The sequence below is a fragment of the Phocoena sinus genome, chromosome 19 (genome assembly GCF_008692025.1).
Source record: "Phocoena sinus isolate mPhoSin1 chromosome 19, mPhoSin1.pri, whole genome shotgun sequence".
In the NCBI taxonomy this organism is placed as follows: domain Eukaryota; kingdom Metazoa; phylum Chordata; class Mammalia; order Artiodactyla; family Phocoenidae; genus Phocoena; species Phocoena sinus.
The window spans coordinates 57,258,344-57,320,417 of record NC_045781.1 but is presented as its reverse complement, the minus strand read 5'-3'; the positions used below and the strand labels follow the sequence as shown (position 1 = coordinate 57,320,417).

General features: G+C 47.9%; 1 protein-coding gene across 1 annotated transcript; it reads left to right on the top strand.

The window, feature by feature from the left end:
- The first annotated feature begins 4,601 nt into the window (after positions 1-4,601).
- Positions 4,602-27,857, top strand: C19H16orf95 (chromosome 19 C16orf95 homolog). The gene is made up of 7 exons (XM_032614844.1): positions 4,602-4,647; positions 6,650-6,704; positions 7,466-7,606; positions 12,677-12,823; positions 13,694-13,730; positions 16,774-16,987; positions 27,752-27,857. Exons 3-7 carry the CDS (start codon positions 7,466-7,468, stop codon positions 27,753-27,755), a joined length of 543 nt encoding a protein of 180 aa, XP_032470735.1. The 5' UTR covers positions 4,602-4,647; positions 6,650-6,704; the 3' UTR covers positions 27,756-27,857.
- Positions 27,858-62,074: the final 34,217 nt, after the last annotated feature.

Here is a 62,074-nt window from a genome sequence, read left to right as displayed (position 1 = left end):
TATGTAGGAAGTAAAAGTACCTCATGTTCCCATCCAGCTGGGCCTGGAGCCCTGAGAAGGGTTGGGGCTAGGTCCCCTCCCCCATCCGGGGCGTCGCATCACCCCCATCCCTGCAGGCACCATGCTCGCCCTTCCCCGCGGCAGGAGGCTGCGTTGATGGCCCTGGGGAGTGTGCTCCCCTCCGGCCCGGCGTCCCTGTGACCAGGTCCCTTTGTAGCCCGCCCTCTTGTGGGCACGTAGAGTCGCTGCACGCTGTGTGACCCCAGCCAGCAAGGTGAAAACAAAGATACGCCACTTGGGTAAAGTCTTCAGACCTTTCCCCCGACTTTGACTTGAAAATCCATGAGTGATGGAAGGCCGCCTTTCAGGAAACTTGGGGAGGGGAGGGCTGGCAGCTCTGCCCCGCCCTGGGATGAACAGGTGCTTCTCCGGGAGCGGACTCTTAAGGAGGCAGCCGGTCACCCAGGACACCCACGAGGGGCCCTAGAGGCGGACCTGAGAAGCAGACCTGAGGTCCACCCGACGGTCCTGCTCTCGTGGCACACACACGCACCCTCAGCCTAGGCCGAGCCCCAGACACAAGATCTTTTAGGGGAAACCAGCCCCGCTGCTGCCTAGGCCCCTAGAGCTTCTCAGTCCCCAAGCCCGGCGGCTGGCTTGGGGCGGGGCTTCTCCACCAGTCATGAGGTCTCCACGTTTGGGGCCAGGTGATTCTGTGCCGGGCCACCCCGCTTGCTGTAGCGGCTGAGCTGCATCCCTGGCCTCCCCCATCATGACAACCAAAATCGTCTCCAGATGCGGCCATAGTCCCCTGGGGACTGTCACCTGGTGGAGAACCACTGGGTATGTACCTGCACCTCCATGCCCCAAACAGGGTGCCAAGTGTTGGGGACACAGCAGTGAACGGGTGGCAGGGTCTCAGTCCTGCACAGGTCACAGAACAGAACATCCCCCAAATGGGCTCAGGTAGCCTCCCCTTGACTCTTGGGTGCTGTATCAGGTGATGATCTGTCTCCAGTGCAATGAGGGGTCAAGGCTGAGATGGAAGCTGGTGCAGGTGGTCATGTGGTACCTGGCCTGCAGGGCCCAGATGGTGGGCGAGGTGCTGTGTCCTCACCTATCTCCCTCTCTACCCAGGAGGATGTCACTCCCAGAACCTCAGCAGGGGCCCAGGAACGGGGTGTCTGCAAAGCTCCAGCGCCGTGGGCTCCTCCCTGGTACCGGCCCCGTCCTCAGCACATTTCCCCGGCTCCTGGTGGGCAGGAGTGGGCAACGGCTGTTGTGTCAACAGCAACACTGCCTGCCACTCGAGCTGGTGGCTTGGCTTCCCGAAGGGTGGGTAGGTGTGAAGCTCAGCGCCACCAGGTCCTCAGCAGGAGGGAGATGCCTGCCCAGCCCTGGCATGCTGAACTGTGATCTCTGGGGAGAGGGGTTGAGCAGTCGAGTTTTGCAAACCCCCCAAAGGATTCTGATGTTGCACAAATATCTCCTTTTCCAAAATCTTTTGGGAAGAGGATTCCAGAGAAAATACCTCAAGGAACATGATTTTAAACACATAGCTGTTCTTGGCACTGTAGTGGGAATCACTGGACTGTCCTTTTTTATTTCGTGGTTAGGTTTTTTAAGATATAAATTATGTCAATTTTTAGCGTAAGTAAATTTCTTTAAGTTGACCAACACATAGAGCTGTGAACAGGCACCACAGGCGCGATCCAGAATGTTCCATCTTCCTCAGAATCCCTGGTGCCGCCCTTTCATAGCCAGTGCCCCACTCCGAAGCCACTCATCTCTTCTGCATCCCTAGACTTGCCTTTTTTAGAATGTCAAACTCAACTGCACGGTATGTAGCTTTTTCAGTCTGGTTTCTTTCATCAGCAGTTTCTCGGCCTTTTATTCATTATCATCTCCCTCCAAGGAGCCTTGTTAGACATTTTCCCCCTAATACTCCCCATGGCAATTTAATGCCACAGATACAGTTTATGCATTTGTGTGGGTATGCTGTATGCATTTGTGGGTATACCGTATGCATTTGTGTGGGTCTGTGTGCGTGTGTGAGCCCAGGTGGATGGCCCCACTGCCACAGAATGTCTCTCCTGTTCCCAGCGTTCCACAGTTCTATCGGGGCGCCATGGGTGCAGGAAGCATGGCGCCGAGGCCTCTCCTAGAGGACACTTCAGTGATCTCGGGGAAGGCACTAGGACGGGGCCCTTGGTACCTCGGAGGTGGGGGTGAGACCGTGACAGAGGCACTTGAAAACGAACAGACTCTCCTAGCCTGGTGGCCTGGCTCGGCTGTGCCATTTCAGAGCGCTCTGACAACAGTGAGGAGGAGGATGACAGTGGTCCTGTGTCCCCCAGCAGATTGCAGGAGCTTGCAGTGAAGAAGGGAAGGGAAGCCGAGACGCTGATGTCACAGCCACCGAAGAGAGAAGTGTAGGTGTCTCGGTCAGTGAGGGTGACGATGAAGCCTATGGTCCTACGAGGAAAGGGTAAGGTTTGGGGCATTAGAGTTGACATCATGCTGTCCACCGGTGGGAACCTGTCACATCATGCAGGGCCCCCATCCGGGTAAAAAGTGAGTCCTGTGTCCAGGGCCATGACGACAGTGGCACCTGGTGTGATCTTGACCAAAACCGCTGTGCGGCTTGGGCTGGGAAGACACTTGAGTGTTCAACGTCAGAGAGACCCAAAAAGTCATGAGACGTGAGAACTTAAGAATCACAGTTCCTATTTAGATTTTATTTGAAAATCATGATTTCAGTTAATCCGTAGGATTTAGGTTTGTGGAACTCCTATGCCTGTCACAGGTCAGTTAGGCAAGGCTATCTTGAAATAAGCCAATCTCAAAACAAAAGCACAACTTTTTGGTTCTTTTCTGGGTTACCAGTAATACGTACTTTTTTTTTTTGCGGTTTGCGGGCCTCTCACTGTCGTGGCCTCTCCCGTTGCAGAGCACAGGCTTCGGACACGCAGGCTCAGCGGTCATGGCTCACGGGCCCAGCCGCTCCGTGGCATGTGGGATCCTCCCGGGACCGGGGCACAAACCCGTGTCCCCTGCATCGGCAGGCGGACTCTCAACCACTGCGCCACCAGGGAAGCCCCAATACATGCGTTCTCGAAGACACAGATATAGACACGCGTGAGAGTGGGAAGTGGCTGTCCTCCAGCTGCTGGACGAGCCAGCACTGTGTGTGTGTGTTTTTGTCTGTGTCCTCTAGTGGACATAAGCTCTCACTCTCTTGGGTGTATACCCGGGGTGGGGGGCGCGGGGAACTGCTTGGCCATAGGGTATTCACACGTTTAGGCTTTGTAAATACTGCCCAACAGTTTGCCTATATGGTTGTATCCATATTGTGAGTAAGGTATGAGGGTTCCAGCTGCCACATCCTCTACAAACTTGGTACCGTAAGTCCTTTTAACTATTTTTGGTGGGGATGGGGACGGTGATGAGTCACTCTTGACATGAGATGGCAAGTCCCAGGGGTGAGGGCCAGAGTTTCTGGGGGGGCACAAACCTGTCTTCTACACTACCACAATGTTCCAGTGGGCTCAGGAGAATGCAAGGAAGCCAAGGGCCCTCCAAGGCTGGCAGAGACAAGACAGCCATAAATAAAATGCTAGGCTAATGGTGAGATTCCTGGATAATTTTGTCATTAGCTATTAAGAGACCAGTGGTGACATTACTTATAGACACACATGCGGTGGGGGGGGGGGTGGTGTCTGAAATAATTAGCAGCTAATATGGTGGGGTGCTGCTCTGTCAGCATCGGTGTTGGCCCGGAGAGCCTGCGTGGGGGTACTGGCTGGAAGCTCAGCCCTGTTTACACTTCATGAACTTACCAGTTTAATAAAGGAGCCAAGAATCCTGAGCAGTGCCTGGGAACTCCTGTTTGTCCATGGCTAGAACGCAGCACGTGGAGATGTGCCCCCCCAAAAAAAAAGAAAAAAAGCAAAACAAACACTGAGAAGTCTGTTTCCAAGAAATACTTTTTTTTTTTTTTGCCCCACGGTGTGGCTCGCTGGATCTCAGTTCCCCGATCAGGAATTGAAGCCGGGCCAAGGCATTGAAAGCTCGGAATCCTAACCACTAGGTCAGCAGGGAACTCCCATGCTTCCAAGAAATACAAATCTGATCTTGTGATAAAGATCACAGAGAGGCAGAAAACATTCAATTTTACTAAAATGTGAAGACAAGCATCGTGTCTTCATTTCGGAAACTGCCCAGAGCGCACACGTGCGAGGGGGAGGAAGGAGAGATCAACGGGTAGAGAAACGGGCCGAGCGTTCAGAACCGCACGGCATCTCTGGATGTCAGTTGTTTTGAATTCCACGGCCTTCGAACCCCCAGGTTGCTTAAGAAACACATATTCTCTAAAGTCACAATTTGAGCCCGATTCAGCCAGTGACTTGCGGGGCGCCCGGTTAAATCTTAATGTCAGAAAAACAACGACTTCAACTACAAGTACGTCCCGGGTCCTGCGTGGGACACACTCCTACCGAGATGCTCCCCGGTGTCCGGAATAGGCCCTGGGCCGGCACCGCGCCCCTGCGGCCTCGGGGGGCGGGTCCCACCTCTTTCTCTCCTTCCAGGGGACAGAGACCCCGGCTAGTGTGCCCCGCGGCCCCGCAGGCCCGTCCTTCGGAAATGGTGAGTGGGCATTCCCGGGAGTGAGGGGGTGGTTCTTCCGGGGCCGACGCCCATCCAGGCCAGGCCGGGGCCACAACCGACACGCGGTCAACCGCGCCGGCCAGACCTCCGCTCACTCCCCGAGCGGAGCCCCGCCCTGCCCCGCCGACCCCGCCCTGCTGACCCCGAGGCCCGTGGCGCCAGGGCCCAATCAGCTGCCAGGTAAGTGTCTAGAAGGTAGCGTCTGATTGGCTGAGCGAGGGCCAGTCAGCGGCGTGCGCAGAGGGCCGTCGCCGGAAGAGCCTGGCCTCTGAGGGGCGGGGGGGCGGAAGAGGAGGGGCCTTGGGGGTCGGAGGAGGCCCCGGGGAGGGACAGGGGGCAGAGAGGAGGACGGTTTGAGGGAGGAGTGACACGCCTGGGCCAGTCCCTGCTTTCGTCACCGCCGTCATCATGAGCTTCGTTACCCCCGTCACCACGACTTAGAGTCGCGGCGGGCACTTCCGGGAGCCCTCGGGTGTCCGTTCGGTCTGTCAGCGCGCACTCACCCCGAGCGCGTCATGACAGGCAAGTGCCCCCTCAGTCCTAAACTCTGGGTCACCACTCCACACCTGGGGGCCAGGCACCCGAGTCACCTGAGGGAACCCGGACCCCGAGTCACCTGGGGAAGCCGAACCCCGAGTCACGTGAGGGAACCCGGACCCCGAGTCACCTGGGGAAGCCGGACCCCCGAGTCACCTGAGGGAAACCGGACCCCGAGTCACCTGAGGGAAACCGGACCCCGAGTCACCCGGGGAAGCCGGACCCCGAGTCACCCGGGGAAGCCCCAGCACCCCCAAATCACCCTGTCCCATAGAAGCTTGTACCAGGTAGGCAGGACAGACGCCATACCTACATCATGTAAACCCAGAAGGGCAAGTCAGTGTTTCGCCTGAGGATGTCAGGAGTAAGTCGTCAGGAATGGATGTGTCCAGATGCTCGAGGACGGTGGTCAAGGACTGTTTGTCTCCATCTTCGGCTTTGCTTTCTTCCCCTCCTGGAGGCAAAATGACCACCAAGACGTCCGGAGGCTTACGGCCTCAACAGAAAAGGACATTCCCTCTCCCAGTAATTTTAACAAAGTCCCAGAATGGGTTTCATTGGGTTGACTTGGGTTATACTACAATTCTGAGCCAGCCTCTGACACTAGCTGGCTTCACCCTCTTGGCTGGGGTTGTGGCCCCCGCAAGGAAACAGCAATGCTGTCACGAGCGTTTGGGGGCTTGGGTGCTGTGCAGGGCAGCATCCCACATCCTGTGTGGTCAGGGGTCAGCTGGGGCAGTTGAGCTCAGTGACCTGAAGCTATTGCTGTAGTGAGATAGCAGTAGCGGTGATACGATGGTGATCTCCCTTTTACCATTTCCATGTTATACATCGCTCTCAGGGAAGCTGGTCTTTGCTTTGTGTTGGTTTTATGCCCACTGGACCCTCTCCATACAGTGGCCGACATTCTAGCCACTTGTTTTGGGGAGAATGGGAAGAGTAACAGAGTCTCTGCAGCCCCAAATGCTTTGTCATCCAGAGACAAAGCACCCAGGTTTTTATACTGCAAGGAATTTCCTTAGATGTAGAGCTTTGACGATATTTTCCTTCAGTATTCCAAGTATGCTCAGGGTGTCTGTTAAAGCATCACATGTGTTGTGGTTGGCAGCTCCACGTCCTGGAAAATTTTCACTAGGTTGGAATGTTCCTGTCTTTCCCAAAGGGCCTGGCACGGGTTTAGCTCTAGTGTGCCGGAAGCACATAGGTTTGGGGATGCAGGATTCCACAATAGCTTGACATCTGGGAACCCCCAGACCTTAGCATGAGTGTGTACATACCTGCTTCTGTTGTGACCCCCTGCACCCTCGTGGGCTCAGAATGATAACCCCTTCCACTCTTGGGGTTTAATGGTATGAGCCAAGCTGGCCCAGGCCCTCACCCTAGTACTCCTGCTCCCAATTTACACAAAGCCCAGAACTTTCTAAGCCTTCCTGTTCTTTTCTAGGGAAAGAAGCACATTTCAAACTTTGGGGGAAGAAGTGTGTCCCATAGATCATTCGGTAAGGAAAGCAAATCTCAACTACTTTGTCCCAACTCTGACACGCCCCTGTGCGGTGGGGAGAGCAGAGAATGTGGGTCCAGAAGCAGCATCTCACGAGAGGGTGTGTCAGACGGGGGAGTCCGTGGTTTCAGGGACCATGCAAGCCCCCAAATCTCTATGTAGGGTCACCCACTGCCTCCCCCACCGCTCAATTCTTCATGACAGGGATTCAGGAGGCCTGGGAGAACCAATGTTGCCCCTTAAAGTATCTGCTCTGGGCATCAGCTCCATCTGCCCCTGGAGAGGATGACTTTTCCTCTGCTCCTGCCTGTGGGTGTGGTGGGGTCACATGGGATGGTTGTGGAAGCCTTTGCAAACATAAAGCACTGTGTGCAGACTGACATGGATTACCACAAAAAGAGCAATCATCACCACCCCCCAACCCCTGCTAGGGTTGGTTGTACTTCCCCGTTTTTAGGGGGGAAATCCAAGACTTGCTCATGGTAATGTGGCTGTAAGTGGTCACACATCCCAGCATACCTGGTCTGCAGGCTCTGGTGGTCCCCCTCTAAGTGACTTTGGAGGGCCTCAGGGCAGGCCGAGATAGCCTGCCTCTTTGTGAGCTTCGGGAGCTGAGGCTCCTGTCCCTGTGCCTGCCCCTGGATGCCCTGTCTTAACCTTGCTCCCTCTGAGCGTGGATTTACTATTTCAGAGAGTACCTTGACTCACATCACTAATGCAGCATCACATTCAATTCTCTTTTTTCTGCCTCTTGTTCAGATGTGCCCTGTCCCCTGCTCTGTTCACCGAGAGCCCATCTGCTGTGAGCGCCAGGCCAAATTTGGGGGCCGCCTGCCGGTGCGCAGGGCTGAGGCAGTGCTGCCTTACTGGGTCCCTCTGTCCTTGAGACCCCGAAAGCAGGTAGGTGACTTGAGTCAGGGGTTCAGATTTATGGAGATACGATTGGCATATGATAAATGGCACATGCGTAAAATGTAGTGTTTGATAAATGGTGACATATGCACACATCTGTGAAACCACCACTACAATTGTGACGATGTACAGTCATCTCTAGGCATTCAAAGGGGATTGGTTCCAGGACCCCTGTGGATATCAAAATCCAGGGTGCTCAAGTCCCTTGTATAGAATGGAGTAGTGCGGTACATGTACGCAACCCTAGAAGGTTTCCTTGTGCCCTTTTGAAATTCCACTCAACCCTCTCTGCCCCGCGGTCCTCAGGCTACCGTGGGTCTGTTTTTGTCACTAGAGATTCATCTGCATTTCCTTGAATGTTACATAAATGGAAGGCAGCTATGCTCACCACTGTCCACCAACTCACACTATACAAACGGAATCATCGAGTATGTACTCTTTTTGTCTGGCATCTTTTACTCAGCATAATTATTTTTCAGATTCATCCACGTGGTTGTGTGCATTGATAGTTCATTACTTTTTACTGCTGAGTAGTATCGTTATACGGATAGACCACAGTTTATCCATTCATCCAGTGAAGGGTGTGTGGATCATTTCCAGCTTTTTCTATTTTGTCCAACAAATAAAACTGCTGTGAACATTTGTGTACAAGTCTTTGTGTGAACATGCCTTCATTTTTCTTGGGCAAGTACCTAGGAAAGGCATTGCTGCCTCATATGGTAGGTATCTGTTTAACTTTCTAAGAAACTGTCAACTGTTTTCCAAAGTGGTTGTACCATTTCACAGTCTCTCCAACAATGTATAAAGTTCCGGTTCCTTCACATCTTCACTAGCACTTGGTTTGGTCAGTGTTAAGTTTTGGCCATCTTAATAGGTGTGTATCTCATTGTGTGTGTGTGTGTTTTTTTTTTTTTTTTTTTGGCCGCACAGCTTGTGGGGTCTCAGTTCCCTGAGCAGGGATTGAACCCATACCCTTGGCAGTGAAAACGCGGAGTCCCAACACTGGACCACCAGGGAATTCCCTCTCATTGAGGTTTTAACTTGTATTTCCACAATGACTCATGATGTTGAGCATCTCGTCATATATTTTTGCCATCTGCATATCTTACTTGATATGTCTTTTTTGACCCTTTAAAAAACTTGGGTTGCTTTTTTTAGATTAGTGAGCTTTGAGAGTTTTTTATATATCTGAATACAAGTTCTTTACCAGATATTTAATTTGCAAGTGTTCCCCCCGCCCCCGCGTCTTTGGCTTGTCTTTTAATCCTCTTATCACTGTCTTTCAAAGGGCAGAAGTTTTAAATTTTGATGAAGTCCAATTTATCAATTTAATCTTTCCTGAGTCTTGTTTAGGCGTGCCTGTCCCCAGCACAACAATGGATCATGCTTTCTATGCATTTCTAAGAAAGCTTTGCCAACCCAAGGTCAGAAAGGTTTCTTCTATGCCGCCTTCTCGAATTTTTATAGCTTACTGTTTATATTTAGGTCTGTGGTCCATTTTAAGTCAGTTTTTGTATATGGCATGAGGTATGGACTGAAGTTCATTTTTTGTACATGGATGTCCAGTTGTTCTAATACCACATATCATAAAGCTCATCCTTTCTCCACTGACTTGCCTTTACACCTTTGTCAAAAACCAATTGTCCACATACACGCGGGTCTGTTTCTGTTGCGGTATTCTGTTTGCTGATCTGATTGTCTATCCTCATACCAGTACTACACTAACTTGATTACTGTGGCTTTATAATTATAAAGAGTCTGGAAATCAGGTAGTGTTAGCTCTCCAACATTGTTTTTCTTTTTCACAGTTGGTTATTGTAGGCTCTTGGCATTTCCACTTGAATTTTAGAATCAGTTTGTCAATTTTTTACAAAAATGTCCTACTGGGATTGTGATTGGGATTGTCTGTAGATCAATTTGAAGAAATTGTCTTCTTAGCCATATTGAGTCTTCTGATCCATGAACATGGTAATTTCTATATTTATTTAGGTTTCTTTAATATTTCTCAGCAGTATTCTGCAGTTCTTAGTGTACAGGTCTTGCCCATCTTTTGTCAGTTTTATTTATAAGTATTTCATATTTTTGATGCCACTGTTCTTAAAAGTCAGTTTATGTTTGCTCATTGCTAATATTTAGAAATACCATTTATTTTTGTATTTTGATCTTGTATCCCACAATATTGTTAAACTCATTCTGGTAGCTGTTTTTGTAGATTCCATCAGAATTTCTGCATGGATGATTATGTTATTTCCAGATTGAGATGGTTTTATTTCTTCCTTTCCAATCTGTATGCCTTTTATTTATTTTTCTTGTCTGATACACGATAGAACTTCTAGTAAACTACTGAAGTGGAGTGGGGAAGACAGACATCCTTTTTTTCCCCTGATCTTAGAGGATACGTTTGAGTTTTCACCATTAAGTATGATGTTAGCTGTAAGTTTGGATGCCCTTTATCAGGCTGAGGAAGTTCCCTTCTATTGCTAGTTTGCTGAGAGCTTTTACAGAAATGAGCGTTGGATTTTGCCTGTGTCTACTGAAGTCATTTTATAGTTTTCCTTTAAGGGTTTGTTAATGTGATGAATTATATTGATTGGTTTTCAAAAGTTAAACCAACCTTTCAAACCCATTTAATTATGATGTATTAATCCTGGCATCGTAGAATCAGTTGGGAAGTATTCTTTCATTTCCAGGAAGACTTTCTGTAGAATTGGTATTATTTCTTCATTGTGTGTTTGGTAGAATTTGCTGGTGAAGCCACGTGGGCCCATAGCTTCCTTTGTGGGGAGGTTTTCAACTACAAATGTAATTTCTGTCATAGATACAGAGCTGTTTAGTTTATCTGTTTCTTCGTGAGTGAGCTTTAGTAGTTTATACCCTTCGAGGACTTTGTCCGTCATATCAGTGTTGTTGAATTTATTGTGCAAAATATTTCCTTATTGCCCTTTTAACATCAGTAGACTCTGTAGTGATTGTAGAATGTGGAATCTCTCGTTTCTTGTTTTTTTAATCGACTCTCAAAGGGGTCAGTGTATCAAGATGACTAAGTCATATTGTTCTAGGCAGAGGTGATAGCCTCAGTCCCTCCTGTTGGTCATTGTATCATTTGAAAGTTGGGCAGAGTAAGTATTATCATCTCCCTTTAGCAGATGGGCAAACTGAGGTCCAGAGAGGGACGGGGGCTTGTCCAAGACCACCCACTCAGTCCATAGCAGATCAGGGATTAGAATCTAGGTCTCTGGCTCGGATTCCAGCACTCTCCCCACTGAGTTTTGTTGCTGGGTGTCAGGGGTAAGGGTGGAAGGAATATAGAAGTCACGGTGCCCAGCACATCTCACCAGGGTGACTGCCCAGCCTCCCAGCTGGTCTCCTTGCCTACATCCTTTCTAACTCTGTCCATTTTCTGATCTGTAGCTGGTGAGCTTTTAAAACTGTATATCTGGTCCTGTCTCTCCCCCGTGGAGACCCATTTCCCTCAGAATATGGACCAAACTCCCTGACACAACTCTTGGGGTCCTTCTTGACCTTGCCCCTGCCTGGATATCCAGTCCCCTTTCCGCTTGCTCCTCAGGCTCCTGTTCCATCAGCAGGGAAGTGTTAGGTGCAAGAAACAGAAAACTGACCCACAGTGGGTTCAACCAGGGTCTTTGGTAGAGAGAGGATTCTTCTAGGATTGGTTTTTTGGCTTTATGATGTCTTCAGGGATCCAGATTCTCTTCATCCTTCCACTCAGAGTGTTTCTGCTGTCATTTCTAGTGTTTTTAGATGGTGGCCACGGGTCTGTTTTACACTGTGTTATACATGGCAGAAAGTGAGTCTTTCGGAGTCTTCCAAAGGCTTACTCTCCCACTCTCTCTTTCTTCTCAGTTATAAAACATTCTCAGAAGCCCTGGTTGACTCCCCCCCCAACCCCACAACCAAGACTCTTTGCTGGCAAAGTGGGACTCGCTGATCCCTGGGGCCTGGCCGCTTTGCCCCATGAGCAAAATTGGTTTCTTTTTAATTTATTTATATTTTATTCATTTATTTTTGGCTGCATTGGGTCTTTGTTGCTGCACACGTGCTTTCTCTAGTTGTGGCGAGCAGGGGCTACTCTTTCTTGCGGTGCACGGGCTTCTCATTGCGGTGGCTTCTCTTGTTGTGGAGCACGGGCTCTAGGCGCGCCGGCTTCAGTAGTTGTGGCACATGGGCTTCAGTAGTTGTGGCACGTGGGCTTCAGTAGTTGTGGCTCACGGGCTCTAGAGCGGAGGCTCAGTAGTTGTGGCGCACGGGCTTAGTTGCTCTGCGGCATGTGGGATCTTCCCAGACCGGGGCTCAAACCCGTATCCCCTGCATTGGCAGGCAGATTCTCAACCACTGCGCCACCAGGGAAGCGCCCCCCCCCACCTTTTAAAAAAAATGTAAGTGGTAGCATACGGTGCTGCATTTCCCACTTAATATCGTGTCTCTATGCTCATTCTGTGTCAGGACAGACAGGTCTGCCTCATTCTTTCCAAAGACCACCCATTCCCTCTGTTCCCACGTCCATTATTTATTGTCCTTTATTATAGGCATTCAGGCTATTTGGTCACTACAGCCAGTGCTGTACTGAGTGTTCTTGAGCAAATGCTCATGTGTCCTCCTGGGATACAGTCCCAGGAGTGCAATTGCTGGACCAAAGACTATCCATTTTAGACTCTGACCAATGTTGTCAAGATTCTGGCAGAGCCCTCTCTCTAGCCGAGAATGCTGAGGCTCAGAGAGGCTAAACGTTGTGCCCAAGGGTTGTTCCTGGAGGCTGCCAGGCTCAGGACAGAGCCAGGCCTCCCAACTCCCACCCATGTGTCCCGCCACAGTACCACGCAGATGCCCCACTGCAGAGGTGCAGGTGGTGGGTCGTGAGGGTGCCAGCCACTCCTGGGAATATCATGGAATGGGGGCCTGCTCCCTCAGCTGGGCTGTCGGGGTGTGCTGTGGGCGGGGCATAGGAGAGGCGCTCTCCAGGGCCCTGTCCGCGAGGCTGAGGTTGTCCGGGGCGTGGCTCTACCCCGCTTTGGACCTTCTCTTCCCTTCCTCTGTTAGATCCAAAAGACGGTCTGGTTTTATGTCCCCCAAACCACCAAGGCATGCCCCTGCCCATGCCACCACTTTGGGGGCCGCCTCCCGATGCCTAGGGATGAGGCTGTGATGCCCTACTGGGTGCCCCAGGTCCTGAGGTCTCACAAGAAGGTAAGAGGGAGGCTCGCATGGCAGCGAGGCCTGAGAGTGAGAGGCGGGCTAAGGAGGGAGCCAGAGGTGAGGGAAAGGGTGCTGGGTTCTTTCCCCACAGTGGTCTCCGTTGATGTCTGGGGGCCCTCTGGAAGCCGTGGCCTAGGGCAGCAGAATGCAGGAGGCAAGTGGTACTCAGGGCAGGCCCAGGCCAGGTGTCCTGGTGGTGTTGGGAAGGGTGGGGTGCACTGCTTTCTGATGAGGGCGCCCACTGCCGCTGTCACCTTTCCGGCCATGTCTTCTGTCCCCTTCTCCTCTCCTGCCTTCTCCTCCCTCTTCCCTCTTCTTCTCCACCTCCCTCACCTCCCTCCCTCTTCCTTCCCACCCCTCCTCCCTCCCCTTGCCTCCTCTCCCCCTCAGCTCTCTCCACCTGTGTGAGCATTCTGCACTTGTAGCCCCAGCCTGGCAGGCCTGGAGGGAGGGTGCTGGGGAAGGACCACTGCTCGAGTGTCTGCCTTTGCTCTTTTGCTCTGTCTGGTACCTCCACAGCTCTGGGTTCCAGGCCAGCAACTGTGGTGGGAGATGGTCAGCCAGGTCCAGCCCAACTCAGCTCCAGGGCCACTTCTCTCCCTTGCTTTCTGAGCAAGCTTTTCTGGAGTTAGAGGCTTCCTTCTGCCTTCACCCACATTCCAGCTGCTGGTTTTCTGTCATCAAGTAGCATACTGCCCCCAGAATTAAGACCCAGAGGCTTTTTAAAAGGAGAACACAACTTGCATTCTGAGCTGGCCGTGGACTCCTTCCAGGGGGTTTCCAGGCCAAATCACTGGGACCCCTTCTTGGTGGATCACTGGGGCTGACAACGCTTGCCCACATCCTTATCTTTTATCTTAGGTGGTGAAAAGGCAGCAGAGTTTTAAAGGCATCCCAGGTAACTCATTGCTCACGTGTCTCATCCCTTCCCTGTCCCCAAGGAAGGCGGGGGTCTCATGGACCTCATGATGGGGTGGGGGAGACTTCTGTCATCCCCAGATGGGTGTAAGACAAAGAAGACCACAGACTGATGTGGGAAGCCGTTGTTCTGCCATGTCGCAGATAACGGTTGTTAGGGAGTAGCCCCAAGGCTATGTGCCACACATGCGCCACGACGAGCCAATATGCTAATGAAGGATCAGAATTGTAACCAATAAATTGTGAACAGCACATATCTTGTTGAGTTAACTAGCCAACCACAGGTTGCCACGGGTTATAGTGCATTATAAAAGCCAGTGTGAACAAGGCTCGGGGTCTTCCTTCCATCTGCCCGAAACCAAGCTGTACTCCAATAAAGTGTGATGCGAGAAGAATCTAGCGTGTGGTGATTCGTCATTCTGCTGGTCAGAAGCGGCTCGCTGCAGACTGGCGCACACACCACTTCTCCCACCCCTACCCTCACCAGGCATCACTAATCATCCCCCATGTTTTCCCAGTGAACCCAGAGAAGACTCAGACTCTACCAGTTATCAACATTGGCTCTCAGGAAGAAACCAATTTGCAACCTGGGGTTAGGTGGTATCTGAAGTGTTTTTTAAGCTCTACTCTTCTATAATTCATGATATGGTATGTGTATGTATGTGTTGTGTATAAATATGTATTTATGACGTAGTATATATGTTTGTATGCTGATGTATTCCTACTTTCATATATTCATGACACGTTATATGTTCAGTATATTCATACGTTCATATGTTCATGACAGGCATAGCACATACCCGCATGTTCGTATGTTCACAGTGCAGTGTGTAGTCATGCAAAGGTGTGTTCGCATATCCGTCTATCTGCGGCCTGAGGTGTGCATGTATTCACGTGCATGGTCACGGTGCACCAGGAGGAGGTGTCTCCACCCGCACCTTTGCTTTCTTTGTCTCTAAAATGAGCGGAGGTGCTTTCCCTTGCAGATAGCCGACACGTGTGCTTTCTCTGCATTGCATGTGAGCAAAGGAGTGGACAGTTTGTTGGCTCAGATCACACCCTCCCCTTTTCGTGCTGGGGCCAGAGGGCATAGTGAGTCCCCTTGATGGACTCTGTGAAGGAGGGACTGGACGGGTACCGAGAGGTTGGATGTCTGACATGGGGTTCCTGTGATGTGCAGGTGATTTGAGAGGCCCGCCCAGGGGCACTCAGCTAAGGGGGAGAGTGCTTGGGAAACGAGCAGCCACTATCCCACACGCCTACCTCTTCATGCAGAAGATACCTAGTTTTTTCTTGATTTTAAAAGTAGCACGAATTGTCACGGCCTTTGGCGGGAGGTTTGGAGGTATCTATCAAATTTTATAACGTGCACCATCTTTAATCCAACAAGCCCACATCTGGGTAATACACGTAGACACTCCACGCACGTCTGTCTGCGGCAGTGATTTCCTTGGCAAAAAACTGGAAGCAACCTAAGTGTCTCTCAGTTGGAGGATGGACATGAATGGGGGTGCATTTGAAATGTGGCACCAGCTGCCTAGAGTTCGCAACTGTTAGGGATGATGAAATGGACTCCCACACACATTGCAGTGTAGGAAAAGAAGTCATTGTAGCCCGGGCAATAGGACTCCATTAATGTCAGTTTTAAAAATGAAAGCTCTGTTTGTGCGTAGGTGAAGACTGGTATCATTTGTCTCAGCTGACAGTCACAGGTAACCCCTGTGGGTGGGGAAGGGGGCAGGTCAGGCCCAGCAAAGAGAGGCTCTTGGTGGGGTGCATGATGAGCAAAACAGGTAGCAATACGTTGCCTCAAGCTTCAGGTGGAAGAGCCAGAAATCACTTTATCAAAAACAGAAAACAGGCAGGAGAACGAGAACCACCTGAGAAAGTACTCTTCTCACCCTGTAAGCACCGATTTATGGGCTTATTTTTATTGGTTGTTTTTGGCTTTGAACACTCTGCATCTTTAAGAAAGTCTAAAAGTTCAGTCAGTTTATTGTTGAATAACGCATCCACTGATACGTTGTTAAAAACCAGTATTAATTTTTACTCCAGCCATTGTTTTATAGTTCAGGTGATTTATGTTAATGTTTCAAGCCTCAAACCCATTCAAGCCAGAAGGTGTTCATAGGACAGGAGTGAGAGTGCGAGTCTCACTGCTGCTAGGAAGATAGGGATCCTTCTCTCCTTGAGCTGAGCTTTGTACAGAGTGATTAAAAATATGGGACGGTTCCCTTGGCCTCAAATCCAGCTGATTTCCATTTTAAAGAGAAAATCTGTGTTTCTGATCTTGTATTTTCCTTGTAAATAGAGGGCTCATGTGCTTTTCTTCTTTATGCTTTTGTGGTAGAATTTTTTATAAGGAAAATATACTTTATATTGAGCGCATTTTATATTAGTATAATTAGAGGGTACCTTTTATAGTAGTAACATATTAATAGTGTAATAAAGTAAATAAGAGATATAACATCAAGAGGGTCACATGTGACAAAAGCAGGTCTTGAAAAAGCTAAAGAGCATCAGTCAAGGAGATGGAGATGTTTGAATTCTGTTTGTGGATGTGGTTGTTGTTAACTTCTTATTATGGGAAATTTCAAATACTCCACTAAAGCCCAAGTTCCCGTCTCTCATCTATAGCCATGATCAGCTCCTGGTAGATGTGGTTTCATATGTGCTTCACCCACTCCATCCCCACCTCCAAAAAAAAAAAAAAAAAATGAAAAAGATTAATGTGGAGCATATCCCAGCTAACTACCATATCATTTCATTCATAAATATTTCAGTAGGCAGCTCTAAAAGATAAAGACTCTGAAAACACAGCCACGAGGCCCCGCAATCACCCTAGAAACAAACAAACAGCAGTGCTCTCTTCATCTCAGTGGGCACACCCCTGGGCTGTGACCTGCCTTGTTGGGACACCTGGTTTCCTTGCCCTGGGTTCCAGAGGGCTCTCTCATGGGTGCAGACTTGAGAGCATCCTGTCCCCACACCCCGCTGAGGCCTGACTCTCTTTCTCTGCCTAGGAGTCCCCCTGGATGTGCGCTCTGGGTACAACCGCTGGAGAATCTGTGATGGTGAAGGGCGCCGTCTCCTCAAGTGGCAGCAGCTCCAGGCCCTTCACCAGGCTGCGCCGGTGTCCCCGGGGCAGCCAGCAAGCCTCCCGGCCTCCCTCCTGCCCCTCAGCCTCAGCCTCCTGATCGTCCTCCAGGCCCTACTGAGTGTCATCGTGGCCCTCCGGTGAGCAGGTGCGGGTGGGGCAGTGGTGGCCTTGGGCTCATCTCATTCCCAGGGTTTAGTTGAGTTGAGGTTGTGGGACAACTTGGTTGTTGCTCAGCAGAGGGTGAGAGATGAGCACGGCCATGATTCCTGTTGTGTTGTTACCATTGTCTGGACTCTTGCTCACACCTGACACAGGTATCTTCTTCCAGAAAATGCAAGGGAAGAGCAATCCAGATACGCCAGGGCCAGGGCTGATGGTGGGGAGGTGGGGCGTCTTGGGACCACCCACTTTTCTTTCCTCCCCTCTTCCCTGTTCCCAAGTTCCCAAATTCCCCTGCCCCCAAAAGACCATTGGTTCCAGTTTCTGCAGATTTCTGTTGTGTTGGGGTTGGAAGTGGATTTTAAGCCAGCTCGACTAGCCAGCCTTCTGAGGTCTGAGCGCATCGCACCCTCAGGGGACCTGCTGCCTCTCCCCTCTCCCCCAGCCCAGCCCCAACCATCAAGGCTCCATATTGAAAAGCCCTTTCTCTGGCCTCGGACCCACTGTCCTTGCCCAGGCCTGTGTTTCTCACCGGGAACCCCACTCAGTCCCCCACCACCACCCAGGAAGCCTCCAGGGCGACTTCAGTTTCAAGACAGGGTGTCCCCTTACGTGGTTGTTTGCTTTAGTTTTCTTGGAAAAAGCTCTCCTCCTCCATCTCTAAACTCCGCTGCCCCAGTTTACCCATCTCCCCAACCATTACCCCCATCCACCCCCTTCTTTCTGTTTCTTTTATCACACCTATATGTAAATACGTGCAAACACACACACACACAGGTATGTAAATATGCAAATACATATCAGCATGTAAATGTGCACAATTAGAATTTACATATATTGACTTGTTTGCTTTTTGTCTGTCTCCACACAGTTGTAAGGGGAATGTTCTAGAAAGTGTCCAGTATCTGAAAATAGTTTCAGATGTCTTCTGACTAGTTTTCTGGTTGTTCAGACGGGAAGGTAGCCCTGTCTTTGTCCCACCATCTTGTCTGGAAGTGGAAATTCCTCTGCCAGCATCCTGCTTGTCCACTCTCCTAGTATTGGGCACTCCCTGCGGTCACATACGATGTTGTGATGCACATCTGCATAGAAGTGCCTATATGGACCTGGGTTGCAACTTCTCTAGGGCGAGTGCCCCCAGGAAGGGGCCGGGCGGGGGTCCGCCAGCTTTGCGTGATCTGTGAACCTTAGTGGGGCAGCACTGTGAGATTTCCTTCTTTTTTTTTTTCTTAAGTTTCATCTTTCTGTCTGTGTTTGCCATCTCGATGTCAAATTTAGTTGGACTCCCTGGTTCCCGGTCTGGGAAGAGCAAAGAAAGAAACTTGTCTGTAGATGGTCTGTGTTAAGTAGTTGGTCCAGGTGGGCCAAAGGAAAATTGCTAATGCTTTTATAAGAGGATCCAGAGCTAATTGCTAATGCTTTTATAAGAGATCCAGAGCCAGGATCTTAGGGCAGAGGTCAGGCACCAATCACCTGTTTAGGAGAAATATCTTACCTGCCTGAGGTGTATGTGGGGTGCCCTGTGAGATCCCCTAAAGCACACGCCCAGCCTATCTCAGGAGAGGCTGCTGGCCCATCTGCTGGCCTGGCAGAGACTTGCTAGAACTTCAGAGACCTCAGGAGATCAGGTGAGCTCTGAACTGCCCGACAGGGAGCCCTGAAGAGTAGTGATGAGTCAAGCACTTGCCTTTGTGGCTGGACTTGCCGTAGCCTTCATTTTATTTGATTCCTTCCACAGTTCTGCAAAGCTGGGATTCTCCTCGGAGTTCCAGAAGGGAGAGTGGGCTCTGGGGGTTGAGCGCGTCGCCTCAGGTCCCACAGCTGGAAAGTGAGCCAGCCAAGGCTGCACCCTGTTTTCTGCCTGGGCTTCTCAGGGACCAAGCGTACATCCCGCTCTGTGGTGGGGTTTCCTTCACCCTCCACCCCTCGGAGGTTCCCCAAACAGGCCCTGCAAGGGCAATGTGGTTTCAGTTTGGGGGGCAGTTCCTAGTAATTGCCTTTCTCTTTGCTTTCTAGCCAGTTGTTTTAGGTTTGAAGTTGGAATCAACAGCTGCTGTCAAGAACATCAACACAAATGTTAGTCATACTCAAGGTCTTTAACGAAAGCCATCACATCAGGAAGAGTCTGTAATAGCCACTGTTTTCTCAGATCATATAATTCACATCCAAGAGTCAATCCAGATTATTTATCATCAGGTGATTCTTAGTTGTAGTGGAGTTGTGTGAATGCGGGTGGGATTCCATTAGGAATACAGTCAATAAATGTTATTTGTGAAACTCTTAAAATGGCTACTTTAAAAATGATAACCTTGGGCTTTCGTGGTGGCACAGTGGTTGAGAGTCCGCCTGCTGATGCAGGGGACACAGGTTTGTGCCCCGGTCTGGGAAGATCCCACATGCCGCGGAGTGGCTGGGCCCGTGAGCCATGGCCGCTGGGCCTGCGCGTCCGGAGCCTGTGCTCCACGGCCGGAGAGGCCACAGCAGTGAGAGGCCCGCGTACCGCAAAAAAAAAAAAAAAAAAATGATAACCTGTGATTTTCCTTTGTGAAGGTGGGACTTGTTCTTCACCTTTGTGCCCCTGTGGGAGGGGGCCCATCACTGAGTCTCTCTTCCCTTTGCAAGGACAGCAGATCCTCTGGACGAGGATCCTGAAATGGTTTTAGCACCTGTTTCATGTGGGTCTCACTTTAAGTAACATAAAATTGCATGTAATTTGAATTTTTAAAAACTGAAATATCATTCACATACCATAAGATGCACCTTTTTACTGTGTATGATTTAGTGGGTTTTGCTATATTTACAAGGTTGTGCAATCATCACTACTATCTAATTCCAGACCTTTTTTGCCCCCAAAAGAAACCCTATACCTATTAAGCACTCACTCCCCCTTCCCTTCTCTCCCCACCCCTGGAAACCAGTAACCTACTTTCTCACTTTTCCGACTCTGGACATTTCATATAAATGGAATCATATAATATGTGTCCTTTGTGTCTGGCTTTCTTTTGTTTGGCATAATGTTTTCAAGGCTCACCCACATTGTAGCATGTGTCAGTGCTTCATCATTCCTTTTTGTTTTTGGCTGTGTTGCGACATGTGGGATCTTAGTTTCCCGACCAGGGATTGAACCAACGCCCCCTGCAGTGGAAGCGCAGAGTTTTAACCACTGGACCACCCAGGAAGTCTGCTTCATTCCTTTTTATGGCTGAATAATATTGTATTTTAGGGACATGCCACATTTTGTTTATCCATTCATCAGTTGGTGGACATTGTTTTGTTTCTACTTTTTTGGCTATTATGAATAATGCTGCTGTGAACATTTGTTTACAGATTTTTGTGTCAACATGTTTTCATTCCTCTCGGGTATGTACCTAGGAGTGCTGAGCCATAGGTAACTCTCTTTAATGTTTTGAAGAGCTGCCTCAATTTTCCACGGTGGAAAACTGTACACCATTTTGTATTTCATATTCCCACCAGCAAGGTATAAACTTTCTGGTTTCTCTGTGTCCTTGCCAACACTTGTTATTATACGTTGTTTTGATTTTAGCCATCCTTGTGGGTGTGAAATGGTATCTCATTGTGATTTTTTTTTTTTTTTTTTTTTTTTTGCGGTATGCGGGCCTCTCATTGCTGTGGCCTCTCCCGTTGCGGAGCACAGGCTCCGGACGCGCAGGCTCAGCGGCCATGGCTCACGGGCCCAGGGATCCTCCCGGACCGGGACACGAACCCGCGTCCCCTGCATCGGCAGGTGGACTCTCAACCACTGCGCCACCAGGGAAGCCCTTTCATCGTGATTTTGATTTGCATTTCCCTAATGGCTAATGACACTGAACATATTTTCATGTGCTTATTGGCCATTTGTATAGCTTCTTTGGAGAAATGTCTGTTCAAACCAATTGCGTATATTTTGATTGGTTATCTCTTTCTTTGTGTCACTGTTGAGTTTGTGTTCTGTATATATTCTGGATATTAGATCTTTATCAGATAGATCTTCTGCAAATATTTTCTCCTCTTCTGCTGGTTGCCTTTTCACTTGCTTGATGATCCTTTGAAGTCCAAAAGGTTTTAATTTTGGTGAAATCCAATTTTCAATTATTTCTTAGGTTGCTTGTGCTTTAGGATATATGGTCATATCTAAGAAATCATTGCCTAATCCAAGGTCACAAAGATTTACTCATGTTTTCTCCCTAAAGATTTATAGTTTAGCTCTGACATTTAGGTCTTTGACGTATTTTGAGTTAATTTTTGTATATGGTGTGAGGGTAGGGGTCGGGGTTCATTCTTTTGCATGTGGATATCCAGTTGTCCCATATAACATTCCTGAAGTGATAAAATTATAGAAATAGAGAACAAAGTAGTGGTTACCAGGGATTCAGGAGAGGGTGAGGTGGGAGGGATGTGGGTGTGACTATACAAGAGCAACATGAAGCATCTTTGAGGTGAAAGAAATATCCTCTATCTTGACTTTATCAATGTTCTGCTTTGAGATTGTATTATAGTTTTGCAAGACTATAGTTGGGGCAAACTGGAAATGGTGACATGGCATCTCTCTTTCATGTAAGTGTACAAATATCTCAAAAGTTTAATTTAAAAAACAGTACAGTTTGCTTTGGAAATTTTTGAGAATAGAGAAACATGTGATATACAGATTTTAAAAGTACTAAATTATGTACTTTTACTCCTGGGACCTCATTTAATTCTTACAATTCTCACATTTAATTCTTGGAAGCTGAGATAATTATTGTTATCCTGTTTTTGAAAAAGGGGAAACTGTTGTCCCAGAGAGGGTCTTTTGTGGCTGCACAGGACCACCCATGGCCACATGGGATCACATGGGACTACAAGGGACCACACAAGACCACACAGAACCAGGATCTGTCCCATAACCCTGTTTCTTTTAAATGCTGATACCTTCCTAGCCTATATCTCAGCTTCACTATTGCTGGAAGTTTTCCAGATAGCAATTCTTTCCAAAATGCATTCCACGGAACATTCACTATGTTTGGTGCTCTTAGAGGGTTCCATTGTCAAATATGTTTGGGAGTGTGTACTGTAGACATGTGTCTGAAGAGACCTGTGCACGCAGGGCAGTGCCATGAGTGCTGGTTGTGCGGTGACTCCTGTCTGCTATTTCTGTGACACAGGTGTATTGATGTTTCTCAGAGTGCCTCTATGATGCGACCCTACCACACAGCAGTGAAAGGGCCTCCCTTCCCCATACCTGCACCGGGCATTCCTCCTCTTTTGAATCTCTGCCAGCCTGAGAGGTAAAGCATGCTGTTGCTGTGTCATTTTAATTGGCATTGTTTAATTGAGGCGTGAGCAGCTCCTTACAAGTTTGCTGGTGTTTGCACTGCCTCTGCTGGAAGTGGTCTGTCCATAGCCTTTGTCATCCCGTGTGGTTCCAGCTGAGGACAGCTGACAATGCCGGTCAACATACTAAAAACAAAACAAAACAAGACAAAAGAGCGAGGCATCTTTAACTGGAATGTCCTTGGACTTGCAGCAGTAATGCGGCTGAGGTCGTGGCCAAGGGCATGTGTGAAGCACGGAAAGTTAGCCAGGCATAAAACTCAGCACATGCTGACTTGTGTGGGTCCCTGAGTCACTAACATTTATGAGCTGGGACGGCAATGCCCCAACCCTCATGGGCCTCCAGTTGTCATCAGTGGACAAAATTGGGGACCGAGATGTGCCATTTTGTAGACACTGCTTTCTTCTCAAGCAGGTCTGACTCAACAGAAAGTGAAAGACAATAAAATATATGTAAGCAAAGAGATGGTCAGGTGGTGACAGTGCTAGCAAGAAAGGCGAAGCAGAAAAAGGATGGGTGGTGATTGGGTTGGGGGCCTCTCTGAAGAGGAGACCCTGGGCAGAGGATTGAATGGGGCGAGTGTGGGGACAGAGTGCCAGAGGGGTGGTGGGTGCGAAGGCTCTGAGGGTGGACATGCAGGGAGTGTGAAGAAGTTCAGGAGCCCAGTGTGGCTAGAGTGGAGAATGAAGTGGACTGTGGTCAGGAATGGAGGTCTGGAGGTCAGCTCAGGTCCAGTCCTGAGGCCTTGGCATCATGGGAGGGACTTAGGGTTTATTCTGACTTGGGAAAACCCTTTGGAAGCTCCTTGACTGAGTGGCCCCAGGTTGGATACTAACTCGCTCCCTCTGGTGGCCATGCTGATAACTGGCTGAGGAGAGGTGGCCTTGCGACCTGGGATGGTGGGAATGAGCCTGAGATACTGGTGGACTGGCTGGGCTGGGAGAGTAGGGGGAAGGAGTGGGAGTGGTGGGCACTGCAGAGGAGCCACGTGGGGGTGTTGGCGTGGCTGTTAGAACCGAGTCTGCATGGAAGGGTGAGGTCTGGGCTAGAGGTGTACATCCGAGTTACCAGCTGGCTTGTTTTGGAGCCCTGCGGCTGGATGCAGTCACCTGGGGAGTGGGTGTGGGTGTGGGTGGGGAGGATGGAGACTGAAGCAGAAGGGGGGCTGGCTGCAGTGGGTCCTGCCACCTGCATGTTCCGGGTCATCCAGGGCACCAGCAAACGGGACATTCTCTACCACTGGGATTTTCGGATGGCAGAAAGTTGAGAATACACACCATGCAGAAAGACTGTGATCTGGTCACTAAAATGATACTTAGGTATTCCTACATGATTGAACATGTGCTATAGCAATAAAAATGGGTTCTAGTGTCATTACCACCCCTACCCCCCAGCCACCACTTCCTCCCTCTTCTCCTCTCCCATTTCCTCATTTCCTCTCCTTCCTTCTCCTGCCTCCCTCTTACCCACCTTTCTCCTCCCCCCTCCCCCAAGTCTTGTCTCCGGGTCATCTTTCTGCCATCAGTGATCATGCACTAGAGGCTCTCTACAGCCTAGGAGGGCCAGCTTCGGGATCCCACAGTCTGTGATCTTCTGGTGCAGAACCTTGGAGGACCTCCTCCTCGCCACTCCCACCACTGAGGAGTTGTCAGGGTGCTCTGTGGCTCCATAGTCTAAACATACTAAATTCAAACCCAGCCTTTATCTCTCACTAATAGTGTGGCCCTGGGCAAGTTTCCTAAGTGTCTGTACCTCAGTTTCCCAGGGGTAAGATGGGTTTACAAATATCTACATCATACAGTTTGGGGAAGGATTAGGTAATGTGGTAAGTTTAAAGTGTCTGTAATATGATAAATATTCAACCTGCTGACCTCTCTTCTGGTTCCTGGTCATTTCAAACATGGACTCTGAGCTGGGTGGTCTGGTTTGAATCCTAGTTCTACAGCTTACTGTGTGTTTGGTCTGTGCCTTGGTTTCCTCATCTATAAAATGGAGATAACAATAGTTCTACCTCATAAGGTTGCTGTGGCCGTTAAATGAATTAATAATTATAAAGCAGTTTAAACAGTTCCTGACAGATAAGTGCCAAGGAATTATTTGTTAAATAAAAACAACTGTCATGATAAAAATGCTCAACAAATGAGGAATAGAAGGAAGCTATCTCAACATACTAAAATCCATATATAAAAGCCCCACAGCTAACACCATACTCAGTGGTGAAAGATTGAAAGCTTTTTCTCTAAGATCAGGAGCAAGGCAAGGATGCCCGCTTTCACCACTTTATTCAACATGTACTGGAAGTGGTAGCCAGAGCAACTAGGCAAGAAAGAGAAACAAAAGCCATTCAAATTGGAAAGGAAGAATTAAAATGATCTCTCTTCACAGATGATATGATCTTATATGTAGGAAATCCTAAAGATTTCACAAACTTGTTAGAATTAATAAATGATCTCAGCAAAGTAGCAGGATGCAAAGTCAATACACAAAAATCACTTGCATTTCTGTACACTAACTATGAACAATCCCCAAAGGAAAGTAATAAAACAATTCCATTTACAGTACCATCAAAAAATAAAATATTTAGGAATAAAGCTAACCAAGGAGGTGAAAGACATGTATACTAAAAACTAAAGCCATTGGTGAAAGAAGTTAAAGAAGACACAAGTAATTGAAAAGATATCCCATGTTCATGGATTGGAAGGCTTCATATTCTTTAGATGTCAACACTACCCAAAGTGATCTACAGATTCAACATAACCCCTATCAAAATGCCAATGATGTCTTTTGCAGAAATGGAAAAACACATCCTAAATTTCATATGGAATCTCAAGGGTCCTCAAATAGTTTCAGCTGGTGAAGTTGGAAGTGTTCTTGATATAGATGGTGGTGATAATACCACATTACGCATGTATTTAATACCACTGAAGTATATACTTAAGGGTGGCAAAGGTGGTAAATTTTGTGCATTTTACCACAATAAAAAAAAATAATTGAAAACAAAACCTGAATCATTGGTATTTATCATTGGTGTAGATCATTTGCTTTTTGTGCTCACAGCTGTTCTTAACTCTGAGTGCTGTGGTTTGTGTCTCATGCAGCCTTGGGGACCTGTGGGCTGGGATCCAAGACAGAGCATGTTGGTGGAATCAGGGCAGGGGGATCCTGTTGACTTGCTCTCTGTGTTTTACGAGGTGCCTACTATGTGCTGGGGGATGTGCCAGCCACTCGTGTGGTTCCAGTGCCTTGTGTGAGGCCTCTTAATTGGCTTCAAATGTAGCTTGCGGTGTTCCTGAGCCGCTTAACGACCTTGGGTAATGAGGTGTGTCAGGCTCAATATTTGTTTAATGCTTTATTCATGGGCACAAAACAGTGGTAACATTAACTTCAGGGGAACTTTAATGATGTATGTGTTTGGGTGAAGTCCCCAGCTCCTGACCCTTAAGGTGCTAGATCTGTTTGGGGCCATGTAAAATGTTTTACCTCACTTACAAGAAAGAGAAAAGAGGTGCTGTTTTTCCTCGGGAAAAGATGAAGTATTTCACAGCCAAACCTTGTTTTCCTGTGGAACATTTTCACAGACTGCAGAAGGCAAACACATGGAAATTTCCAATACTTCTTCTAAGGGAAGGAGTTGGACTTGTCACAACCAGTACAGTGGGCCTATTCCTCCATTTGCTAATCCGTTCATCAATCCACCCATCCACCCATCTACCCACCTATCACAGGCTGAGGCCTGCTCTATTCCACCAGTCCTGGGGTCAGTGTGTGTGTCCAGGCAGCCAGTGGGTGAGGCCAGTGATTTCACCTTTCTGAGTTCCCTTTTCTTCACTTGCCAAGTGAGGCTGTGTTGGTGACAGGTTAAGCCCAATGCCTGGCCTAGAGCAAGCAAGCCTTCAATACATGTAGCCAAGTTACAGCCATGATCAATAATAATAATAATATACTCTGAAATAGACAATTTTCACCCCACTTTACACAGGAGGAAACTGAGGTAGAGTGCTCTGGTTCTGTTCCCTCTCAGAGCACACATGTGAAATGTGCAGGAGCCTCAACAGGCTGGACCCCTGGAGCTGCTCCTTCCTGCTTGAGTTGTTGTGACTTCTAGATCCCTGGGTGTCCCTGAGGGCCTGGGTTCCAAGGGCTCGCCTGAGAGGAAGCCACAGGTTGTACTTTCCTACCTCTGGACACAGTGAAAAGATTAAAAACGAAAAGATTATCACTTCATTTATTTTCCTATTAAAATAGCTGCTTTCCTTCCCACTCTCCTCAAAGCACTCCGAAGTTTGCTTGGGGTTTTCAAGCTTCTCTCTGGTTTCTGTACTCCCAGGTGAGAGAGAAGCTGATTATGACCCGGTGGGTTGGGCACAGGTGGGCCCTGTTTATGCAATCCCAAATTCTTCCATCTTAAATAAAATTTAAGACCATCTGAAAACGACCTGCAGGGGTGACCTCTTGGCTTTGATTCTTGGTTGAGTTTCTGAAATGCATATGAGGCCGAGCCTGCTAATGTGCTGAAATAATTACCCTCGCTCAAGGGAGGTGTTAATGCCTGAGGTATACGCCTGCCAGCTGTGTTGCAGCTAGTGAGAAGCAGTGTCAACCTTTCCCATTTACTGTCAAGTCGCAGCCTTCTCATTCTTTTCAGGATTGCTTTCGGTCCTAATTGATGGCAGTCACTTGACCATGCCCTGGAGGATGACATAGGCACCCCCATCTGTGCTCCCAGACATTATCCTTGGGAACAAACCTCAGGTCGTGACAGCCAGCCTCCATGATGCCCAGTGGTTCCACCTCCTGGAATTCACATCCTTGTGAATCACCCCCCCCAGCCGCCCACCGCCCTTCTTCCTCCATCTCTCTGTCTCTTTGTCTCTCTGTCTTTCTATCTGTCTCTCTGTCTCTCTCCCTGCCCTCTCCCCTTCTCTCTTGGATCCTTTCTTTTGTGGAAGCTGGCGGCCATGTCCTGAGCACCCCTGTGGAGGGGCCACATGGTAAGGAACCTCAACCTCAAAAGCCACTTGAGTGAACCTGGCTGAAGATCCTTCTGCTCCTGTAGAGCCTTTATGACTGCAGCCTTGGCCATCTACTTGGTTGATTCTTCCTGCAGGAAAGTATCTTGGACCTAGTAAGCGTTGGAGATGTTCACTCAGTTAATACCCACCTATCAGGTGGGAAGATGATCATGAATGTGCTCAGGAATGTAGGATGTGAGAAGATGCTTCTATGAAATGAGCTAGACAGCCTTCTTTGCTGCAATTACTAATGATTACATCAGAACGTTTTGCTTTTCTGTGGTGGGAAAGAGGAAGGGAGGTGAACTGATATTTTTTGAGTGCCAACAATGGTGATAGCTACTATTCACTGTTTCCCACCTCTACCTGTTCCACAGACTTTTTACATGCATGGTCTTAATTCAGCCTTCCTTTAACAGGTGAGGTAATGGAGGCGCTCAGAGAGGTATAGTGATTTGCCCAAGGTCACACAGCTGGTCACTGAGTGAGTGTGGGTTCAACCCAGGGATGTCTCCTTCCAAAGGGGTGAGTAGTGAATGGAACAGATGTGAAGGGACAGAGCCTCAGAGCTTGAAGGCACTGAGGTTCTATAGACTGTGATCATGTTATCAAACAAAGAAAAATTGAGACCTACAGACTGACAAAATTTTTTTTCTCAGATGTATGAATTTATAAGAAAAAAATCTTAAAAGATAGTCAAATAAATTGTTTGTTTTGAAGAGTATTCCATGAAGGGAAACCAAAAATTATACAGGAAGGTTTATACCTATCAGTGTTAGTCGGTATCATATCTGAATATTGGAAATTGGGAAGATCCTAGAAAATCGGGCACTTACGGTTGTCATGGTTACATGACATGGTTATTCCAGGTTAGCTCTGGGGATTGAAGCTTTGGTCACCTTGTCTTCCAGGTGAAGCAGCTAGCTGGGTTCCAGGTCCTGGCTATTCCTGTGTCAGTCAGACTAATTTTTAAGTAAAGTTTTAATTTTGTAATAACTTTAGATTTGCCAAAACTAAGGAACATTGCTCTTAAGTAAACTGTAGATGGTATTCAAATTTCACCAACTTTCCCATTAATGTCCTGGGGCTCAGTTCCGGATATCTTACTGCATTTCTCATACTTTTTGAGTGAACCTGGATTTGCTTTTAAAACCTTGGACCCTGAGCTAAAGTTCTGCTGGCTAATCAGGAATCCATTCAGCCTGTCCCTTAACAGATGGCAGCCCAATTACTTCTTACAATTTAAGCCCATTGCCTCTAGTGGCATGGACGTCTCAGTGGGTAGATATATTTCATCTCCTGGGCCAATTCTGATCTGTTGGTGGGTCTGAGTGGTGTGTCAAGAATGAGGATGAGACTGCATCTGAGTTCTGTGATCAACTAGCAATGTCTGTTGCAGGCATGGGAGTAGAGAGGGGTGATGAATGCTGAGTATCTGCCTTCAGTCCCAGAATGTTTCACATTTGAGCATTCTACCCCCATGTCCAGGAGGGGAACCTGTGTTTGAATGTTGGATTATGGAATGGGGTGTTGCTACCATCTAGGCACACTTAACTATAGGGTGGTCATAGTGGTGATGGTGATGATGATGATGTAAACATAGCTAGGTACGATTTATTGAATGCTTCATATGTCGCAGGCACTATATTAACTGTGCCACATGAATATTGCACTTATTCCTTAGAACAGCTCTGAGGTGTAGGTCACAGTTGTCATTCCCATTTTACAGGTGACAAAACTAAGATAAGGGACTTTTTCTCCCTCCCGCAGCTGTAAGTTTCCTTTTTTAAAAAAAAAAAAAGTAATTAATTAATTTTTGACTGTGTTGGGTCTTTGTTGCTGCACACGGGCTTTCTCTAGTTGGGGCAAGCGGGGGCTACTCTTTGTTGCAGTGCGCTGGCTTCTCATTGTGGTGGCTTCTCTTGTTGTGGAGCACGGGCTCTAGGCGCGTGGGCTTCAGTAGTTGTGGCATGCGGGCTCAGTAGTTGTGGCTCATGGGCCCTAGAGCGCAGGCTCAGTAGTTGTGGCTCACGGGCTTAATTGCTCCGCAGCATGTGGGATCTTCCTGGACCAGGGCTTGAACCCGTGTCCCCTGCATTGGCAGGCAGATTCTTAACCACTGCACCACCAGGGAAGTCTCTGTAAGCTTCCTTTTAGAGGAGTCACTGTTTTTCAGCAAGGCAGGGGCTTGCCAAGTGCTGTCCACTCAGAGGTTCACTGTCTCATGCCACACGTCACACCCTTCTCCTAATTTGTTGGTGTTCACCAGATCAAGTAATCTGTATTGGGTTCTGGCAACCACAGCATTCTGTGAGATTTATTCAAAGGCATTTGGGGCTAGAGCAGGATTGAGTGCAATTTCACAGAGGTGACAAATAGGGAGAACCAAGATCTACATACCCAGGAGAATTTCTGCAGGATTCAGGAGTTCAGAAACTGTTTCCTTAAATGGGTAATGTATATCTGTGCCAGTGATGCAAATTAAAATTTGGAGTTTCAAAGGAAAAATTTCTATCCCCCTAAAGGAAGTCTTTCATTGATTGCAAGAATAGATTTTTTTTCTATTGGTAGGTAAAGTCCTCAGTCATCTGAGACCTACGACCTGTGAAACCCCATCTGCCACAGGCTTTTCCGGCCCCCACCCCAGCCAGACTGGTCCCCTAGTTTTTATTTCCAGCTTCCTTTACTTTGCTCCTCTCACTCTGTCTGCCAGGAGAGCCCTCCCTACCTGCGCTTCTCCCTTTCAGAGCCCCTTTCTTGTGGATGCTGCTCCTCTTCCCTGTGCCCCTCTCCCTGCTGTGTCCCGTCTGGAAGCCTCTGGAGGGCAGTATTGTGTGCGATGTTCTCAGTGCTTGGCCCAGGGCTTGGGGAAGAGGTGGTGCAGGAAGGTTCATACACGAATCAGTGTCTCTTAAAAAGTGACCACATCTGTAGCCAAGAGGAATCTTCTATCTTCCAGCTACGTCTTCAGAATTGCAGGAGCTCCTTAGGCAATACTTGTGGCCAGAGCAATGATTAAAGCATCCCTTGTTTATCATACTCTTGCTGCACTGTGGGCTGAACACATGCCGTCTTATCTCACCCTCACTGAAGTCCTCTGGCCGGGGTGGGGGGGTGGGGAGTTTCCCCCTTTTATCGAGGAGCTTATGGAAACTGAAGTTATTTGCCCAAGGCTGCACAGCTGTCAGGAATTGTCGCTGATACTTAAACCTGGCAGCCGCCCAGAGCGCAGGCTCCCAACCTGGAAGGATCGTTAGGGTTGAGGAAGATGGTGGGGCCAGGATGTAGGGTTTGGGGCAGCCTCCTCCCCACCACCTCACTCTGTCTCCTACTGCCCGCCTGGGATCATCAGCCCAGGCTGTTCTGTGTGCTCGTCTCCTGGTTACCTTCTCCCTCTTGCTGGAGAGTTGCAGCTGCATGTTCCTTAAAATGCTATCATGAAGACAAAATACGAATTAGCTACCTAAAGCTTTGCAGAATCTTCAAAATGTATTAACACTGTTCCACCCAACACAAGTCACTTTAAATGTTATAAATAAATAAACAAAATTTTGGTAAATTGTTAAATTTGGTGAATTCTGAAAGTTAAGTTGGTCATTGAGCAAACCGATTCTTTGGGGGAAGAGGCGTGAGGCGGTTTTGAACCCGGTCAGGGCTGCTGCTAACCCATGCAGTGGGCGATTGGGCTTGATTCTGTTGGGGATTTCCGAGGAGGTATGGAGAATGAGCCTAGCGATTGTCCACTGAGCCCGAAGGGTGAGTGTTTACCCACTGGCTCTGATCTCTCGTTGGTGGAGGGCAGTCCCACAGGGTGATATGTCTTTGGCTCTTCCATGACAGGACGGGCTTCTGGAGGCAGTAGGCAGAGAAGCTGGGCAGAAAGCAAGGCACGCACAGTGCAGTGAAGTGCGCTACTGCTGGACTGCATCTGTGCACAGCTGGCTGCTGCAGAAGAATGGTGCAGAATGGTGGGCTGGGAAGGTAGCCTACGGGGCATGGAACATCCAATATGCCAGCCTCAAAGATATGCTGGCTCCACCCAGACATGCCCTGGGCTTTCACGTCACCTCCTTTCCTCAAGCAGTTCCCCCTTCTAAGTTGAGTCACGTTTCTCCCATGCAAAATGGAAAATGGGTCGTTCCTTTGACCAACATCCCATTTAGAGATCATTCTGTAGGCTTTATTTGCTGCTCTTAGCCTAGGATTTGGACACAAAACCTAATGCAAATTGTTATTCCATTAGGGATTTATTAGATTCACAGCAGTATTATCTAATATTAGATTCATAGTAATATTTACATGTCAAGGGCAGATTGGAGAATGTTTTGGCTGGTTTGCTGTAGAGTTTGTGTGTGGTTTATACATTCATCTTCAAACCAGCCAGACTTCTTAGGGTCTTCCCAAGGTCAGACACAGAAGTGCCGATGCCCATCACAAGGTAAATGTGCGTTACAGATGTTGGGGGGATTACAGAATTCCTTTTCTCAGCATAAGCTGTTTGTGGTTCTCTCTGTCCCTTTCTCTAGGTAAGTTTATTTTTCCTGACTGCCATTACTGACTAAACTCTGTCTGCCTCACTTACAAGCTCCTGGGAGGTGGGGAGTTTCTGGAGGTGGAATTGATTTTAGATTATATTACAGACCAGGACTTGAAGACACAGAGCTGGTTGGCAGTTAACCCACTTCCTTGTGAGCCCCAAGTAGGAAGTCTACATTCAGCTTTTTGGGGGTCTCTGCTTTGGCAGAAATCCTAACTCTGTCGTGTAATGAATGGGATGTATGCTACTGAACATTCACGCATTCATTCAACACTTACTGCATGTCAGGGCTGGGCTCCATACTGCACACATGTGATCTCATTTAGGTCTCTTCATAACCCTGTGAGGTGGGCAGTGTCCTCATTTTACAGATGTGGTTGGTTTGGTCAAAGAGATGTGAGTAAAAATTTCCTGCAACCCCAACCGTGGTGTTATTTTTCTCATACATTTTATTCTACAGATGCTATGAACTCTACAATACATTGTTATTATATCGTTAAACAGTTAATGATATTTTATTGGCTGTCCTAGGGTTTAGAGTATACATCTTTAATTTTTCACAGTCTACTTTCAAATAATATATCACTTCATGTCTGGTGTGAGAACTTTGTAACAGTTTACTCCCAATTTCTCCCATCTTTTGTGCTATTCTTATCACCTGTTACTTTTACATAGGCTATAAGTCCACAATCCTTTGCTTCTATTTTTGCTTGAAACAATCTTAAAATGTTACTTAAAAGGTCTTTTATATTTACCTTCATTTATACAGTTTCCAGAGCTCTTCATTTCTCTCTGTAGATCTATGATTCTGTCTTGTTTCATATTCCTTCCACCTGAAAAACTGAACTTTAGTATCTTGTAGCACAAATCTGCTGATAATTCATTATCTCAGATTTTGTTTTTCTGAAAAAATTTTAAATTTTGCTTTCAATTATGAAAGGTATTTTTTCCTGGGGGTAGAATTCTGTGTTGACAGTTATTTTTTTTCTCAGCACTTTTATGATGCCACTTCACTGTTCTCTGTGTTGTATAGTTTCTGATGAGAAGTTTGCTGTCGTTCTTACATTTCCTTAATTCCTTAATTTCTCTGGCCTGCCTTTAAGATTTTCTCTTTGTCTTTCAGTATTTTGAATACGATGTGTCTGTTTTTATTTATTTATTTTTAATAATCCTGCTTGGGGTCCTGTGATCTTTTTGGATTTGTGACGATATATTTTATTACTTTTGTAAAATTCTCAGCCATTACTTCTTCAGATATATCTTCTACACCATCACGTCTCTCTTTTTCCCTCTGGGATTTCAGTTACATGTATATTAGATTATTTATCTTGTCCCAAGTGTATTTAAAGCCCCTCATTGTCATCACCCTCTTCCTCCCTCTCTTTTTCTTTCTCCCTTTCTCCCCCTTCTCTTCCTGCTCCTTTTTCTCTTCCTTCCTCTTTGTTTTACAGTTTGGATAATTTCTATTGACCTAGCTTCAGGAATCCTTTCCTCAGCTGTATTGCATCTACTGATGGTCTCAGTGAGGGCATTCTCTGTCTCTGTTACCATGTGTGTTCTCACATGAGACTCACCTCTGTTTTCATTCTCCCAGGCATGACTCTCTTGAACTGAGATTGCTTGCATATTTCTTCTCTTTTGTGTATAAGGTAGGAGGATAAATCTGGTGCTTATTACTCTATCATTGCCAGACCATCCTTTTACTTCAGATATGTCCATGTCTTTATATTTAAAGTTTATTTCTTGTAGACAGCATGTCACTAGTTTCCTACTTAACTTGGATCAGCAGATAGAGTGTGGTTTTTCTGAATCTAGGCCAACACTGAGAATAATATCAGGTATAGTCTGTGTCCATGTAGTCACAGAGATGAGGACTTGATGTCCTCATCTCTAAGGGGTGATATATGGGTAGTACCCTGACTGTAGACTTTGGGATCATACACACCCGGCTTTACATCCCAGTTGGCCAGATTCCTTAGCCTCTCTGAGCCCTGGTTTCCTCATGTATAAAGAGGAATAACAGATGATTGTATTAGGGACTAAGTGCAATGACCCTGTCTCTCTCTCTGTCCCCTTTACCACAAGGCCTGGTACGCAGTAGATGCTTATTAAATGCTTTTGAATGAATGGGTGCTTTCTTGAGTTCTGCTGGCTCATTAAAATAAATAAATAAATAGCTGCAGACCATTCACTCCATTCCTTAAGATCCTATATCTGGAAAATGATTCTTGCCCTGACCACCAATTTCACTGCCTCCCCTCATTCAATACAATGTTTGCTTTCTCCAAGAAGATTTTCCAAATTAATTGGAATACATTGATTTGTGCAGTTGCCATCCCACAAAATGCCATTTGTACTTTGATTTTTCTCTCAATATAAACATTCAATTTAAGAGACCTATTAGAAAGGAGCTTGATTTAGGAGTCAGGAACACAAACATTTCTTGCCAGCTTGGTTGCCATATGACCTTGGACAAACCCTTTAACCTTTTCTGAGCCTTAGTTTCCTTGTCTGTAAAAGAGGGATAAGTGGCTGAAGATAAGTGTGAGAACCAGACATAGAATTGGTCTCAGATATTAAGTATCCTCCATTTTCTCTCCTACCTTTTACTCCCCCATCACCTGTTCCTTCCTGTGAGTTCACTAGATGTAGGCAGGGGCTCCAGCCAACTTTAAAGGGTACCCAGTGAGGACAGGTAGGGGGATGTGAAGGATTCTTTTTCTGGTCCTCACTTGGCACTAGCTGTTGCTTTTGGTCTCCTCCTCCATGCCCAGCTAAACCTTTAAGTCAGTTGTTCTGTTTGCCCTGAATCCTGAAAAGAGTACCGTATCAGCTTTGGAATACACAAGAATTGCAAAATTTGGCCTCTCCATAACGTAGTCTCTTTTTAGAGTCGAGCTCTTGGGGTGGGGAAAGGACTTTGCCAGTGGTCCATGGGCCCCGCCTCTGCCCAATCTCCAAGTTCTAGGTCAAGTGGACGAACCTCATCTACCTGGCACTGCCTTCAGAGGGAGGCAGCCCTTCCCAAGGCCCTGGACAGCGCAGGGAAGGGAGTGGCAGAGGAGAGGAGGACTTCTTGTCCACTTCTTGATACAGTGAACAGATCATCTGTTACCTTGTGACTCAAAGTGTGGTCCATGGACCAGAGCGGTGGCATCCCTGGCGCTTCTTAGAAACACAGAAACAACCTCACCCCGGACCCCCGGAAGCAGACTCTGCCACTTAACAGTCCCAGGTGATCCGTTCGCGCGTTAAAGTTTGAGAGGCACCGTCCGCGTGACCAGTGAGGAAGAGTCGGGGCAGCAGAAGCGTCAGGTGTGTGCGGTCAGCAGCATTTGGTGCAGACCACGGAGCTGCCAGATGGAAAGGGCAGGAGGTTCATGGGGGCCTGTGGAGAGGCACCTTGAGCTGGGGGTGTCTCCATACCCTACAGGGCTTCAGTGCAGAGGAGGGCCACCTCTTATTGCTCCCCTAGGTATGGGGTTGTCTCTCCACTTCTTGATAGTGTATTTGGAAACTTTAAAACTTTAATCAAGTCCAAGTTATCTAATTTTTTTCTTTTATTGCTTGTGCTCTTGATGTCACATCTAAGGACCCGCTGGAAATTCCAATGTCATGAAGGTTTAGCCCTATGTTTTCTTTTAAGAGCTTAAAGCTTAGCTCTTACATTGAGCTTCTTGATCCATTTGAGTTAATTTTTGTGTGTGGTGTGAGGTAGGGGTCCAGCTTCATTCTTTTGCATGTGAACAGGCTTTGATTTCCTTGTTCAAAGGATCTCTCTAACTACTGTGTGGAGAAAAGCTGGGGGCAAGAAGGAATCAGGGAGACTAATTTTCCACTGTTACGTGGTAATCTGTCTCTGGGAAAAGGTATACTGCAGTGCCAACCAATAAAGTTAGAGGAAATGGTTAGAAACTCACCACTGGACAGCCATCGTAGCCATAATTGATTCAGGCAAGAATCATTACTGGATGCGAATGTAAAGTTTTCTTGAGTAACAGAGTATCTATGTGGTCTCAAAGAACCTCCCCATGGGAAACTAATCACAAAGGGTAAAGAATGAACTTCATAGTGAAGAAGCCTGGCAGACACCCTCTTAATTAATCCGTGGCCCCGGGGGTTGGGAACCCCTGCCTTATGCAGCCTTTCTTTCTGAACTACTCATACAAACAGCCACTTCTCTTGGGTGTGTCCTGGGTGCCAGGTATTCTTAAATCTTCACATTGGCACTACTCTTATTTCCATTTTACAGATGAGGAAACTGAGGTTCAGAAAGAGGAAATCAGAGCCAAGTTTGAAAGTGGGTCTGTCCAGCTCTGCTCTTGAGCAGTTTGCCCCCCACAGCCCCCTGCATCTCATTCTCTTGTTCGTTTGTTTATCATCTGTCTTCCCAGGCTCAGCTCCTTGAGGGAAGGGCACTTGTTCTGTTCTGCTCACTGATGTATCCTGAGGAACTGGCTCAATGCCTGCCCCATAACAGGAACTCAGTAAATATCTCCTGAATGAAGGACCATCATGGGGCTTAGCACACTTAATACTTGGGCATGGGGCTTGAACTTGAGCTCAGATCTGCTACTGAGAAGCTGTGTAATCTTGGATAAATTAATTAACTTCTCTGGAACACAGTTTCTGAATCTATGAAATACACATTGTGCTCCTGCCTCACAGGGGTTGTGGTGAAGATCTAATGCACCAAAGTGCTTATTGCAGTACCTGGCATTGTGTAGATGCTCAGTCCATATTTACCGAACGAACGACTGAATGAAAGTTTCAAGTGGCCTCTGTCTCTGGCGGACCCGTCTCCTCCTGTAACAGTGTTTATTGGGAGCAATATGGAGGGCCTTACCTGGAGACTTTAACTTACTGTAACAAACCATGTGGGACTGTTATCTATGTATTTATTTGTGTGTTTCCAGGGTTTTCTTCTACCGTGTGTGTGTTGGGCTGGCGGGGACCCTGTCTGCCTTGTTCAGGCTGTACCCCTTGTTCAGGCTGTACCCCCAGCATGCCCACAGCTGTGGCTCAGGGCAGGCAGGCCTGCTTGCTGATTGACTCAGTTCATTTTGCTTCCTGACATATTTACTGGGGCTCCCCCTGTTCCAGGTCCTGTACTGGACGCTAAGCACTTGCCTTCCTGCCCTCGATTTGTTCCCTGGGGCCCCCAACCTGGCCCATGGTCGGGGCTCACTTGGCCCGGTTGCCTTCCCCCAAAGCCTGCCTTTGGCTGCTCTCAGTCCCGGGAAGCCCTGTGTCCTCTGGCTTATGTGCCCGTTTGGTACTTGACCTTTGAAATAGGCTGCTGGGCAGTCCTGGAAACTCCTGTGTTATCGCAGCTCCTGCAGCAGATAAGCGAGAGCACAGAGGCCAGTCCAACCTCCTTCCCACACCTCCTGTCCATGTTTATTTCCTCTCCTGATTGGGACTGAAGAGGCTAAACTGCTCAGGAGATTAGAAGGACGGCCAGCTCGCTGGACACCTCTCGGCTGGACGCCTGCTGTCCTCTACCCGCTGGCCAGCAGGTGGCGCTGCCCCACATTTTATAGGTTGGGAGGTGAAGGAGAGCAGAGAGATGCCCGTTTTTGTCCCCCAAGTGAGACTTTAAGATCAAGGGAAAATCATGGGCATTTGGACTAGTTTTCTGGAAGAAAAAAAATTCCGAAAATAAAATGATGAGTTAAGGCTTCCATTCAGGTTCTGTGTCTGAGTTTTGAGTTCTGCTCACAGGAGGACCCATCTTAAGTCAGAAGAGATTTTTTTTAGCTCTGCCTAGAAATCCTGCAGGAAGGGCTGGTGGGGCTGAGAACCCAATTTTGTTTTTCTAAGTGCTGGAGAAGGTGGGCTCTGGGCTGTGCCCCTTTCTCTGTGTCCCTGGGCAAGTTGCAAGAGAGAAGTGGAGATGAAAGTCCCGATGTCCATGGGTGGTTGTGGTTGTGAGTTGGTGACTATTAAGCACTTGCCCTGTGCCCACTGTGTAGAAAGCAGCACTGTGGCTGGGCTGGTGGGTCTTGGTGCTGAAGTTAAGATGGTGGGCGCCTCTGACACGCTACTTTGACCGAGGGGTTTTGTTGGGGAATGCAGCCCTCCTTATTGTTGTAGGGAGGTGGAGCTGGCACTTCCGAGCACCATCTGTGCACAGGGAGCTGGGAGGACGCAGATGAGAACCCCCAACCCCGCCTCTCGGGCCTCAGAGGGGAAAGTGTGTGATAGTCTTTCTGGAGATTCTGACCAAGGTGCTCGGGGGACAGGGACGGCGAGGGACCTGGTCTGCCCGGGCGAGTTGGCGTAGGGCGTCACAGAGGAGGTGACAGTGGGATTTCTTCAGGAGAGGACATATGGGAAGGGTGTTTTGAGCAGAGGGCACAGTCCAGGCAAAGCCACGGCGATGGAAAAGCTTCAGGTGTGGCGGAGGGCGGGCCAGGGGTGCAAGGTAGACCCACGTGGGTGTGGACTTCACTCCCACAGGCCCATAGGTTCTGGGTGGGGCCTTCGGAGGTGACTTTTCAATCACCGTCTGCTCTCCTGAAACGTGGTGAGATGTGCTCCGTGGAGCTGCCCAATGGCTTTCCTCAGAGCCCAAATTTTAGCCTTAAGCTGTATAAAAGGGAGAGTGATGGATTTGCGTTTCTCCTGTCTCCTGCTCCTTACCTGACGGCTCCCTTCCTTCTCAAGGCTGGGTGCCTCAACGCACTCGCTGTCCAGCTGCTCACTTGGGCAGAGGCCTTGCCGTGCCTGCCTTCACCTTTTATCTCCAGGACGCAGAGCTCACAGAGCTGGGTCCTGATGCCTCACTTCCAGCCTCCCGGGCTCCCACCCGGCTAGGTTATGTTTGAGTGTCCAACCAAGGGTTTTATCTGGAGGACCATTCAACTGAAGTTTCAAAGACTGTTGGCTGAACTCAGTAAACAAATGCAGGGACTCTAGTTCCTCTGCTATTTCTCCCCAGAGTGTGAACGCCTGCAGTGCCTGCCATCTTCAGGGGCTCTGTCACTGGAACCAGCACACGGTCCAGCCTGGAGTCCCTCCTGGTTGATCCTTTGTGCTGCATTTGGCTTTCTGTGGAGGGGGCCTCTTGGGCTGAGGCCACGTTGGATCTGCTGTGGCAGGGACAGTGCCAGGGGAGTTGGGCTGAAGACTGGGGACGTCACAGCTGCCTGTCTGTGTCCAGATGGGGATGGGGGGATCCCACTGGTGGAAGCACCCTTGTATTTCAGTGTTTTGAGGTGAAGAACAGGCCAGATGCGTCTGCCCCAGCCACGGAACCGTGTCGCTGGAGCTGGGGGCAGGGTAGGGGCCCAGCGTTGGGCCGCAGAACAACATTTTCGTTTTCACCCTTGGCACTGAACAGCCGTTAAATGGAAAGGGGGCCTGTGTCCCTCCCTCAGCAGCCACGCCGGCCGCCATCCTGGCACCTCACAGAGCAGCTTTTGTTTGGGGTCCGGAGTGTAAAATTGGAGTGGCAGGTTGTCGGTGCACACATCTTGAATTTCCTGGCTTTTATCAGCTGCGCCACTCAAAACAACAATATTTAATCCCAAATGTTTCCTTCCCTTCCCCTCCCCCTCCTGTTTCATAAACAAGGGGGCTTCCCCCCTTTTCTGCCCAGTAGACTTTGCTACCATTTCTCCAATCACAGTGAAAAGTATATTTGTGATTCTTTCATGTATTTGCAATTGCACATACCAGGGGACTTTAGGAGAACCTGACTTCCTGGGACCTGGTTTAACGTAACCTTCTTGCTGAGTCCTCCAACCCCACCGCCATCTCATGAGGGAGAGTCGAACACGTTTTACTTCCAGGGGTCAGATGGCGTAGCAACAGCTTCATGACATTTTATCCTCCTGGGTGTGGTTGGGGTCACATCGCCCATTGGTTTTTCTGTTATAGGGATTTTTCGTAGTAGTCATTTTATTAAATAATTCTCCTAGGTGGGAGAAGTAGCCCCCTGAAATTTAAAACTTGAAGTTTCTTTTCATTGCTTAGTAATTTTGAGAAGCAGTTGCTGAGCAAGACAGCTCTTGTGAGACAACCAAAAGATTCTGGCAACATCCTGTCTGGATTTTCTACATGGGTAGACACCTACGTGTGTGTAAAGCCACTGTTTGCATCTTGCGTGGTGTACTAGAGTATCCCAAATCATGTTTCATGTGGAGAAGCAGCGTGCTGTCCTAAGGTGAAGCGTTTTGGAGTGAGAAGGAGCAGGTGTGACACCTGCTTGTGTCTCAACTATGGCTTCTTGGCGTGTGCAGCCATGGGCGGGTCTGAGGTCTCGATGGGGTCTGACACCTGAGCAGGATCTGCCGCCTGGCTGAGACACCCATAGGCCATGGGTTGGTCAGTTTTGTGTGTAGACGTGGTCAGGCTGTAGGACCCAATTATTTGATCAAGTGCTAATCTAGGGGCTGCCGAGAAGGCTTTTGGTAGCTGTGGCCAATCAGTAGGCTGTGTGAGTAACCTGGAGAATCTGGGTGGGCCTCATCCAATACCATGAAAGGCTTAGGAGCAAAAGCCGAGTTTTCTCTGCGATGAAGAATTCTGCCTCAGGACGGCAGCATCAGATCCTGCCTGACTTTTCAGTCTGCAGCTGCCCTTATGGATTCTGGGCTTGCCCTGCCCCACAGCCACGAGAGCCACTTCCTTAAGACGAGTCTCATCATATACACACATCTCCTGTTGGTTCTCTTTCTCGGGGGGCCCTGACTGATAACTGGCTGAGCTATGTAAGAGAACAACAGCCCCAGGCTGCCGGCCGAGGGTCTGTGAAATCAGAAACGAGCTTCTCTGTGCCTGTCTAGGACCTTCTAGGAATCTCGAGTTGTTTTCCAGCGAGCGTGTGTGTCGTGGTGGGGCTGCGCAGTGATGCGAACACGTAGGACACGCCTCACTGTATGTGTGCTCTGCTGGCAGGTGTGCCCACTTCACTGGGAACCAGCCACCACAGCTGAATTCACGGCCACAGGCAGGGGTTCTGGGAGAGGGTGCTGCAGGCGGTGAGCTTCTGGGGTGGACCACGGAACTTACGGGCAAGGGGTGAATAAATATTGATGAGGTATACCAAGAGGTATAGTAGAGGCATGTGACATCATGTCATGCAAAGAAACGCAGAAGTCATTCAGGTGGATTGTGCCATCCTGTTGCCCACCCCAGCTCATCCACCGGCTGGTAGTGGAGCAAGCAGATTAGCCCTTCTGGGCTACAGGTGTAAAAGGGTGTCTACTTAGTACCTGCCTTTAGGGTTCTGAGGCACAGGTGTGTTGATGCAGGTGAGGCTTTCAGAAAAGTTTCCCCACTTTGGGACACTAGGTAAGGACAGATACTTTCATTATTAAGATAAGCTCCTGCTCTGTGACCATTTGGCATTGAGCTGAAGCCCCAGTGATGCCGCACACAAGCTCTGTAGCTTTAGGTAAGTTCCTTAACCTCTCTGAGCCTGGTGTGTAGAGGAAGGGAGGAGCTGAGCTGTCTCAGGCTTGCTGTTGTGATTAACTTAAAGGTATAAAGCTCTCTGTGGTATGCTGACCAGCCTCAAACACCAGGAAGCCCTGGAACATCAGCCTGCCCACTGCGCTGGCTGCACGATTTATGTCCTGTCAGGACTGGACCAGGTGAGGGGAGTGAGGCCCAGCGTGCAAAGTTTAAGGTGGCGCCACAACCCTGCATGTACACCTCCCTGAGAGTGACCACCGCCTTGAATTATGCACCCTGGGCGCCTTGCTCCCCTTGCCCGAATCCTGGCTCTCATTTTGTCATACAAATGCCACGCCAGCTTTGCCAGGTAATGGGATGGGCCCATGTCGCAGAGCAGGACAGAGGCCTTGCCCCAGCCCCCCTGGGCTGTGTGAGCTCTTGGAAGGCAGTGGCTGCCCCTTGTTCATCTCATGTGCTGGCATACAGCACCTGGCACACAGTTGGTGCCACATAAATGCTTACAATGGAATGAAGGAAGGAGAAGACGGAGGATTCAAACTCTGACAGGGTTTCCCATGATCAAGGCCGTCCACGCCAGCTGCGGTGAGCAAGCGCTCGTTGTGAGGAGAGGCCTGAAAGCCATTTTTACCGTCCTCCCATGGAGCGCTTTGTCAGAAGGAAGGAAGCCATCTCCCGCTGAGGGTGAGTGCTGCTTCAGGACTGCCCTAAAGCCAGATTCGGACAAAAGGTCCCCTGTTGTATGAGTCTACTTGTATGGAATGTCCAGAGTAGATAAGCCTATGGAGGCAGAGAGCCAGGGGCTGCCAGGGCCGGGGAGGAGAGGGGATGGGGAGTGACTGCTGATGGGCACAGTGTTTCCTCTTGGGGTAACTAGACAGTGTTTCCTCTTGGGGTAACCTTGGAACTAGACAGAGGTGGTAGTTGTAGCATCCTGTGAATGTACTAAATGCCACTCGGTTGTACCCTTTAAAAATTGTCATAGTGGTAAATTTTATGTTACGTGTATTTTAACACACACACACACACACACACACACACACACACACACACAAGCTGATTTTGGCAGGACTCTTTGGGTGTATGTGACAGAGACAAGATTCAGGTGAAAGGCCAGTTACTGCTCATGGGATGGAGTGGAGGTTGCTTGGCAGGTGGCTGGATGCCAGGTCTGCACTGTCTCTTGGAGTAAATGTTGCTCAGTCACACCACAGCCCTCCATGGGCTCTCCGTCTGTGTCTTCTTCAGGGTCATGTAGAGTAACTCCGCTTTCCTCCCCACCAAGGCCTCCTGGGTGCATATGGAAGCCTGGACCAGAGCCCCGACGTGGGTGTTTGGGGAGGGAGGAGGCAGACAGGGAGAGGCACACCTGGGAAAGCTGTCATGATGGCAAATTTGGGAAGGGGTCGTGGGGGTGCTTCTGAGATTAAGGCCGAACAAGGCGATGGACTAGGTCCCACGGGACAGCCTCCACCACCCAGTGGGTTCCCCGGAGAACTGGGCAATTAACGGGTATCTCAGTGCCACACAGACTTGCAGTTCTGACCACCTGAGTCAATGTGACACCACAAGTGCAGGCGTGAGTGTCGGGGTGCATGTTCTGTGGGTTTGCAAGTTCATAAGCCACGACCAAATAATGGGTCTTGGTGGCTGGTTCTGTAGTTGATGGAACATCTGTTCAGCTTTTGACTAAAAGCCAGTGGGAGATATCTTTGTCTGATCCCCAAAGATAGTTTCACCTACTGTTCAGGAGAGACTGTGATAGCTCTAAAACAAATAAACAAAACCCAGCTTCAAACATGATTGGTGTCCTGGGGGAGTTTGCTTTCCTAACCTTAATTTTGGGATTAATTTGTTTTAGAAGTTCCTTGGCTGCTTATGTGTGTACACGTGTGTGCGTGCGTGTATGTAAGAAAAGAAACCCTAAGAAGAAAACGTGTCATCTTCCTCTGAAACCTCCGGCTGGGTTCCCTCTCTGTACCTTGAGGATAGTCTGGCCTGGGGCCTCTCTCATGTCCACAGTCTTCTTTGAATCTGACTTTGAAAGAATGAAAGGAAATTGGGCCACCCTGAGTCTTGCTCCCATAGTGGCTCCATGCCAGAACTATCCTCACCTGTGTATTTTGAGTGTCTTATTATAAACCCAAAGTGATCTTGGTTAATAAAAATACAGAGGCAAAAGCTGGGTGCTCTCTGGTTTCCAGCTTTGGTCCTTTATCATGCTCATTAAGGTAAAATAGTTCGCTACTTTGATCCCCCCCCTCCACCCCCGTTCCTGCTCCTGGATGTTGGGGTCAATGCTGTGCAGCTCTCTCCCCTGAGCTTACGGATTTGAATTTCAAATTATGGGGCTCCAAAGACTCGTTCTGTAATGGTTCCTGAATTCTTGTCATCCAGTAGGAGGTATTAGTTATAAATGAGTTTCGTTTTTGTTTTTCTTTATTACTTTATAGAGAATCCAAGCTATGCAAGAGTGTATTTTCAGGGTTAAATATTCAAATGATTCTGAAGTTCAGGGCAAAAGGTGCTGCCCCTTCCCTCCCCAGGGAATCACCCTCCATGTAACAGAGTATCTAGGTTTCAGAGCCTCCTTCCAGGTTCCTTCCCAGGCACTTATATATGTGTATAGATAGAAACACTTTTGTCATTTAATACCACATTCAATGTAGCCAATATTCAATGTATAGAATAATTCTATACATATTTATTGGTTCACCTAATATTTCTGAGCACCTGCTCTGTGCCAGGTATGAAGCTGGGAGCTGCAGATTCAATAGTGAGCCATCACGCAGCTCACAGGCTGCAGGCATGTTGTGCTGGGACTTGGTTTCCCTTCCATTTCACAGAGTATCTAGGCACGTTCTCTCCATGGTCATCCTTATATGTCTGTCCTGTACTCTTCAATGTTGAGAGAGAACACTGAATTTTGATGGACAGCAGATTGAGTTCCAAATGACTTTCCATTATAAAAAAGGAAGCAGTGAAGGTCTTGTTGAGCACCTGGGTGTTTTATAAGATTTAAAGATTTTGGGACGTCCCCGGCAATCCACTGGTTGAGACTTCGCTTTCCGACGCAGGGAGTGTGAGTTTGATCCCTGGTCAGGGAGCTAAGATCCCAAATGCCCCCCGGCCAAAAAACTAAAATGTAAAACAGAAGCAATATTGTAACAAATTCAATAAAGACTTTAAAAATGGTCCACATCAAAAAATAATAATAATAAAAAAAAGATTCTTAGGGCAGCAAGACACAACACACCAAGCCTCTTCCAGAGGAGACTCCCTCCCGTTTGCGTACCATAGTATTGCAAATAACAGTTTTCAAAACAGAGCCTTCGAGTACAAGTTCTCGCTGAATCTTCACTACCAGCCTGGGAAGCAGATACTGATAGTTCTACAATTATACAGATGAGGAAACTGAGGCTCAGAGAAGTCACGAAACTGGCCCAGGGTCCCAGAAGCGGCAGAGCCTTGAGTTCAGACTTTGTGATGCTTACCCAAGAACTTTCCACTTCAACTCCGTCTGGAGTCTGGCTGCTGTGCTCAAGGTTTGATCTCTGCCCATGTGAGTGTCTCTGGGAGTTGTCACAAATCTGAAGAGGAAGCACCATAGCCATCTCCAACCTCTGACAGAAAGCCAGGCCTTTTCTCTTGCATATGATGGTCCATTTCATACCTGGAACAGGGAGATTTTCCTATTCCAGGGGTGCTAAGCCATGACTCCCTTGGAACATTATAATATCAGAGTATGAACAGTTCCCAAACGTCGCTTGTCAACATCTCCCACAGCCCTGACACCTGGAGAACGGAAGACCATTCCAGAGGAAGAGAGAAGCCCTTTGAATCATTTTTTCAGGTACATGTCATTCTGCTTGAATTATTTTTCTTGAAGGAGAACACTTTTCAATAGTCCAAAGCAGGGACCCCGTCATTTGTGAGAGCTCTTTGACGTGTTGCTGTTTTAAAAATTAAGTATGTGGAGTTTGCAGAATGGACACGGCCTTTCAGTTTTTTAATTTAAGGTTTAAAAAGTGCTTTCACGCTATAATCCTTGGGGGACAGGAAAGGCTGTTTGTTCTGTCCCGGGCCTGCAGGAAATCTGGCCCAGACCACCTACGGGAAATTAGCCTGAGACCTCAGCCTAGCTGGGAGGCGGCAGCAGCGCTTCTCGGCACTGTGGCTATAGTTCTCACTACATAGTCTAATCTTTCAAGGATATTTTCATCTGGAGAGGGAGTGAGCTGAATAACTAAACAGACACAATGCTGCTAATCCCTATTCCTGAGGCTGAAGGGTGTAACTCCTTGCCTTCTGTTTTAAGGCAGTGAGCTCAAAGTGGGCTGTTGGGATCAACATCAGAATTTCATAAAAAGCATTTGGTTTTGTATGCTGTGCTGACACTCTGCAGTGTCCCTGGTTCTACTGTGTGTCTGGCACTGCTCTAAGGACTTCAAATAGAGTCACTTGGTTACTCCTACCGGAGGAAGTGGGTACTGTTATTATGCCCAGAAACGTTAAGTAATTTGCTCAAGGTCACATAGTAAGGAGGGGGTGTGGGTTGGGATTGAAACCCAGACCAGCCGCTTCGGAGTCCGTGCTCTTGATGCCTGTGCTCCTTGTTAAAGAGGGAGGCTCTAAACGACTCTGAAATGTCTGCCTCGTCAGTTTTCATTCATTCAGTTATTTGTTCATTCATTCATACACTTCTTCATTTGCATTCACCACCTGTGCTGTGTGAATGCCAAGGTGATTTAGATAGAAGCACTCATAGGCCTCCCATGAGTTGGCAGCCAGACATGGAAATGAATAAACCTAGAAATAGTTATGATGCAGAGAGTAGAGGGCAGCAGTAGCCGTGCAGGGACCAGAGTGGCCAACGGAGTGAGGGGAACCTTGAACTCAGAAGCAGGAGAAAGTCAGGAAGGCTTCTCCAGGGGGTCAGGAGGAGGAGGGTGGGGCATTTGGCATGAAGAGGTGATGATGCACTGCCTTGTGGGAAACTCCTGGGGCATGTGGTCAGCGTGGAGGGCTGTGAGAGGGAGCAAAGCAGAGGTGGAGAGGAGCCTGGACTTGGTTAGCTTGGCCTAGGCAGGGTTTTAATGAGAATCTTATGAAAAAGCAGGCAGGTGAATAATTCCATTAGACCTGGTCATTCAGCAGCTTAGGAACCAGCATTTCCAGGTGGCATATGGGGTGCGAGGGCACGGTCCTTGCTGAAACCAACAGAATTTGGACTTTATTTCTGCAAAACCAGAGTCTCTCACCTGGTCATCAGAATATCCACAGAATACCACTGACAGTGGCCTCTCAGCGGCTCAGGAGCTGTTGCCATGTGGCTCAGCCAGCCTCAGCCCCCTCCCCCCAGAAGACCCAGGAGCCCTAAGCGAAGTCCAGCCCCCCAGGACACAGGTCAGGGGCAGGTTCTTGACCCTCATCCATCACAGCATGACTGCCGTCTGGTGCAGGATGTGAGTGGGTTCCAGCTGGTTCCATCCCAGTGGCGGCAGACAAACCATCCTTGCATTTTTGCTCTGCAGCCCCAGCCCTAGGGCAGCACACAGACCCCAGCAGAATGCCCCTCTCTCCAAGCCCAGCTTGGCAGAGCCGATGATGAAAGTGCTGCTCAGTCAGCCGGGTTAAGAGTGGCTTTGCAGTGGGGAATGTTGCAAAGATATTTGGAGCTGGAAATTGCCCTTTGCTCTTTTGGAAGGTGCAAAATGATTCAGTAATTACTTCAAACGTGGGGGCCTCCTTCCTCGCCTCACCTGAACTCCCTGTCAGCTTCCGCCTATCAGACTTGTGTTGGTTTGAGCTGGGTGTTCCTTTTCCCATCTTCCCCCCACCTCCCCGTTTCCACTGCCCTTTGCAGCCCTCCTCTGCCTGCCTCCCCGCCCCCCCCCCCCCCGCCCCCAATCTGGAGCTTGGAGTGAGTTCTAAGGGCGCCTCATTAACGACTTAGATTTCTGGTGACTGCTTCTTTCTTCATTTGTTTGTTTTCAAGCTTTCTCTTAAATAACCTCATAGAGAGGGGTCCCGTTTATTTTTCTTGCTTAGTGTCTCCCTGCCAATCAGTTCTTCACCAAACAAAGGTCTCTAGGACTAAAGAGAAGTGGGGAGCTTTTCACTGAGGGAGAGGATTCCAGCAGACACACCTGCTCCTGGGAAAGTGGCCCACTTGGAAGGGCTGTTGCACATTAAAACAGCTCACCTTTATGTGCCAGAATGACAGCCATTTTATAGATTAGGAACCTGGCACAGTTAGTTGCTCAAGGTCACACAGTGCATTATGCAAATGGAATTCACATTCATGGTCTGTCTAAACCAGCACCATCCAGTGGAAATATAAATGAACTCATGTATAATTCTAAATTTTCTGATAGGCTCATTATAAAGAGTGAAAGTGAAATTAATTTTAATAATATACCTTATTTAACTCAATATATCAAAAATATTATCAGTATTATAAATATCAGTCAGTGTTTGGGCAGAATGTTTGTGTCCCCCCAAATCCAGTGCAGTGATACTTGGAGGTGGTGGCTCTGGGAGGGTTAGGGTTAGATGAGGTCGTGAAGGTGGGCCCCCCAAGATGGAGTCAGTGTCCTTAGAAGAAGAGGAAGAGGCCAGAGCTCTCTCCTCAATGTGAGGGTACAGCGGGCAGTCGACAAACGCCCCGGTACAGGGCTCCCTGATGGAGAAGCGATGTTGGATATTTACCTGCACATCGCTGTGTCTCTGCAGAGAAGGAACAGCTGAGCCTCTTGGTTTTGAGGAAAGGAAGCTGAAGTAGTGTGATGGGTTCAAGCCTGTCTATGACCATTTCCATATGTTTTTGTAATCCAGGTGGTGAAGTTAATTTCAGATCCTTCCCTCATCAAAAACAAAGGGAAAAGTGGATCTGTAAGCCCTTAGTCTTCTGCTTTTACTTGGTTAGAGTGACACTTTTTTTCTTCTCTAGAACGGTATTATGTATTTTAATAGCAAAAGAAAATTACATTGGAACAATGGGGAAATAAAGCATATTGTAAAAATACTAAGTGGTCCTCAGAGGCAGATTTGCACACATGTGGATTAGTAGTTTGAATAAAACGTATAATGTAGCTATATTGTTTTCCATGCTAATGAAATACATCAGTCACTGAAAAACTTTGTTCAAAAATAGCTTAGTCCTTTATGTGAGCTCATTTTACCTCAGTTTATAAATTTGGAAAGCAAGGAAGTGGGGAAATGTAGAAGAGGAAAAAAGTTAAAGCACACTGCTTACTCTGACGATGGAATGCTGTGGAGTGTAACATCACCTTTGGAACGGGAGAATTCTACTTGCACATTTAGTTTTCTTTCTGTTCATTTATTAATTTGTTCAACAAATATTTGATCTGAGAATCCTGAGCTGGGAGCTGGGGAAACCGCAGAGAATAAGACCAATGAGGTCCCTGCTCACATGGGGCTCCGAGTTCAGTGGGGGAGACAAGTAAATACTGCAGAACCACAGTGTGGTTGGGATTGCAAGGGGAGTGAAGGTATATTGGGGTTTGTACAGAGGGCCCTAAGCTGGAAGGGGGTGGCATCTGGCCAATGGAGGTGGTCCCTGGGAATTGATGCTTGCTCTGAGACCTGAAGGGGGAGGACTTGGCCAGGTGAAAAGCAGGCAGGGGCCAGGGTGCTGCACGCAGAGGGAACAGCATGTGCAAAGGCCCTGAGACTAGAAGGAGCCTGGGGATTTTGACTCTAGTCTGTGCCACAGGTGTAAACTGGCAGAGGAGACCTTCTGTGGGAGACCCCGGCTGTGAAAGGAGCTCTGTCCCTACCCAACTGCCCAGCAGCAGGCACAGTGGCCACCATTGCCCACGTTGTTAGGAGCCAAGTGAGAGTTTCCGACCCAGAAAGCAGACCTGACTGGGGTCTGCTGGGGAATCCCAAGGGTGGCATGGAGCAAGGAACACCGTGCACTTGGGGCAGAGCTCGTCTTCTGTTCGGCAGTGCCCCCAGCTCTTCCTTTGTCTTGCACTTTGTAGCCCCTGCTACATAGATTTAGCTTAGTGATGACAGCACATTCTGTTTCTTTCCTACCCAGTATCCACCCTGCCTATTCCTTTTACCAGAACTCTGACCTAGTCCAGGGCACCGAGCCCCAGCCCCATCTATGTCAGGGGTCAGCAACCTACAACCCAAGTGCACCGCCTGTCTGTGTAAATAAAGTTTTATTGGCACACAGACACATCACTCATTGACGGCTCCTCCGTGAGTACTGTTGCATTGCAATGACAGTCGAGTAGTTGTGACAGAGACTGTGTGGCTCACAAAGCCCAAGATACCTACTACCTGGTCCTTTACAGAAACAATTTGCCAACCCAGATCTAAGTCAATGGCTCACCTCCCAGCTTCCATTACAGCTGGTTCGGGGACTAGGCTGTGGAGTGTCAGGCAAGGCATGCAGCTTCTCTGAATCTCAGTTCCTGATCTGTACACACTTATGTACATTATTTCACTTAATCTTCACAGCAGCCCATGAGGTAGGTTCTATTGTTATCTTGAAACTGAGGAAAAGGAGGAACAGAGAGGTCCAGTAGCCCACCCAAGATCATACAGCTTGAAAATGGTGGAGTCAAGACTGGAATCCTTAACCTTAGAATCCTGGAGTTGAGGGCTGGTGGGAGTGGGCAGGAGGAGGGAGCTGTTTGGATTCCTATGGATCGCTGATCCTAGTTAACATTCGCATGTGGGGAGTGAGGTCACCCACACCTGTGTTCCTGTTCCCCCTCACGTGTAGCATGGAGAGGGGTGAAGCATGTGGGCTTGGAGTCCAATTGCCTGGGTTGAAATCCTAGTTCTGCTTACTGAGCCTCAGCTCCTCCCATGTGTCTAATGGGGAAATGAGGTTAGTAACTCCTAGGGCTCTTGGTGGAGTTATGTGGTTAGTACTAATATGGTCGTAACCTGGTATACAGTAAGTGCTCAGTAAAACTAGCCATTATCATTGGCTCAAAACCAGCCTTTGCCAAAGGGAAAAAATACAAGGTTCAACTCAATCATTTGGTGAATCAGTTATTAAAGAAGAATTGGGAGGAGGAAGTGAAAATGATCGCATGGGATCCCTTGACACATGAGTCCCGGTTTTATTTTGTTCACTATTGATGCGAGAGGTGCTTTTGGTATTCTTTCAGATGAGGAAAATGAGGCTCGGAGAGGAACATTCTCTAGCTCACAGCCCCTAGCGGGCAAGTGGCAGCTGGGTACTGTCTGTGGAGCCCAGAGGGGTTTGCAGCCCACACTGTGGCTAGACCCAGACTCACTAGCAACAACCAACGTTGCAGAATCCACAGTGATTTTTAACTTTCTCTGCTAAGAAGTGGCAAGCCAGGCCCAAGTACCTTGCCCAGACCACAGGGGGAGTTTAAACTGGGCCCGAATTAGAGCTCAGAGCAGCCAGGTTTACGGTCTGAGGCTGGGGTTACTAGCTCAGACCTCAGTTTTTTGGCCTATGAATTTCTACTGAGTCAGTTAAAAACCAAATGAATCTATTTAAGTGAAAATGCTTAGAGGCAGGGAATTTAATTATTCAATGACTTGTTTCTTTCCTTTTTTTTACTATTGAAATTAATTAAAAAATAATTTTGAAAATGTATGGCTGACACTCTGCCAGGAACATGTCATGTGTCAAATTATTCCTCTCTGCATCGTGTATTCCTGAATCCTGGCTGGTCATCTCTTTTCATAAGACCATTTGGAGCCCACCTTTAGGGTTTTTTTTTCCAAACAAATTAAGATTTGTAACTTTTCCTTGGGAAATAAAATCCTGATGGATACACACACACACACACACACACACACACACACACACACACATATATCTGTGTAGGTATAAATATATACATGTGGATATATTGCATATTATCTTAGCACAGGTTTTAGGTTAGCTAGTAGTGAGTGACCAGAAATAGCTAAATGTCAGACGCAGTAATACTGGTTTAAATGTTGACTTTTGAATCATAGCCTCTGACTGGCACCAGAACTGATTGGAACTTTTGGGTCATTTCTTTGTTTAAAACTTCTTCCCACCTACTGTATAAGGTGTATGTACTCATTAAAGAGATGCACCTCCATCTCTTCAGCTGCTAAATACAACGCCTGTTAAATGTGATGTGTTTCTTTCCAGTGTGTATTTTTTTTTTATTTACTCCTAGTTAGTACACGTGTACAGTTTTGTATTCTAGTACAACCCTTGTTAAATGTGATGTGTTTCTTTCCAGTGTGTGTGTATGTATATATATATTTTTTTAATTTTATAAATTTATTTATTTATTTTTGGCGGCACTGGGTCTTCGTTGCTGTGCGTGGGCCTTCTCTAGTTGCAGCGAGCGGGGGCTACTCTTCGTTGCGGTGCACAGGCTTCTCATTGCGGTGGCTTCTCTTGTTGTGCAGCATGGGCTCTAGGGGCACAGGCTTCAATAGTTGTGGCATGCGGGCTCACTAGTTGTGGCTCGCGGGGTCTAGAGCGCAGGCTCAATAGTTGTGGCACACGGGCTTATTTGCTCCATGGCATGTGGGATCTTCCCGGACCAGGGCTTGAACCTATGTCCCCTGCATTGGCAGGTGGATTCTTAACCACTGTGCCACCAGGGAAGTCCTCCAGGGTATATATATTTTTAAGTGCTCCTAGTTGGTACACGTGAGTACAGTTTTGTATTCTGCTTTTTTTTCACTTCAAATTATATTGTAGGCATTTCCCCAGGCATTACGCAGTCTTTAAATTATTTTTGGTGGCTACATAGTATTTCATTCATTGGGTACTGAGGCTAATTAACTACACTCCTGTATTTAAACCTTGAGGCTGTTTCTAACTTTTCAATATCACCAATAAAACGCAGCCACGAACAGCACTGTGTAAAAGTTTTGCTCCTGAGCACCCAGTCGGAGCAGGCTCCCCCTTCAGTGTCTGTCATACTGTCCTGGTTAGCCCCTTTGTCATACACTCATTAGCAGTAGCTCCTCTCGCCTACTTGTCTGCACTCCCTCTAGAATCAAAGTGTCGGGGAGTGGGTCCTCTTGGCTGGGCCCATTGGGGTGCCCCCACTCCCATGGTGGCCTCGGTCACAGCTGGTCGCCTGCCTCACATGGGACATCAGCTGGCGGCCACGGCCTAGGCAGGAGCCCGCCTCCCGGGCGTGTGGCAACTCTGCTCAGTTTTCCGTAAATCCCAGACTGCTCTAAAAACTAAAGTCTGTTAATTAAAAAAAAAATCTTTCCTGGTCTGTTCAGGAAAATTGCCCCTTAAACAAATGGGGCATTAACAAAAGAAAAACTTATCTAGGATATTTGGGACAGATGGGCCCGGGAGAAACTGAGTGAATGTGTAGAACCCTCACCCCCTGAGATATCTTGGGATGCACGCTGTTTGCAGCTCCAGGGCGAGGAAGGGGAGCAAGAGGGCTGCGGGGTGGCTGTGTCTGCCTCTAACTAGACTCTTCAAGGCTCCGCCCTCTTCCCCCCCCCTCCCCCCCCCGCCCCCAACCGCAGTTTGAAGAGTCCTGCCTCTACACAGCTCGCTGGCCTTGTCTCTGGCTTGTTTTCCCGTGTAGATGAAATGCCTTGCACCAAAGGAAAATTATACAGTGTAAACATTTATTCAGAAAAATGGTTTGCAGCGTTACCTTCCCGGAGTGCTTGGCTGAGAATGAAAGCCTGGTATGAACGCCTGCTGGCATGGACAGGAAATGGAACCCTCTGCTCAATATATTTCCAGCTTTTATGAGGCAGCTTTAGTGGAGACGTGTCAGCCTCTTGCCCAAAGCGCAGGGTGGACAGAGCCCTGCCCCGACACCCGACGGATGGCCGGGTGTGGAGAGGAGTCGAGAGTGTTGGCACCAGAGGCTTGGCGACCAAATGATGCTGTTGGTGACTTTCAACTTTCGCTTCGAGGGGGCGAGTGAGAAGAAAAGAGGGTACAGTGACCTCAGAATCCTGAGGGTCTGAAGGGGATGGTCTCACTCGTGTCCTGGACACCAAGACCACGAACTCTGAAGATGTCCCCATTTGGAGACACAGGCACACGTTGCCCCGGACTTTGGCACTTCTTTTTTTCTGCTTGATTTTCTCCAAGCACAGTTGCAGATTGAATTGTTTCCTTTGAAAAAAGATGTTCAAGTTCTAACCCCTGGTTCCTTTGACAGTGACCTTATTTGGAAATAGGGTCTTTGCACGTGATGCAGTAAAGATGAGGTCATTAGGGTGGGCCCTGATCCAGTGACTTGTGTCCTTATAAGAAGAGGGAGACACAGAGATACAGGGAGAGGCCATGTGACTATGGGGTAGGCAGAGATTCGAGGGATGTATCTACAAGGCAATGAATGCCAAGGACCTCTGGCAACACCAGAAGCTGAGCGAGGGGCATAGGACAGATTTTTCCCACAAGTGTCAACACCTTGGTTTTGGACTCTGGCCTTCAGAACTGTGAGAGAATAGATTTCTGCATTTTAAGTGCCCCAGTTTGTGCAGTTTTGTTACAGCAGCCACGTGACACTCACACATACTGGATAATTCATTGCTGATGTTCAGGGCCTGCCTTCTCTCCCCATCTCTGGGCAAACAGAGATCAAGGGGGAGCGCCTCGTTTTTCACCCACAAAGGCAGTGATGCTCACCTGACGCTCAGGTACCAGCCAGGCTGGGAGCTCCCTGTGGGCAGGAGGGACCCTTCCCCACCCACAGGGTGTCTCCTGCTGGACAGAGCCTCAACCTTGAAAACAGATGTCCAGGGTTTCGGCCAGGGTGAGCTTTCCTCCTCCCATGTGCTCTGGAAAACGGGGGACACACCAGAACCAGGGGGAAAGCGGGACAAGCCTGGGCCCTGGAGGCTGGACCCTCATGCCTGGGCTGGATATGGTCAGCTACATGGAGCAAAGTCCCGGTCCTCTTCTGCCAGGGGCTGTGACCTCCAGTCCTCGCCTGCCAGGCTTGGGGCCTCTGCCAGAAACTCCTGCCACGTGCAGGGTTTAGGGGAAGCCAGGGAGCAGCCCCTGCTTCTCTTCTCTCTCCCACGGCCTGAGGTGGATGGGAAGAAGGCAGAGTATGGCTGGGCTTGAGGGGCCGAGTGCAGGGTCAGATCCCTTTGGTGCTCAGGGAAGTGATAGAGTCTCGTTGAGTTGGCACTGGGACCCAGGAGACCTAATATTTTTTGCATAATCCACTTGTCTGACTTTTATTTATTGAGCACCTACTGTGGCCAGGCATTACCATTAGTACTGAGTGAATGAACCCAGATCCCCGCCCTCCTGGGGCTGATGTTCTGGTGATTAATAACGACTCTACTGAGACGGTGCTTAGGTTACACTCACTCACTTGTCCTCACGCAAAGTTTGGTGAACGCCAGAAAAGGGGGTGGGAGAAGCACTGACAGTGTTTGGGGTGGGGGTGGGGCCTCCTGGTGAACAGCTGAGGAGGGGCAGGGGCAGTCAGACCAGCAGAGCCGCGGGGAAGGAGACCTGCCCTGCCCCACCCCACAGGGGAGCTGGCTGTAAGTGGATCACGCATCTTTTTTTTCCGGACTCTTTTTGCTATGTGTTTACGGCTTCTGAAGGTATGATTTCATGATCGGGGGTCATGGCTGAGGCGTGGGAATGGGTCCTCATTCTCTGCTGGACGGGACTTGTGTCCTCTTTACTGTCTTGCCTATTTCTCTAGATGTCTGTGTTCAGATCCCCCTTTCACCATGTTGTGAGCAGGAGGGCAATTGACTTAACTTTTCTGCTCATCAGCTTACCCCGAAATGGGGGGGTGTTGCTGCCTGGTGCCTGGCCTCCAGAGGGTGCTCAGCAGAAGCTCACTGTCTTTCATCCAGGAGGCCTCGGATGTCCAGCCCAGAAGGATGGAAGGCTCCCTGGGGGTGTTGTTCCCCTGAATCAAAGGGTACCGTTCTCATTCTGTGTTCCTCGTGGGAATTCTGGGGGCCTTGAAATTCCTCTTAGCACAGTGTAGTGTGAGGACTGAAAGAAGAACTAAGGGAAGTTGAATGGAGAAGACGAGAGCATCTCAAGGTGATGCACAGGTGCATGAGTGAGGATTAGGTGTCCCGACCTAAGACTCCGTGGATGAGCCATTGTCTTCCTGTCTGTGCAGCTGATTGTATCAATAGGCAGAGGGCAATTAGCTGTGCCCGTTCCCTGCACCAAGCCAACGGGGCTGTTTTAATCTCCCACAGCTCTAACTAAAGAGGAGGCTTCGTTGCCTTATTTCTGAAAAACGAATAAGAAAGCAGTGGTTGGAGTTGCTTTTCCTCTTGCGATTTTCAAATAAAATCAGAGACTAATCCTTCGTCTAATACCAATTTATTAAGGGCTGAGTTAGAACGTAGTCAACTCCATTTATGAACACCGGTTAATATTTCTTTATAGAAAGCTATACTATTTTCAGAAGCATTTCAGACAGACATCCTAAGAAGACTTAGCAGGCTCAAGATGTTTACCTTGGACCCAAATCTTGTTTTTAATTAACTGAGTCTTCAACAGTCCATCAGAGAATGCAGTTACCTGCCAAACTTCACACCTAAGGGGAAAAAATATTCCCAATAAAATTTTCCTTAAAAAAATCCACTCGCTTTTACCACTAAGACGCCCTCAACATACTTAAATCAATCCCTCTCCATGAACACACAGAAAACTAAGCCTGTCTCTGTGTGTCCCAGATTTCGGGAAAGCCATTTAATTCAACATTAAGTTTTCAGCAGACACTAAAGCAGGGATTCTGCGAAGATGGAGGGGCTGAATGTGTGGGCGCAGTGAGTCTAAGTTTTCCAGGCTGCAAACACACATTCCTGCGATACCACACATTCTGTGGGGAAAGTTTAAATGATCGTATTGTCTCAATTCACCTTACAGGAGCAGCTGCTTATGGAAAGTAAAGCTCTCCTTCTCTCTGTTCAAAAAGAGACTGGTTTCATAGAGAGGCTGTGGGTTTCTCTCACGCTTCAACATCCAGCAATTTGGAGTTTATTTCGAGGTACTGGGTTGGACAGAGTGTGTTTTCTCAGACATAGGTTCCTTGGGAATAAGGATGTGGAGGTCCATAGAGTTCGAACCTTTCTGTTCTGTTTACTGCTGCCCTCCCCTCCATGGCGCTGGGTACCTAAGAGGCTCTTGTTAAATATTTATTGAATAGGGCTTCCCTGGTGGTGCAGTGGTTAAGAATCCGCCTGCCAATGCAGGGAGCGCGGGTTCGAGCCCTGGTCCAGGAAGATCCCACATGCTGCAGAGCAACTAAGCCCGTGTGCCACAACTACTGAGCCTGCGCTCTAGAGCCTGCAAGTCACAACTACTGAGCTCACGAGCCTAAAGCCCATTCTCCGCAACAAGAGAAGCCACCACAGTGAGAAGCCCGCGCACCGCAACGAAGAGTAGCCCCCGCTCACTGCAACTAGAGAAAACCTGCGTGCAGCAACCAAGGCCCAACGCAGCCAAAAATAAATAATATTTATTGAATAAAAAAGTGCTCCTTGAATAGGTGTGACAACTTGTTTTACAAATAGTTTCCTAAATTTTACCTACAAAGATTCTTGGAATTTTAGATCATCTGTCCTACCCCAACAAAGGTACTTGGACACACACACACACACACACACACACACACACACACACACAGCTTGTTGATTGTCATAGTTTGGTGAGTAGAAACTTAGCCTTTTTTCTTCTGATTTAGCTTTTAGCTTGTCCTGAAAACAGCAACAACGACAACAGCAGCAACAAAACCTTATGTCAGTGAATGAAATTCTTAAGTCTGTCTCATGTGGTTTAGTGGAACCAGGCTGGTTTGTGAAGGAGGATGTGATATTGTAGAAAACCCCCAGATCTTGACTTCACCACTTCCAAGCTGTGCGGCCTTGGAAAAGTTACTTACCTTCTCTGGGCCTCATTCTCCTTACCTGTTAATTGTGTAATTGAATTGATACTCTCAGCAGTCCTGCCAGTTCTGAGAACCTGGGCAACTGGAGGAAGAATGAATCCTCAGGTTTAAGATTCAGAATTACAGATGTGATTCACTGCTTCTGCATGGCAGTTAATAGAGTAGGACAAGAGACCTACAGTGAAAACTCTGTGTTTCTGAAAGGTTGACCAGTAACATATTGGTTTTCTTTTGCTGGCTTTTTGGGGAAAATTCTTTTTATATTTACTTTTGTGTTTCTCTTGCACACTTCTTTCTGTCACAGAGTAATTTTATTACTTATTTTGGTTTCAGATCTGAGAGAGCAATTATTTATTTATTTTAATATTTATTCTTAACCGATTTCAGAAGAAATTTAGGATGACTTAAACTAAAATACAAAGCATAAAAATCATTAATCCAGAATAAAAGGTGAGATTGAGGAGAATAAAAGTGCAGAGATAGACAGAAATTGTATTACAAGATCTAGACCGAGGGAATTAAGCATGCAACTTAGCTCTGAGCTTCCTAGCAGCCAAGGAAAAAAGCAAAACTAGGAGAGTGTTGTTAATGTTAAAGGTTAGGGAGGCAGAAATTCAGAAGGGGCTGACGGTCCTCAGTTGTCTCCTTAAAGCTCCTGGAACTTTCTTGATCCTGGTCTAAAAGGAAGATTTTGTGAGAGTGTGGAATCTCTTGCTCAAGTTCAAATCCAAGAAGCTGAAAGTTACTGACCTTTAGTTTCAGGTGCTCAAAAAATGTTAAAGTTTGCTGGCAAAAGTATAGATGATATTTTTTCTCAGGAATTAAGAACTGATAAAAATAAGCAAATCTTACCGAAAGAGGATGTGTGATAAGGAAAAAAACCAATACAAACCCCCAAGCCACTGGGTGGAGGTAAAGAGACCTGGATTTGAATTGCAGTTCTGCCAATAATCTCTGTGTTTTAGGGAAGGGCACACAGCCTCTCTGGGCCTCAGTTTCCTCATCAGTAAAATAAGAGGGTTAAACCAGACTCCTTTGAGATCTCGCGCGTGAGAGTTCTGCTCCTGTGACTATAATGGTATGGGGGGATTATTCTTTTGTTGTCCACAATCAGACCTGCTTAAGGCACAAAGCTTGCATCTCAGAAATCGCTTTGAGACTGCCATGTTGGACTCCCTAGAAAGTAAAATGGCCCCCTTCTAATATAACCTCTTGAAAGAAAAGATCTCATCTCATCATGTGGAATTTTCCCAACCAAAGCACATTTCTGTGATCCAAGGCGTACACATTTGGCTGCAGGTGAAATACGTCGGCACAGACAAGGGTGTCAGGCTTTCTCGGGCTCAAGCAGGGCTATCACGAGGCTGAAAAACTGCAAAGAGGTTTTTCTAAGAAGTCGTCCCTGGGCAAAAACATCGCCACTTTCATTGGGGAAAAAATGGTTTCAATATTGCCTTTTGTTTTTATGGAAAATGGTGAAAAGTTTCAGGGAAAACCACAAAATCCTTTGCTTTTATTGAAACCACAAAAATTGATTAATTTTTTTTTAAAGAACAGTTTTTGCTGAGGGCTGAACTTTCTTCTTTGAAAGGCTCTACTTTTCTTTTTTTGAAATATCTCCTGAGAGCCCCATGAAAGGTCTTTCTGTTAGCTTGGCTGAGCTGAGCCCAGGCGTCCTGAAGCTCTACACAGAAGCATATTTTTTGTGCCCAAACACTGCCTCCTGCGGATGTCTTCATGCTCTGATCTCCAGATACTGGCTTACCTCTTCGCAAATCTCCAGGCAGGCATGGTGCCCACGAAGCTGGTTAGTGCAGCCCCGGCCTCAATAAAATCATTGAACCTGACTTTACTTCCAGGCTCATCTCTCTTCATCGCTGCCGCTTCCCGCACAAATGGAAAACTGTGTGCATGGGATGCTGCCTTTGCCACTGGGGGTCTCGAAAGTTGATTTCATGAGCTAATCGGTCCCTCACCTGGTGGCTGGCGTGGGCTGTCCCTGGGCAGGAGAAGCTGTCTGTCCCAGCTGAAATCTGTCTTGCAGTCTTCCCACAGCGGACACCCTGCCAGCTGGGCCAGGGTGCTGCTCCTTCACGCGTGTTTCTTGACAAAGGCAGCTGGGGGATTCTCCTGTGCCACGAAGAGGCAGTTGGCTTCTGGCCGCCAGAACAGGTTCGGTCTTAATGCAAGTTGGAAGGTACAGGGAGCAAGGGCCTTCAGGGCATCTTTGAGGGATCCCCCTAACTCAGCTCAGAGGCACATTCAGGCCTGGTGTGCCGAAGGCCTGCTGTTGGCCAAGAGGCTCGGTCTGCGCTGGCCTCCACCTTCCCTGTCTCTCCTGGCTAGGGTGCCATCTCCACAGACGGGCCCTTGCATTCCTGGCGCTGGACTGCTGGGTACATATTCCACTTGCCACCTCCTTGCAGGTTTCTTAGCCCTTCTGGGCCTTGGCTTCTCCCTTTGTCAAATGGGAACGGTGGTAACACCAACCACGTAGACTAGTTGTGAGGCTTAAATAGAATAGTGCTGGGTACACAGTAAGTGCTACTAATTATTATTTACGTATTCTAGAGATAAATCCTGGTGAATCCAAGACTTACTTCATTTTACAAATGAAAAGACTGCAATGTGACGAAACTCAAGACAAATTTAAAGAAACCATTATTAGCAATCTCCCACTATTCTAACACAACGACTGTATCCAGCTTGTGTGTTTTACTTTACTATTCCTGCAACTACTCACCATCAACATCATGAAGTTCAGCCACCACTGAGTAAGGGTCCAGTGTAAGCCAAGCACCATGCGAAGTGCTCTCCAGTCACGGGCCCCCAGTGGACCCAGCTCTGGGGGACGTTAACCCCGTTTACAGACAAGGGACCTGAGAGTCTGAAAGGTGAGCCCACCCAAGGTCAACAAGCAGAAGCTGAAAGAATTTGAGCCCTAACTTCAAAATCTCTGGGGTCGACCAAAATGCTATACTCCTCTGATCCCCATGTGAGTCTTAGACCAAGAGAGTCACATTATTTAAAAGAAAAAAACAGGAGGTTTCAGTCTGAAACATTGTTCTGGTCTGTGGTGATAGTAGGTGAAACCAGTGGAAGGTTCAGTTCCTTGTCCATCTAGGAAAATCTCTTCCAACCTCACAGAGGTACTGAGGGAATGGAGCAGAAAGCCCACTCTAGTTGGGTGGATGTCCCTTCCCTGCCCTGCCAAACAAGTGACACAGTGTGTGACAGTCCGGGCAATCAGTGTCCCAGAGCCCAAACCCCAAGTGCTGCTGAAGTCCAGGAAAAGGACTCTGGGTGCTTCCCTTCTGTTCCTCGTTGAGGTTACCTTCACCCCCAGAAGACCTAGCCCTTAGAGGCTGGATCTTCTCCCCAAAGCTCACTCCTTCTTGGTGCTATCCGGGTTATTATTATTCAAAATACAGCCTGCCTGCGCATTTGTCCCTGGGTAGGAAGAGTGGGTTAATAGGCAAACAGTGCTTTCCTGATCACTGACCTGTAATTTCATTAGCTTTTAAATTCAATGTAAATATTTTCTGATCGTGGGCTTGGGTGCAGCTTGGAACAAGTCTCTTTTTTGCTCTCTTATCTGATTATCTAAGAAAACATCTCATTGTTCAGATTCAAGAATAACAAGTTTCTCCACATCCAGTCCCCTCAGCTCTTCATTTTTCTTCATTCTTTCTGTCCTGTTTAGCATCACATAATTACAGAAATATGTCTGTAAGCTGTTTGCACATCTGATAATCAGATTTTCTCTTGTTCCCAACTCTTTCTCCATCTGCTCCCCAACCCCCACCCCATTCTGCCACATCTGGAACAGTCCCCTGCCACTCCATGCCCAACTGACTGCTGAACTATTTCCAAATCGCATCTCTTCCAGTCCTGGCCGCCTGATATGCTCAGTCATAATATACTCAGGCCCTAAATTCTGGTCGTCTCTCATTCCTCTCTACTCGGATGGTAACTGTGGGGCAGAGCCACTGTCTCATTTCTTCCATTCTGACCTGGTCATGTTAAAATATAGTTTTCAAAAGGTAAAATCATGTCTCTCATGCAAATGTGAAATGAAGACAGATTAGAGATTTAATTTAGGTCACTAATAAGTTGGTATGATGTTACAGCCGGTTCAAAGGAGAATGTGAAGAGCAAACATGTCTGTAGGCAATCAGGCAAATGGAAGTGAATCTCCTAGTAGGCGCACACTTAGTTTTTATCTCTGGGGTGGAATATGTGTGTTTGGAATCATCTTGTCTACGGGGTGAATGAATTGTATCTCTACAGGACAGAATTTATTTGCACTTCTGGGGCAGGAGTCATTTTGCATTACTCTGTGTTCTGTGATACACACTTGTCTTGTAGTGTGTACAATACACACTTGAAGACCAGGGCAACTCCAGAGGCTTTGTAAGACAATTCCCAGCATTCAAATGAAGTATCCGTTACTATTTTAATTCAGTCAGTCGATTTCATTGATTCCAGTGATATCCTTTGTCTGTTTCAAAGTGTTTCACGATTTTTCTTAACAACCACTTTAAATTAATTAATTTTTTACAGGTGACTTCTTTTTCCAAACTGAGATCATATTTATTTTTGGCTGCATTGGGTCCTCGTTGCTTCGAGCGGGCTTTCTCTAGTTGCTGCGAGCAGAGGCTACTCTTCGTTGCGGTGCGCGGGCTTCTCATTGCGGTGGCTTCTCTTGTTGCGGAGCACGTGCTCTAGGGCACGCAGGCTTCAGTAGCTGGGACATGCAGGCTCAGTGGTTGTGGCACGCGGGCTCTAGAGCGCAGGCTCAGTAGTTGTGGTGCACGGGCTTAGTTGCTCTGCGGCATGTGGGATCTTCCCAGACCAGGGCTCGAACCCATGTCCCCTGCGTTGGCAGGCGGATT

Coding starts and splice junctions, on each gene's coding strand:
- C19H16orf95 (XM_032614844.1), top strand. CDS start 7,466: ATGTGCCCTGTCCCCTGCTCTGTTCACCGAGAGCCCATCTGCTGTGAG. Junction 7,607..12,676: donor CCTTGAGACCCCGAAAGCAG/GTAGGTGACTTG, acceptor TTCCTCTGTTAG/ATCCAAAAGACGGTCTGGTT. Junction 12,824..13,693: donor TCCTGAGGTCTCACAAGAAG/GTAAGAGGGAGG, acceptor CTTTTATCTTAG/GTGGTGAAAAGGCAGCAGAG.